Source organism: Varroa jacobsoni, unplaced genomic scaffold, assembly GCF_002532875.2.
Source record: "Varroa jacobsoni isolate VJ856 unplaced genomic scaffold, vjacob_1.0 contig01549, whole genome shotgun sequence".
NCBI classification, from domain to species: Eukaryota; Metazoa; Arthropoda; class Arachnida; order Mesostigmata; family Varroidae; genus Varroa; species Varroa jacobsoni.
Window position 1 is genome coordinate 3,340 of NW_019214654.1, and position 71,250 is coordinate 74,589.

Here is a 71,250-nt window from a genome sequence, read left to right on the forward strand (position 1 = left end):
CAAGTGGCAACCGAATGTTTTTATCGAAGTCGTCTTTGATACTACTCAGAAGCTTTCAAGAAGCCGAACATAATTACTGCATATGGTCCTGTACCAAAATCTGTTCTTAGGCTGAAAATTTGATATGATGTTTCTTGAAGGTGCTGCCTTCGTGTGACGAATGAATATGTATTTATACCTAGAATGGATACCTCGACGTGGAAATAGTCGAAAGCTTATGGAGGGCTTGACTTCGCTCATGTGTGAGTAAAACTGAAATCTGTTCCAAGGAAATTTTGAATAATCTTTCAAGCGAAAATGTCTGTCAATAGAAAAATTGCAGCGAGTGAATATTTTGGCTAGCTATGTCTTTTACAAGAAAATAAAATACCAATATGCCAAAAACGTTCTTCTTATGTAGAGTACCACTTTATTCTTGCCATTAATCAACAGATATCTACGCATGCATTATATATCATTTCACCATTGCGCAATTGTGAAAACCTCACTAGAAGTATCGGATCGGGTCTATAAAAATGAGGCGAGAATGCGTTTTTAGTTGCTTTCGAGTCGTTTCTTGAGCGAATTATCACCGAGTGTGGATAGAAAGGCGGTTAATTTTTTTTTTTTTGGAGGTGATTTTTGTAAAAACGACCTCTCCTAATTCATTTTCAGAGAAAACGTAAAAAATGCGTAATGATTTGTTATCAAAAAAAAGCTAGAGAACAATCACAAAATTTGCTGACGTCTAAGAAATTGAATCATTTCCGACCTAGACACACCAAATATTTGTCTTTGTTAAATACAAAATACGTCACTATTTAATTTACAAAATGGTTTTAATTAAAAAAATTCTCAAGCCTTGGTGACGTCCCACCATTTTTTACATCTTACAGACACGAAACAGTTTCGTCTTCTAGATGAATCTAAGTTTTTTGGCGACCGTATTAAAACAGACATATTTTATATTTTGTATATTTTATAGAAAAATCGAATGTATGAAATGCTACGGAATCACAGGTAAATAACAATTTATTCCGACATTTACGACGCCGTTTACAAAGGCAAAAACGAAAGTGCTATTTGCCTCTGTACAAAAAGGTCACCGCTAGTCGGATTGGTACAATTTGAAAGAGGCTGTGGTCTACGTTCGAACTCGGGTGTAAGCAGACTTCGTTTTGTGCTGGAATCCAGCCAGCTGTCTGACGGAATGCCTAGCGGCGATACCGAACGTAAAACTCTAAACATAAAGGTTCCTGAAACTAAGCAGAGTGATTTGTACTACTCACTAAAGAGCAGACTCGAGTCAGTAGCACCTAAGCTTTTTAAATAGGCATATGTTTACAACCTGTTTAAATCAACTTCAAATATTTTTGAAAAACGAAAACGTGTCTGGAAAGTTGAAATCCATTTTTTCGGTGAGTAATGTAGCAATATTGTATTGCTAACATAAAAAGACAGTATATATTTTGTTGAAGATTTTTATGTGATAGCGCTTGAGGTATTACGTGTTACCTCATTCCAATCCAGTTACGAGTTGCAATACAAATACGTGGGAAGTTCAACCTCACCATCGGTCAAATATCGTCTGCTCGGATTTCGTCAGACGCCTCGAAGTAGTCCCTTCTATGGTATACAATGTATGTAAGAAACATCGGCAAATCGCTCTCTTATGCGCTTAGTTTTGTACTTCTAACAAATAAAAAAACCTGTAAGTATTCACCATTCGTAAACGATGCATGCGTGGCGCTCTCATAGGCAACGAATTAGCCGACAAGTGTTTTATACTAGGCATTTGCATTATATGTCAAACGAGGTACGCCCAAAATTGGCTATTAAATACATTCTCAATTAAGCGGAAAGGGTGACAGGGAATCTGCTTATGGACAAGGAAGTGCAGAATTTGCGCCCATGTTATTGCATGAGCCATATCAAAATCGCTGATTGTTTCTGTTGAGGACCCCTTGAGTAAGGTTAAAGTGATCAGTTCTATTCACTTGACTGAATGTATGATTCGAAAAAAATAATTTTCCGCTACATTTTTTTCTACTAATGACTTTTGTACCTGAATTTATTTGGTATTCACGTAATTTGCATTTGAATATTGATTATCTATAGCTGCGAGATGGTGAACTCCGTATTGGGTTATAAAGTTGCCGTATCGCAACGTCACTGTTACCTCGCTCGGGACCTAATATCAGTACGTAAAAGGCGTTATCAGCGAACTGGTGTTTTTGTTGTACTGATAGTGATTTTTTTTATTCGATACCGATAGCAGAGCTCATTCTTAGGACAATGTGCCAAGAAATATTTAGGCCGTTGCAAACAGCTTTCTCAATCCCGCTGTTAAAATAAGAGTTCATAGGCTAATATTGCAGGCAGAACGTAATATCTTGCTCTTGTAGTTTTTTTCGGACCGGCTGGGAAACCTATCACAGACAACGTATAAAAGTCGTAAAACTTAACAGGACCGCTAACTATAATGTATCATACTAATACATGTTATAACTGAAAAATGAGCGCCTACACAGGAAAAAACTATTTGCTGAAAGTCATGTTCTTTGTTTAACGGTAAAAAAAAAATAGATTTCATTATAAACCAAACAAATTCAGTGTGCTTTTTAAGCTTCATTGAAATGCTAAATTTGAGATGGTATTAACTAGTCTATTTACATAATATTTTTACTTGCTGCCATGCATCTGAGTATTATATATATATTTATTTCAATAGGAGAACAGAGGTTCAAAGTAGTTTTGTGTCACCTTAGTCCGCTCCGTCCGTTCTTATTTAGGGACCAAGTCGAGTGATATTTACCCTATAAAGGCATAACTTGGCTCAAGATAATAGGCGCTGAAACTTATTCGCAGCGCTGACTCACACTGCATTATTATAGTACACATTGAATACTTACCATGATTAAAAAACGCTTGCTAATTAAGCATCGCCTGTCAGCTTACTAAGGATGTGGCATATCATTGTTGCTCAGAAGTTTTGCCAAAGGTCAGAGGTCTCGCAAAAGCCAGATCATTAACGAAGCTTACCCATTAAAGGGCTTTGGGTGCAAAAAACAGTGGTGCCCCCATCAGTCAGTGTCAAGCTTTGCTACGCCTAAATTATGAAACTCAGCCCATTGTACTGATTAGGCAAGTGATGTAAAAATGCGTACAACAGTTAGTATTTGGTATTGAGACCATTAGATATTGTTTCAGACTGCTGGCTATTTGTATGTGCAAAATCCCCGGGCTTTAAATGCTGCGGGAAACAGGTGAGATCTCCAATATGTCCTCTATGGCAGTTTGCAAAAGAAAGTGAATAATCGGTAAACGTCAACAACTTTTCGGTAAATTCTATCAATACATTCCGATCAAACACTCCCTTAAGCACCGCCTTAGAGATAGGCATCAATACAAAAGAAAAGCGAACCATCTTTAAACAATCTGAATTTCTAAACCATTTCGATAATTGCAATTGCATTAAGATTTATAAAATGAAATTTGCAGCCACAAAATGCTACCAGTTTACGAAAAATAGGTGTAACAAAACTTATATATTGCTATTTTTTCTAACCCAAACAAGTCAGAGTTTGGTTGAAACTTCTTTTTAGTAAGTTGTTTCACGTTTTGAGAAAGATATACGCGGTGATTTTGTGTACCTCTATTTTCAGTTTTGTCCAAAATCCAGACTTTAACATGCCTCTAAGATTAGCAGGCAAATGTGTTAGCCACTAATTTATCACGGGACAGGTTTTTGGCCAAACAGCGCAAAGGTAGTTCAATCAAATTTGTCGCTCAGTGCGACAAACCCCTGGCCGCTTGCCGACATTGCACGATTGCGCTATGGTATACAAAGCATCCGCATTTCATATTCAGTCTACCCTATCCATGAAGTTATTGTCAATCAATTACCGTTACTCCCATTTGCTGCACCCAGCCCGTTACGCATCCTGATTTGAAGGAGGCTTGCGAACCACATCAATTCAAACGTTGACATTCGACGAAGCGCCTTTGCTAATACCATTACTAACCGTTTTGACTGTACCAACTATACATACGAATTTCCTATGATGTTAATATAGAATTCGGATAAAGTTTATCTAGACATATCATACTACTATTTCAAATAGCCCTGAAGTAAAACATGCAAAATTTTACCGGACGCGGACTGTTTTTTTGCGGGACCCTCTTAAATGAAATGAAACTAATAAGTTGGCCCAAATTAACTATGAAAGTTACTCAACATAAACAGTTTTAATTAGATCACCAAGATATTTACGCTTTTACCAACATCTTCTCCGGTAGACCTTACTTAGTATCTGTGCAGCTAGTAAGGTACTTGCTAAATGAGGATTATCTACAGAATAAAAACACAGCAACGCACACATTTGATAACGCACACTTAATGCATAGTTTAAATGAATTTGTTAACAAGGCAAAATTAACACTTTCTTGAAAATTTTATATGCAACACTCTTTATGAAATATAAGGCCTTGTAAATCCATTTGTGAAAAAATGCCAAATGTGTAGAGCTTGAGGTAGATACAGATTTATTTTTATATACCAACATCTCTTAACATGCTAAAAATCAGCTTAAACTGCTTTAACATCTTACAGCATGAAAGTATCATTTGAATTTGCACGATCTATTTTACGAGGAAGTGTTGGCGTTAATTAAAGTTTTACAACTTGGGTAAGTATTTTGCCTGCCGGTTTCTGGACCACACCAAATGTCTGAAAAGGGAGTTTAGCTGGCGTCTGTGGCACAGGCTGGAGTCGATAGCGAAGTAGCAACTTGGCTAGGGTAAGTTTGATTTCCAGTTGAGCAAACCTGTAAGAAATATTTATGAAATAAGTATGTCTAAAACTTGTGAAAAGCCTACCTGTAGCTAGGCGTGTTAAGTCAACGAGGTTCTTGACAAAAGAGGAAATGTGTCCCTGGCTAAAGGATTGAAACATAAACACCACATCAAAATATGTGCTGTATATATTTTTCACTTTGCGGATGAATGGTGCATGTGTCGAAAATAGGTGCTCTTAGTATACATATAGGCTACTGGAGGTTTCTGATCATGTTGAAAGCTTTATACATTACCTCATTCCGAGACAGTTGCGGGGTCCGTTTCCGAAGGGTTGATATGCCGCAGGGTCAACTTCATTATTTAAGAATCGTTCGGGTCGGAATTCGTGGGGATTTTTGAAGTAGTCTTCTCTATAATGTACCGTATCCGCCGGAAACACTAGCAAATCGCCCTTCTTTATACTCAGCCCTACGTTTTTAGCAAAATAAAAATCTTGTCAATATTAGTTTTTCCATAAAGAAGATACACACAGCATTTATCATAATTGGCAAGATAGATAATGAATCGGCTAACAGGTGCTTAATAAATGAAGCATTCTTGTCAAATGAAGTATACTGAAAATAAGTCATAAAACAAACCATTTGGCAATTTGACATCGTGAAGCGCTAATCTGGTAATACGGTATACCGGCGAATACATCCTAAGAGTTTCTTTGATGACGGCCTCCATATAGGGAAGTTTCTGCAGTGCCTCAAAATTGATATCATCCTTAATATTTTGTTGAAGTTCCACTCGCATCTTGTTCTGTACCTCAGGATTTCGCATGAGCACATGGCTGAGTGACGCTAACGTACTTGACGTAGTTCCATATCCTGCAATCATTACTAGCCAGGCATTTTGTACTATTATGTTATCGCTAAATCCAGTCTTGACAGTATGAGACGAAGCCGATCGAAGTTTCCCTGTCTTGTCTGCATCGTCGTCCATTGTATGTTTATCTACGGCAGCCTCCTGGTACTGTGCATCGATCAGTAGCTGCAGAAGATCATTCGGCTTCTCGTTTAAATTCTGACGTCTTGATTGTATCACCTTTGCACAGTCGGCCATAAGTGCTATGTTGGGGTTTGAGAATCGATCGACCTTGTTAAATAGAAGTTCAATAAACAAGCGCGCCCATGGAACAAGCCAGAACAGGTAAGGAAATGACAATAGGACCCCTAGGACTATGCTATAGTTCATTTCGAAAAGACCATTAATCCGAAGTAGTACTGGATGATCAGGATTTTTAAGCACCCCATAATTAACACCTAGAGCTGTTCGACAGATTGTATCAAGAGTCAAGGTTTGGAAAGCTCTGTAGATATCAATGGGTTGTCCATTTGCGGCAGCTTTTTCCAGGAGCTCTTGAAATTCGTCCACAATTTCGGAAACACCATTAGTAACAGTTTTCAGTTTACTTATTGTAAACGACGGCGTCAAGGCGGACCGCGCATGCTTCCATTCCTGTCCGTTAAGTTCAATCAATGTTTTATTACGTGGATTTGGGCCCATAATTTTGCCACGATCCGTGAACGAAGTAAATTTTTTTGTTTGAATCAACTTAATAATTTCCTTATTACATATGGCTAAGACGGGTATCGCGCCGTTAAAGAAACCAAATACTTCACCATATTTCTCGTACCACTCACGATAACATGCCAGCTGACCCTTGCGGTAGATTTCAAGTCCGTTACCGAATAAAAAATTCGGTTTGGGGCCCGGTATGTTTCTTTTTGCAAATAGTCGGAAATGCTCTCTTCGTCTACGGACCCACAGACAAAGCAGGACGAATAAAATTGCAATCAGGTAAATCGTCATAATGGTGGTAACTAGTTCGAAATGCGCTGTGCCGTGTTAGTCTGTGCTCGCTTTTCGACTGTCTGCGACAGAGTGGACACCCTGTTATATGTTATAAAGCCACCGCTACGCTGCTTACTGTTGGCGACACTATTGGGAAGCCAGTACACACAAGCTGCTGTTTCTTGGCTAACAGTCATCTTTTCTTACTCCTCCTTAAACTTCGCCTCCTATTTTCCGTTATCACTTGAGTACATGAGGTACTTACTAGTCCAGATTCGGAATTCCATCTGCTGCTAAACAAGGCAAGGTAAAAGATTATATTATAGTCTTAAAAAGAGGTTGTAAGAGGCAACGGGAGTGAAAGCAGGAGAACGCTAAGAAGGCTGTATAACACAAGCAAGTGAAATGTCACGTTTTCAAGGTTACTGAACGAGTTGATGCGTGCTTTTTGCAATAATTTAAAGAAGCTTTTATTGCACTGAACATAGTGACTAACTATTTCAATTAATGAGGCCGCCTTTTGAATTTGAGCAGGTGAAGCTTATACGTATCTAATGAAAATACTTGGCTTTTCAAATGTATTCTGCTAGTTTTTGCTTTTTTTTTTTCATCTACATTTGTTATATGGGTCGCCACCATCATTAGCGGAAAGACTCTATTTTACTGGTACCTTAGAAGACCGTTAAGTTGCTATGGGAAATTACAGCAGTTTGCACGAAAATATCGAGATCTCGTCCATTCCGATCAATTATTTTACTATGTATTTTTACGACTGGAGAAAGGCTCTTACTTAGTTCACTTCATGCATTTTCTTACTCAATTAATTACTTTTACTTTTTTTTTAATTTACTTACTCAATTAACCGTAATTCAAGTTGCTGTAGGTAAATGTTACAATTTTGCATTACTTTATATAGCAATGATGTTAAACACAAAACATATGTCTATACAACGGCAGTAATCCTTGTACGATACATAACCAGATAATAACATACCCGTATAAGAAGGATAGCACAATAATTAACTTGATATAGTATTTCATTTATTTTAGCCCCGGACTGAAAGCATTCCATGTCAAGTGATGCGCTAAAGACTGACTATTAGACAACGACAAGTTAAAGAACCGAAAGGATGGACTTATTCATTAACGAAAACGTGGTATTCGTTAACTGAAATTCTCCAGAGCTAACTTAATAAACCTCTTTGATGATAATATCTATATCAGGAAGGATCCCAAGGTCGACCCTATTAGGATACATAAGATTTTCCTGAAGTTCCGCAGATTGATTTGAATTCGACGGTTTCCCGTCAGCACAGAACGGATTGGAATCAGTGTATTATGTTTGACGTTGTTTTCTAAACAGTGACAAGAACTATGTAAACTTTGTGCAGAGTCACGTCATCTGTCCGTGCGGCTCCGGCCTTTGCAGTCAGAAATTAGATAGATTTCCGATCTTTCTCTTGCTGAGCTTCGTCATTTATTGTAAACTTGTTCACATCAGTTTCCTCATAATTGGCATCTATCAATAACTGCAGAAGATGATCGTGTTTCTTTTTTGGGTTAACATGCCTCAGCTGTATAACTTCGGAGCAATTAGTCATGGTCGGACTTACAAAGTTCGCAATCAGTAGAAGCTAAGCCAAATGATGCGCCGATGGAAGCAGCCAGAAGCGCCACGGAAATGACAGCAGCGCCATTAGATTAAGCTATAGTTGACTGAAAAGCTGCTCTTCATCTTTGCGCTAATAAGCTGAAAGATCGCAAAGCACGCCGTATTTAACACCCATAGCGATATGGCAAAATTACACCGCTTACAAAGGCCTGGAAAATCTTGTAGATATCAAAGGGCGGCTTTCCACCTGCGGTAGCCTCCTTAAGGCACTCTTAAAATTCGTCCACAGTCGAATTAGCTTTCTGATTGTCGACAACGATGTACCGACTGTACATGCTTTTCCTAAATAAGGGGTCAGGGATTTTCGAAATCGACGATGATGTCTCTGGTGATATAAAAGCTGTGAGCGACTAAAAAAATTAACTTAGCCTTTTAAAAATCCTTTTAAATGGGTTTCCAAACTTTCGCATGAAGTTCAAATAATTGGTATGCAGTTCAAGTTACGATAAACAAATTGTTTGAGCTTTACTTCTGGACTTCCGTTAGTACTGCGTCAAATTTGCTGCGCTCGTACCGCATCCATGTATTCAAGCAGTTGAATTTAGCGAGTAGCTATAAGTCTGTAGTTGTGTCAGAATTTAAAATTTGCATGATATGAACTGCATGACAATATTACTGTTTCGTTCTGTCAGTTTGTTGACTAGTAGCTTGTAACACCGTTTCAACGGAGCGTCAACAAACGCAAGTTTTCGTTATAATACATCGTTGGTTCTATGCTTTTGTATACGTTGCCAATGCGTCCCGAGGTCAGTTTGTCGACAGGTACATTCGAGATGTACTTTAAATTTCCGAAATCTTTGGCGGAAGAAATAGAAGACAAATTTCAGTAATGAACGTGTAAGGATATTGCTTAATGAGTGCTAGAAACGCATTCTTCAGCATCTGTTATTTATTAGCTCTAATATTCGAATCGACATTTGGTAAGCAACGTGTGTAACTAGATAGACGAAATTGCTGTATCTGATGTCATATAAACGACATTTAGTCGCACACGTCCATTCGAATACAGTGTGCAAAAGACTTCCCCTAGTGATAGATCCATCCGTGTTAGTTAATCCATGAAAGGAAAATGGGAATAATAAAAATATCTTTACATTTTCTCGAACTCCTTAGATCTATTTTTTATCGACTTGAACTAGCGGCTCAAATCAGACGGGGTCGACTCGACGTAGATGTAGCAACTTTGAAAACTCTAAATTACTGAATTTAAATGAAGTTTGTTTTTACCGTTTCATGCCATACAGTTCTGCATTCGAAATATCTATATACCCAAATAAGAAAGATATAGGTCAGTGGTGAGTTAGGCAAAGTCTGGAACATCGTAAAGAACTGTATCTCCCATGTCACCCTGCCGAAACTTAACCCAAAATTTTGAAAGCCATACTACTTGTACCGGATTCTTCAGAAACGAAGCTTCAACTTTATTGCAACGACCACGCTTAAATTACAAGGAAGGTTAAGTTTATAGCGAAATTGCCTGTTTTGCATTATATTTGAGTGCTATTTAAATGCAATTATTAAATTAGGGGGTATCACTTGTACTGCTGGCAAAATAGTCAGTATTATTACAATGACAAGTGTGACATAGTTATTTGACGATGGAATTTTAACTCCTCTAGTGAATGGCTTGTTTTTGAGATACTAGTACATGTTTGATAACACTAAAACAAGAGACATTGTTCACCTCTGTTTTATTTTGGCCATAAAGCCGCAGTTTCGCTGAATGGATCCCTGGCTCAGTTACTTCAATACGAAGAAAACTCAGCTGTCTCTGTTAGCCGGAAGCAAACTGAAAATATGTACATTTGTCCGCTCACTATATAATAAATAAGGACAAAAGACGCTACGCAGTACCTTATAGTGAGTCTAACTATCCAAAACTTCATATTCCTTGTGAGAGTTTTGCTCTGATCCGCTGTCATCCATTCAAGCTCTTCAGACATTTAAACAGAGCCCCAGTTACTTTCTCTTACAGGTTAGCATGTATAAGGAATGGCACAGGTGCTATAGTAGACAAGAATAAGAGTATGCAAAAACGAAAATAATCATAATAAAATAGATATCGCTCTGCAAATTTTTTAAAAGCGGTTTGGCAATTCAGGATTAGAAAGGCATCATTCGAATAGCGCTTGTTGAACATAGGCCATGAAATTTGTTCAGAATTCAGTCATGGCACGTTATTGTTCCAGCTACAAGTTTGGACAGCATGAATTATTGAAATGCTTTTACAATGCGATTTCTGGAGAACGAACTCTCGACCTTCGCAGACATTTCATGGAGATAGTGATGCTACCACGCTAGGATTCTAACGAGCTTTTGATGAGATAAATTTTTTTATAATTTGAAAATTTTTCCGCTTACAAAGAGCAGCGCGGTAATTTCAAACAGATTCCCAAGACTGGTAACTCATTGCAGCAGTTGCCATAAATGTAGGAAGCATGTCTTCAAAGGTTGAATCTGAAATCGTTACTGGCAACAAGCGAAGGAGCGCAAAGCGCGGAGCATTTCACGTCTAATTTTTCTAGGTGGATTAGTAAAACTTCAACTTTAAATTATTTATAAACAAAATATTATTTTCTAATCTTTTTTCATTGTGGCGTATAAGAGTTACGAAAAAAGATTGCAAAATAATATTTGTTAAATCTTTTTTCATAACTAGTATACGCTACAATTACATAAATTTGCAAATCAGAGACTCGAGGGGATTAAGCCTTGTTCACTGTTTCAAGGGCGGGTAAGAACAAACTCAACGGGATTAAGCCTTGCTCACTGTTTCAAGGGCGGGTAAAACAAGTAACATATCTAGAATGTGGGAGAAATGCTTTCAGTTAATACCCATCAAGATTTTAAGCTAGTGACTACTTAACCATTTGTCTAAGCCCTAATCAAAGGCATATTTACATGATACTATAAAACGCACTGTTCGTTTATTTCAAACGCTAGCGTGCATAGAAGATACTCCAGGCTGCTGTTGACTCGCCTATGAAAATTGGTAGCAATCTTAATCTGCGTACACACTACATAGCCACAAAAACAAAGCAGGGCGTCCTAGCAAGTCCTAGTAAGTGAAGTAAGTAATTAACTGAGCAGTCACTGCATACAAAAATATCTCGTAACTATCGAAGTATCTAGAATAGCTTTAATTAATACAAAATTAATCATTTTTTTTCTTCAAAGGTACACTCGACTAACTTAGCCCATTTAATCAACGAATTCAACTATACAAACCTTTAATACAACAATTTGTGTGTGACGCTTCTTGACAATGTAAGACTAACAACTTTAATGATAAAATTCTATTTTAATCTATCCCGATTTTAATGAAGAAGTAAACTTTTACATAAAATTTAAATATTTAAATTATGACACAATCTTTAAAATAAATCAATAATTTGTTTATTACATAACAGCTATAAAATAATTTCTTCTCTTCCACGTCAATATTATGACATTGGTTTCTTTCAGTTCAACATCTTGACGCGGAGCGCATAAGTTTTCAGCTGTGTTAGTTATACCAAATTGTCCATGCACCTCTTTTTAAATAATAATATTTTTAGATACACGCTATTGTTAGGCAGTTCCGTTTACAGGTTCGGAGGCCTAAACAGCAAAAAGTTTCCCGTTCTGCTTCACTGAACGGGGAAATACTTTAAGTCCTTGTTATACAGCGTTTTGATTTGCTTGTACAGCGGCTCCGATTTCGGATAGTGGTCAAGCCATGATTTTGCGAAACCCTCGGGAGAATTATCATATGTAAGAAGTTCTACTTCTCCAGCTAGACGTCGATTGAATATATGAAAGAAAAGGAGAAATACAAATTAAAGACTGAATTGAATTTTTGCTATGGTTAAATAAGCATTCACTAAGCTCTCGTAACATATCAAAATAATTTTACATCTGTCTACATGCTTATCGTGCAGTAACGGTGTTAATGAGAGGGCTCTGAGAGAGCAAATCTAAGCCGATTAAGGTAAAAACAGTCATTATTTAATCCTACACATTTTGAGTTTTCAATGCGATACCACTGCTCAGTACTGCTTCGAACAACTGGTTTTTAGCACGAACCAAAGTGCGTATACACCTGGCATAGAACGTAGACACTTGTGTCCCCAAGCACATCGGGAAAGAAAATGTTAGTACTGCACTATCAATCGGACTATCAAGGTAGTCTTGTACTAGCTGTATTATGCAATAGAGTTAAAACGCTTATATACACTATCCATTTTGAGAACAAATGTTCGGAGCAACAACGCATTAGGCATGAAGTTCTTGAGTGGAACAGATGCAGGCGATAGCGATTATATTGAGCAAAGCATCCTTAGGAAGTGTTACTCCTCAACTAGTACTAATACTACGTCCCATACTTACAAGCTTTGTCGAGGCGAGTGGCACTTTGGACAAGAATAGCTCTGGGCCTCTTACGATCAATAATAATATTTCGGATTTCAACAAAGTCAATACTGTTCCTCTTCTTCACCTGCGAGTACTCCATATACATTTTACGAGCACTTTCGATGTCTGCTGTCGCCTTGTACACCTGAAGCTTTAACAGAAATTTGGCAATCGTGTTCTTGCCCGACTTGAGGATTTCGTCCCTGTAATAGATGTCGTAGATTAACTAGTGAGACTATGCATCGCGGAAGGCAGAGGACCACAGGTATTTAGTTGATTGTTCTTTGTATCCTAATCAAATAGAGAACTTGTTTAGCCAAATCAAGCTGACACTTCATTAATAATAATCTAATTCCATAAGTTAACTAACGTTAGTAACGCTTTCGCAGAATGACCGCTTTTGCTTTTCAAGTTATAATTTCGCGTCTGCTAAACCGCTGTCGCTAAGCTAACTTTTATAAACTTATTGACATAACTAGCTTAAAATCAAACACTAGCCTCTTCAGGGTGACAAGAAGATCTGGCTTTCCGTCCTCCTTGTTCGTAACAATTTTTATTTCGATAAGGTTCTCGGACCCTTCGAGAAGCACACTCAAAATTACAAAGCGAGCATTCGCATGTGCTTGATTCCACTTGCCGGTATCGGAGTTGTAGTGTTCAAGACTCCTCAAACCAGTGATCATCATGGAAAGCCAGTTAACATACATCAAATTATCCGCCTCCTTGCCGACACTCCTGAATACCTGCATTTTTCGAAAAATTTCGGATCGAATATAAAATAAAACGAAGAACACATCGCACCCATTAGGTAAGGGAATGTAAAGGATTAGTACAAATGTCTGTATTTGTTGATCCCATTGTAGTTTTGAGTGCTTTGCGGTTAGATGTTTAATGGCCTGATTATTGCAAGTCGAATTGCAAGTCTAGGTATCGTACAGGAAAATGAAATTTTTATTTCATACAATTATATACAAATTAGCTTTGTTAAATAAAATAACATTTTTCTATCTGGCTTCTAACGTCAGATAGCCTAACATAAACATTTCTAAAATAAATAAGAACGCCGAACAATGTAACTCACCTTTAAAACATTTGGAAAAGTAGAGAGAAATATGCCAACGCACTCCGCACGGCACTCTTCGTATGAGGAAGCGATGTCAGTAAAGATGGAATTGAACGTCTCTCCTGGTCGATAGTACGAAGTGATCTATAAAAAGAATTATATCATTAGTGTTTTATTAGGACAGGTCAAAATACTATTTTTATCATTTTTGTCATTTGTATCCAGCGTAGCACGATTTAACTTAAAGAGAACTATTTCATGACGCCTTGCTTCGACCAGTGTGAGTTTGGCGCTACCTAAATGGCTAGCCCAGTAATCGCCTATACTGATATTAGTTACAAACAATATGACCTTAAATTAGAAGATGTAACATACCTCGTTACCGTTCAATGGATTCTTCGTGTTTTTATGATTAAAATTCAGCGTTCCAGACTCATTGACCGAGAAGAGCTTTCCACTTCCGTGACCAAGGAGCTCGTGCAAAGCAAGCTGCACCTCGCATGCCGCCTCACGATACCTGTTATCAAAATCATACATATTTTTAGATAACACGCCTTTAGTGTAACAAGCGTTATCAATAGCTGTTTTAAGTTTCGTGTCAATTGAGGGTCTGTGTAATTAAAAAAACTAACAAAACACCAAATATCGACAACTACATTTTTACCAGAGGACATACCACAACAATAATAATAATAGAGGACATACCACAAAATGATAACTTGGAAGCATATCTGCACAGAAGCATATCTTCATTAACAGAGGGAAAAACAATATCGAAAATACAAGTCAACCTGGACTAAAACGGCGGCAAGCCTTCACGACGACTTCACAGACGATGCAGAGAATAATGTAAATATATAGTCTCGACTAAGATCTATGATCTTCAAAAAATGCATGTAGTCGAGATTAACATAATCTCATAATAGTGTCACTCGATTTGATAACCTTAACCCGCATAAACTGCCTTGTAAGTCTTATCAGAAAACGAACAGATACCTCGTACACAAGTCTTACATCTTAATGAGTTCGGCATCCTCGTCTGAGACAAACTTGATTTTCATCGCAGCGTTACCGGCCTTAACAACGTTAAGCAGGTGGACGTTTTTAAAGCCCTCATTCTGCCGAATCTCATCGTCTGCGAACAGATACATGTATTTGTTATTATCTGCCGAAACTAATGTAAGCAGCAATTTTATTTTATATATTTCACAGGAGGTATAAGTCAATCAAATTAATACTATGTTATCACATGGTTTGCAAAGAACAACTTTTTTTCATCTAACTTATAACGAATACAATACGCATGTCTTTCGCCAGCTAGAACAGCAACTCACAATTGGGAATATTGATGCCGGCAGGAATAGAGCTTCCACTGAACGTGACGATGTCTAGGGCAGTGAAGTCGGGCCGCAAATACTCATCTTTCTCGAACTCTTTGGGCCATGGTAATGAACTTTTAATAATCTCCTCCGCATGATAAACCAATTCGCCGAGTACTTTCGAACTTTCCTTGTTCACCACAGCTGTAAAGGCCTCGAACTCAGCGCGGACACCCGCAGGATCACGGTAGGTTTCGATAAAACCAATGTAGCTAAAACGACATAGAACCAAGCCGTACTGAAAGGTTAGACATATATACATCAAAAGGAATTTATGATTTTCGGCGAAAGGGTAAATATATCAAATGTGGATGTCACTACCATCGCAATATTAGACAATGTCTTTAAAAAGGACAAAATGAGTAACAGACCACCACACCTATGTAGTTACAGCTACTTTAGACAAAAATGCACAGGTTTTTTTTTATGACACTCACGCTTCAACAGTGGGTCCCTTATCTTTAATCCAGTATCGGCTACCGTTCTTATGAGCTGTAAGCGAGCCTGTATCGAAGTACTTGATGTACTCATTGAGCATGTTTTTTTGGTTATCATTCAAAGAAGTGTTGACGGCCAACTTCAGGTTTGATATGATAGCCGGCATCAGCTGAAAGCAAAGGACAATTGTGTCAGGTTAGATGTGCATACTACGAACTTGAATTATATGCCAAAAGGTAATTTTTCTCGGTAATCTGTGCTTAACTTGGCCTTATCAGATAACATACTGTAATCAGGTAGCATTTTACATGGAAGGTGGTTTTGACGTTGGAGATAGAGTCTGCCTACGATTTATTGTAACGATATACTTACCTCTGAATAGTCGCCACGCGTGAATTTAAACATTCTGCCCTTGTATTCCTCCTTATGTCCTATTAATTGCTCTGCAGTAGTGTCAGGCTCATCCGTAAGCTGCTTTGAAGCGAATCGGATTTCGTACTCGTCTTTATCATTACCATCGGTATTGGCAGCCGTCTTGAATACGCGACTGTTCCATACTTCTACCTTCTGCAATAGACATTTACCCTCCATCAGCTCAGCTGGCGTGGGATAAGCTATGTGCGACATGCAAAGATTTAACTCGCCAAACGTATAGTCAAATGAACATCGTTCTAGTAACCCACCTTCGAGTTTAGGAACTCCGTAACAAACTTGGCGTCGTTTTCGTTGCAATTGGCTGACCAGTATGTAGTGATGGAGGCTGGAGGAAAGCCCAACGAGCGCACCCGACTCTCATAGTCATAGAGTTGTTCTATGCAGTGCTTGGTGAAAAAGGGGAGCTCGTCAGAAGACAGTACCTCCTTTGCTACCGAAGTGAACTTGTCGATGCTTACGTTCGGCACAAACTTTGTATCGCCAAAGCCTCTATTAAATTCAATAATCAGGAAAAATATGAATAACCCACGTCAGAATTTCACAAGTCCTAAACAAAACAAATATTAGTCCTATGTCCTGTCCCCTTGGCAAGCTTCAGAAACGCAATTTACTAGTGCACCCATTTATTCGCCAGAGCAGAGACTAGTTTTGAGCTATAACATTTAGCTTGTTCAAATTTTGGCCGCCCTAATGAAACGAAATTTAAGAAATCAGTTAAAATTCCCGGCTCACTGTAACCACAAACACTGCTCAAAATCGACCAAATACGAAATGGGCAATTCAACGGTACATTGCACACCCGGCGTTCATAGACAATACTTCGTCTGGACTGGACTCGGCTTGGTTTAACTCAAAATGAAATAATTTTCTCAGGATACCTGAATGTAAGAAATTACTGTTATTGACATTCCGGTGTTGAGATCAAAACCTCGTGCCTTTTCGCACTTTACTTACCGATAGTTACCACTGTTGGCCATGAAAGCACCAGCATAAACGAGGAATGCCGTTGTCTCATCGTCACTAAAACCATGGTTCTGTTTTAAGTGGGCTACGACTTCGGGCACAGAGGACTTCACTCGGAGAATTTTGTCGAGAAGAATGAAAATCAAAGGTGATTCTGGCGAAACCTGGAACATACTGATAATTTGGCTTTCCCATGCCGCCCTGCAATGTTTTTAAAGCCGGTTATGCATACAACATTTTGATTCAGTGCTACCGAAGGCCAAAAAAGTGCGGGTGATTTAACGTCGCTGGCTGCGTTGTTAAGAAATGAATTAACGTCGCTTGGATTAAAGTGATATACGGGTTTTATCCATCGTTATTCGTACATCGGGAACCACCCTATGCGACTAAATTAACTATAAACAACCAAGTAGCCTAGATGGACAACAAAAATTGACACTTTTCTAAGCACACTGAGATGACGATACATTATCAATGCATACCTGGATATATAGTGAGTATAAAGCTTCTCTTCCTTGGTGAGATTCCTGAAAGCTACGTCGCAGTCCAGCTTTTGGAAAGGAGTATCATTAGGATAGTGCATGTCCACCATGGCTACTTCGTCTGGAAATGTTGATTAAACAAGCGTACACAGACAGTCTTATGTATTAGGTCGTTGTTCATTCAATTCGAATATCAAATCAACTGGGATTTTTCTATGTAGCTAAGATGCGCCGGCTAAACGGTATATACAGAGGGCTTTCTGTATGTCTTCGCTTCCCACTGTAAAACAGTATGTTCTTTGAAAGATGAAACTCCGATAGTTTTGCTGGCCATTGCTCACCGAGTCCCTCGCCACCGATAGTTGTTAACATAAAGCGGCCTTTCACATCAACCTACCGTAGGACCCATATTATAATTGTTAGTACAGACGTACTCTTAAATGGCACTCAAATATCCGCAAGTACGATTAAGTGACCAATTTCAGTAAGCTTACCAACAACGCATGTTCGTATTCGAACGAGCCTCATAGCAACGGCCTATTTGAGCAAGAATTTTCCCCATACAAGCAAACACATGCATATGCTGTCGTTTTGGAACTATCATAAACATGCCTGAACCGAACTTTACATGATTCGTAATGGAAAAAAATTTGATGTTAAAAAAAACCGTTGGATAGAGTTGTTAGACTAATGACTAATGAGAGCAGATGTCGAGCGCGTGGACCACATCGGAGAACACTACAAGTACCGCATAGATTTCCTGTAGAAAAAGGTCAATGGAGGCCTTTAGTACTTGCAGTATATTCAAGCAACGTGTATCGGTACACCGAGGTCGGACAACTTGCTCTACTGTACAGGTTTCACGGACACGTTCCTGTGAGGTAAACATTTCAATTGTTGGATAATATGTAGACAAGAATCGGATACATTGCCGTTGAGACTATTGGCGATGATGATTAAGTAGTCAAGTAAATCAGCCAAGTGCTGAATTAAGATAGATCATTACTATTACCAACTACTTAGATGCAAAACTGTTTAGTCGGAATGGAATGCAATAAATCGGAAAACAATTCAAAGATCTGAGTTTAAATTTCATTCATTACTCTTCACATTGGTAGGGCCTTTCTGTTATTATTGTTGGCGAATAAAGGTGTCACACCGCTATAGAAGTGCCAATAGCCAAATTGGCGAATCATACTAACATGTAAATTTTGCATCACTACTCGCAGTGAACTTATCTCCGTTAGGGGACGAAGACATTAAGCACAAAAATAACCCACTACCTTCCACGCTGTTGCACTTTGATACTATCATTATTTAAGGCCGTTTGTCTTTGACTGCGCAATGTTTTGTTTGATGATCTATTTATGAAGTACATTACAGCTATTTAACTCTTTCTAAATCAGCACTTTATAAAAACTATGACATAGTGCGCTACAGAGTCGTGCGTTAGGAAATAAACAGCCACGTGACATTGACGGATCAAAATTATTAACGAAAACTACAAAGTAATTCACGGTAATCGTGAGCTGTTTAAGCAGCCGGACTAGACTTCTAGTCAGAGATATGATTATATTCTGGAACTTCTAGAGCTTTTTACTTAGAAGTTGAAAAAATATTTTGTGTTTTATTATAACTCCAGTTGTCTTCTAAGTCATTATTTTGCGGGCTGAATATTACCACATGTTGATGTTTTGTACTGTTAGAGGAAACCGGTCGAGTGAATATAGTACAAGATAAAAGTCAAGGACGAAACATGCAACGAAATCAGTAACAGCTGCACCTCCTAGACGAGTGTTGAGTTGCTTCTGTTACCCAACAATATGGCCAGACTTCTGAATATCGTCATCGCTATGACAGGAGCACGCTTGGAGGATGTGGTAAAGTATGAAGCGATAGGATGAGGTCAAATCTATCCGGCGTTAATGTGACGCCGGCTTATATATCGTTGCTGTTCAAAAAAGCTTGTCTGCTGGCAAGCCTTCCTTCGAACGATTTCAATCAAACATGTAACGGCTGCGTTTTCACTTACAAGCGAAGCTGCCTGACGCATTATCAGTTCGAAAACAGTAAATTAACATGTTCAGGATAAATTAAAACACCGTTGATGTGGCTTGTTTGTAAGCTGTATTAAAAAAAAAACTGGTATTTCTAAAAAAACATGACTTGCATTCGCTGAGACACTAATATTTCAAAAACGGAATTATTCAATATAGCTGCCTTTGTATCAATTGCCACGTTAATTCGGGGCTTATTTGTATCAATTGCCACGTTAATTCGGGGCTTAAAACAAGTCCCAATTTAAATGTGGAAGTCCGACAATTTCAGGCACCTAAGCATTTGTGTCATGGTTCGTATGGTGCAAATACAATGGATAATAGTTTTTGGTAAGGCTCCGATCACGGAATTCCTATATTAACCAAGGTAAATTTGTGGCTTTATCGGAGGTTAGCAACAACATAAATAATTTTTCAATAGCGACGACAATAAACTATATAGAGAAACGTGCACACACATTTGCGAATGATTACTTTGCATAAGCAAATTCTGCTATCCTCAATCAACAACAAATACAAAGCATACCGCATTTCAGCTGTCAAATCGTCAACGTAATATTGCATGTACTAAAAAATTCTTCGCACAGAAATCTAAATGAAACAATGTACCTCTGCCAATCACGAGCACATGCGGTTGTAGCACCGTTTGCAGAATTAGTAGACCAATGACGTAGCGAGCCCGGCCTCCACGAAGACAGCAAGATCGCGGACTCCAGAAATTTGCTTGTTTCATAATTGTCAAACACCAAATTCAATCTTTTTACTATATTCATAGGCTGAGTAAACTGCTGAGATAAAGAACCACGAACTTCACTCTCTCTTTGTTGTCTGTGCACTATTTTTGCGCATTGCTCGCTTAGTCTCACCTTCTTGCCTGTTAAACGCCTGCCCTCTACCCTGCGGTCGTGACTCTCCGAGTTCGGCTATTCCCGCCACAGTGAGCATTGGCTATCACGACCAGCGGTAGCTGACCAAAGGTAGCGCTTGCTATAGGAATCGTCGCAGCAGCCGCAGTAGCGGCGGCAGGCAGCACACACTGTACTTGGTCGCGCTAGCAGCGTCAGAAGTAGCACAATGAACAGAAATAGCCTGCTAATTTGCGCGTACCCTTCGGATTGCCTAGCTGCGTAGTAACACGAGTGGCACCGATTCGGCAGCATATACAAGTTTCCCTAAATTTAAAAGGACAGCTACCGCCCTTCGCTTCCGTAGAGCCGTCTGTCCACGCCACTTACTGCTATCCAGCATCAGCTATACTACACCATATCTTCTGCCAGAAGAAAACCCCGCTGGATTTCTGTGTCACTAGCTTTTGCGCTGGGCCGGATTGAGCTGTAACCAATGGCGACGATAGCGGAAAGGATGTCAGAAAGGCAGACAGAAAAAAATATCAGCAATATCAGTAGCTACATCAGCACCGCTGGTTTATAGTCTATCGCTTGTGTGTATCATCTTTCGAAATATATGTGCACGATTAGATCACTCTGTCTGTTTGACTGACTGACTTATGGACAAACAATAAAACGCAGTCATTCTAACGAAATCGATTTAACTCTGATTAGTCGCTTTGATACAGTCAACGATACCTGCAACGAATAGGTATATTTCTGGGTCGTACAGTAATTGCGTTCTGAGCTTGTGTTTCGCAAATGTCGTTGTCATTTGGTGTGCTGCTCTTCCGTTTGTTGCAGTCGAAACGATCTCACCAGTCATCACAGCTTGGCGGCTCAAGCAAAAAATCCGTGTTAAGCTTAAAACGCGTTTATCATACGAGAATGAGCTATAAAATGATGCAGTGGGATGACTAGACACGGCTAGGACATTGTAATCGTTCTGGATTTCTCGTCTTTTTTTTCTGTTCTGGGGAACTTCACGGAATTCAGGTCGCCGTAAGGGAAGTAAGACTAAATACCCTAAATGTGACCATAACATCGGAAATATATAATTCCCGTATGTTTTGAGTGGTAAAATTGCGTTTATAGATCAATATGAGATTTTCTCATTTCAATATGAGGTGTTACGTACCTCCAGAACGTGTAAATTACTGAATAGTGCTCAAGTTTTTATATCTTTACCTGGCTACAGTTGCTCCAGCTTCCTGGGCTCAAAAACGGGAAACATTTTAAATAAATGATGCTCATTACATGCGAGCCTAATCATTAACATGTCGACAATATATGTAGCTGTACGGTGAATAGCTGAGGCGATAATATCTCATTCATATATTAGTTTTGTCTGCATCGCCTATTTAAGTTAGAAACCTCGTAAAACATTTTTACAGATATCTTTCTCATAAGATCTCCATAGTAAAGTATGAAACAAACCCGAAGAAGATACAATTTGCTACGAAGCTGAGGCGAGCCCTTCACGGCTTCAGTAGTAATGTTCAATGAAAAGCCAGAAACATGTGGGAAACCTCACCCACAAAATCGGCCAAAAAAATAAAAATCGGTGTAGTTGTGTATTATGGTGATCCTCTTGCAATTATAGAAGTGATTCCTAACGAGATAGGCCGACTACCCGTTGGAAATAAGGTATGTTTTTCACTTAACGTCAGCCCACATTACACTATCCTGTGCGTTCACTCATTCTATCAATTCGAATGTTTGTTATATTTACGGGTGATTTTATAAGCTATGCTGTTGAAAAATTTCAAAGAAAAAGCTCGAGCAAACTTCAATCTACCATTGTTATCAAATCTTCATAGAATTACTGATTATCAAAAATATCAATATTAAGTGTAAAATGTAATCGAATGCAATAAACCAATAGTTTAGTTTTTTCGTTATAATGTTATATGCTAACAGCAGCTTGCCGGGAAGTGGCCAAAGGCTATACTACTACATTCGTTGCAATAACCAATTGTCTTCCATATAATTCGCTAAGGTTAAGTATGAGAAATTTACATCTCTACGGTGCGCAGCTTCGGCTCATTACTTACAACCTTGCATGATTCATTTCATCATATAGAAATAATAAAGCATGAGGTTCTTCCGTGCTGTGCTTAGAGGTCTGTGGTGGAATCTTTCTTTAAGACCCTATGAATCGAAAAAGGTTGTACAAACTACACTATTGTCTAAGCCATCTTTACCTGAAGCAAATAAAATCATACACGTAAAGAAACAATACTGGTGTTCCAAAAATTTTGAAATCATAAAACACGACTATGGTGCAATTCAAAAACTTTGTTGCAGAAACGTCCTCGAAATTCATATCTCCGGTTTAACACAAGCAATACTATGCCCTTTACAAATTAGCACTACAAATATTTAGATAGAGGTAAAATAGCTTTGACATGTCTCGAAAAAGGAATATATAATATTATAACACTGCATTTAAATTCTAAACACACTAAATGTGTGCGGAATTTAAATGTTTATTAAAAAAATAAATGCGGGTAAACTACTGAACTGTCTCCAAAAGGTGTGGTAATTACACATATCTAGGGGTTTCTTTCTACTAAGAGCTTGATATTTGTTAGTTTTTTAAGCTTCTGGAATCCGATGTAATTCGTGTAACATAACGCTAATGCAGTTCCCGAAGTAAAACCGGAAACATCCGAGATAACCATAGGTCGATAAGATTTATTGCTTGCTAGATGCAAACATTCGGACTACAGTTACAATGCATGCAGTCATATCGAAAGTCATATCACTAAGTATCCGAAGAACAGTAACATGCAGTTATTCAAAATCAAATCAAACTAAAATATAAGTTATGTTTTGTTACTAAAGTGCCAAAAGCGCATAGATTTACGTTGAGTCATTGGCGATTTAAAATCATAGATTTCATCGTTTTTTTTTATAAATCATTTAATTTCATAATTAGCCCTAAGGTATACGCGTCATATAAGAGATCAATGAATATCGAGCAATGAGTTGCACAGTAAAATACACCCAATCAAGGAAGCTCCTGTTTCAAAGAAATGCTGAGACTACGTACAATGGAATCCAAAATCGTCTCGCGTATTTCCTAGTCGACTCGCCACTGTTGTGCAAAGATCTGCGTAGTCGCTTTGAACTTGGAGCATAGGGAGCATATCGAGACCGATCTGGAGAACTAGGAACAGGTATTCGATTGATGAGAGCTTTGTGTTGGATACGATGAGGAACAATTGGTGAAAAGGGACGAATCGGCCACGCATATTGTTATTCGCTTTGCCGTTCATGAGTTCCACCACAGATTCCACAGGAAACCAGGTTTCCGCAAGCCTGACGATACATGTAGGTGTTCAAGATGCGATGAAAATTGTAATGCATACCATGCCTCTCGTTGCCCCCTGGTATCATTTTTAAGACATCCCGCAAACCTCTTTTGCAAACTCAACAAGACTGGTATTACAACCCATATGACAGTGTTTTAAACGATTTAATATATTCTCTAACGGCATTGGTTGCTTATATTTATTAAACTTTCGGCTGTTACCAGCAAAGGTGGATAAATTCCACTGTAAACATTTTAATAGGCTGATAATAATAAAAAACATGGGCAGCGTCAATATAACACGCGCATCGCCGAAATATGGGCCGAAAAAGTGCAACAGTTTAAATTGAATCCCTTTCATAAGTTATGCTTTAAAATAAACAAGCTCGAATAATAATTTTATGTAACTTTCCCTTCTCTTAGACTTAGTACTCAGCTTAAAACGCCAATTTTCAATTAAAAGAGGGCAAGTCTTTGCCTAACCGGCCTTTCTCACACGTATAGTTAGACTCCGATAAAGATAGCTCACCGTGAGCTTTCCACATCAATTATTCAGACTTTTTAGCATGCAATTAGAGGAGAACCCTTTGCTCGGTATTTTTATCAATTTCAAAAACTACCAGGGCACAAATGGGATCGACACACTAAAAACTCGAAACAGTGGAACCAAACTCAGCGGCAATCACCTATATATGTAACACATGTATCTACGCAAGTTCAAACTTTCTGTAATATTTTTAAATGACCAATTTTCGGCACTTGGGCGGAAGTCAGCCAACGCCAAATTTGAGCGGTTCATTCTCACGGACTCACCTTGGCCACTCTTGATTACGAAATCAACTGCTTATATATCGAGTTCAAACGTCCTTGTGTACAGCCGGAAATAAATAGCTGCGAATTCGCTACAAGTTAGCCCAACATAAACCTTGAGCTGATGAGACACATCGCTCACTCAAACGAATTCGACAGATTGTGCAAGCAATATGTCTCTTTACAAAAAACTTGCTGTTTTTTAGACATCCATTTGGCGCGTTGACACTGGAAAATTATTAAAAACTAAACTCTTTTATGGCTGAGCGTAGTATACGATATTAATGCAAGAATGCTCACCAATTTACAGTGCACAACTCGATCGCAAGACCCGTCGATCTGCAACAATTTTGTCAAGAAAGAGACCGTTCTCTCCTCAACAGCTCGATGTCTTCGTCATCACTTTGCTAAGCTGCTGCCTTGCAATCTGAAGCGGCACGCGAGCAGACGACCTAATCTTGCTCGATAAACAAAGTGAGTGCTGCCTTAACGTCGTCTGCAGCGGCGGCTTAGAGCACTCGTTGCGACAACCCCGCGCCAAATTTAAATGCATCCAGTCAAAAGATTGCTACGTAAACGTAACAGTCCCTACTCAGATGTGGTACCGCAAGCGTGATATCTTTGGCTCAATGTTTTTAAAAATGATTTCAGCTATGGATAGCTGAAAAATTTTAGCCTTACACAAGAAATGGCAAATCACTTCAACGTTACAAATAAATTCTATAGGAAATCTGAAACTAACACCCAAAATGTAAATTTGTTGACGCTACTAATTGCGTCTTGCTCAATGGTAAATTAAATATATTATGTAAATAGCAGCAATACGCTTTGAATGAAAAGAAAATTTTTCTGAGTAGACCTTGAAGATATGTTGAAGATCTATTGAACAAACCCATTAGTGAAAAAAATAACCATAGTAGTTTTCCCGAATGATATTTATAGAAGGGTTTTGAAATATATAAGGCAGTAATTATGCAGCTTTTTGCTTATTATGAGACAACGACATTCAATTCCATAATAAAGTGTAACAACTATCAGAGTGACTTCCATCGACTATGAGAATGCGATACCTTCAATCGGGATCTGCGTACAGTAAGACAACCACTTGGTTTACTGCATACTGCAAAGAGACTTTGTATAAGATACTTATTATATATTATTAGTCATATTCGATATCATTATTCCTAAATTTCTAATATTACGGAAACAAAGAAAAATAAAAATTGAAAATATTTGAGTTCGACAACGTTTTAAATTTTGTAATAAGCCATAAAGACCTAGGGGACTTCGGCATGTTAAACTGCGAATAGTACTAAAACAAAGCTACAAATGACAGTTTTAATACAAAAAAAACATAATTACCATGTGGCATCCACACGGAGTAAGAAACTAAAACAAATTTGACAAATTCATTTATTATTCAATCTAGGCATATTACACAAAAAAAAACTAAATAGTTTTGACATGCAACTCACGTAAAGAAATAGGATTTCTGACAGCTCTACTGAGCAGTTGAGCGTTGTTCTTGAAGTTGCTCTGATAGGTGGTTGGTTCCGGTTGCTCGTCCTACAAAAAAATAAACTCTATTGAGCATTATTGACACATCGTTTAAAATTAGTATTTTATACATAGAACGATTACGATCAATCGTTTTTCTCAAGTATATCAAAGGCTGTCACCGCCTACAATTTACTTTTACCAGTTTTCTAAAGCTGAGGAGCCTTACGTTCTCACATTTTGCTTTGAATTCATATCTAACGTTCGGACGTAGCCAACTATAACCATCTAATGAATATTCAAAACAATATTCGCTACCACCTACCTCAATATCGGCTAATTTTTCCTTTTTCACATGTATGCTGCTTGTTGTCGTTGAGCAAAAACTCCTTAAACTAGGAGTGAACTCTGACACAGAAGTTGCCACTCCTGGTGGAACGGCCAAAAAATTAGTGTATTGACCGTACTTTTTGGAAGCGGCAAAACAAGCTGACGAATTTCTTAAATTGCTAACGAAACGCCTCTTCACTGCCTGCAAATACTGAGTCTTCTACAATTATAAAGATAGCAAAAACCCTTAGAGAAATCTAAGAAATCTTAAAAAAAAAACTCGAAAATCTAATCGCTCGCACTGCATCTTTTTGAGATTTCCAAATGCAAGAGCTAAAAAGTTATTATCTATTTATTTATTTCCTCTTATCGAGAGGCATTAGGCAAACACCTCATGTTTGTTCATGAACAAAGTAAGAGTTTGTTCACGAAATGCGAACTCTGATGACACACTTACACTTAAATGAGCATTACAAGCTCCACCGAGTTTTGCAGCGCGTAATATACGGTACATTACTGTGAACCGGAAACACTGAACGGTGGTAACACAATAAAATACATCTACTTAAAACATTATAAAGCACTGTCTAACAACGCGCTAATTTCATCAATGCACGCACGACATACGCAGCAATACACGAGAGTCTAGGGATGTCTAGGGACATTTAGGGATTTCTTCGAAATTAACCTATCATATACATATGTATATAGCACCCGTAATGGATAATAAATGGGTATCGTAGTAGTAAACGTATCATTACACTTAAACTCAAAAATATATGGGACATATTTTGCTAATTAAATACATATAAGTTTGTGTAGTATTTATATTTGAATAAAATGCTGTCAGCACATGCAACAACGACGAAGACGCCCTCATATACAATCAATTTCTTAATAATCTACGAACTAAACATTTAACTACTGACACGAACCTATTAATAAAATACGGCTAAAGTTACTATTTGATTACAAGCTGCAAATCTTCTTTCTATTGTGTCGTGAAATCAACTCGTAGATATATATGTTGCATATTCAGCACATATACATAGGTATATAATCATATCTTACACTAAATCTTTGCAATATTTCAATACATAATATTCAGTTCGTATCTATTCTATAATTTAACTAAGTATTGCTAGTTGGAAAAAAAACTTTAAAGTCTGGGTCGTGATAAATGTAGAAAAAACGATAATATTACTAGAGCTAGACTAGGTTAAAGCTATATGTGAAACAACCATTTTCCTGATGACCGAAATCTAACCAGCCCTTATTAGTTCCGTAATTCATTAGGTAATAAAGCAGCAACAATAAAAACAAACATCCGCGATATTTGTCACGTATTAATACTCTAGTGTTGTTGCGGAGTCATCCGCGTTATTCAACCGCCCGTTATCTTTCTCACATGCTACAGCTTGCGATGCGTTCATACGTTGAGCGCAGCGATTCTAGGGAAGCCTTGCTACTCGGTCCCTATGCTAAGGAGGCAACGTCAGCCTCAGTGGTGTGTCGTATTGTGACAGTGGCACACGGCTCTAAAATGGCAGATATTCCAAGTAAAAATGACATTACAGCCGTTTTCAAGAGACTTCGATCCATCCCAGCCAACAAGGTGAGTCCTTAGAGGAGTCTACCACTCGTCAATTAAAAGAGTTCAGCCATTTTCTGACGACCAGTGTAATCCCAATAGCCAGTTTGGTGAGTGCGAAAACCATTGCAAATATCCTACAGTGGAGAGCGAGCACAGCTGTTCGAATTCGCTACTACATCACTTCCTTCATCCGGTCGTCAAGTAAGTGCGAAATTGTTTTCGTAATTCAATACTCTGATGCATTCATGCTATCGTACAAGTACGTCACGTATGAGGATAACGGCTGGCTACTTCGGATCCGCTGTTATTACGCCTGCCTAGTTGACGTCTGCTGATGGATACCGTTTACGGGAAACATCAAATAGCGATTTCAAAACTGGTGCTGTGTTCAGCGGAACAGCACGCAGCGTTTATGTTGTAATACTGAGCTCACGAGTAAATGCAATTCAGGTTGCACTCAATTAATCGTAAGGTTTGTTCTATACGCAATTTGAATACTAGCATGAACTAATATATAATGAAGAAATGTAAATTTCGAACAATGCTTTTCTTTCTACAAGAAAATATCTAAGAACAACTGCAATGCGCTCCTCGTGTACATATCGCTTACACTGCCTGAGAAGGCCTTCGACAAACAGACGGTAGCCAGCCAAAACCTTGTCCACGATCATTACGGAAGTGGTCATCGAGCAGAACAGACCGTCACAGGCAAAAACGTTCCATTTTGTCGCCATGAACCGTAAATTCCGTATATTGCTGGCTCATTGTCTAATCTCTGTCTGTCGGGCTTCAGATGGTCGCCTTCTAACACGTTGCCATTCGACTCTTGTCAGAGTTTTCATTCAAGGGGTATACATGCTTATATTAGAAATCATATGATTAAAGTTACCTGAAGCAACAGCAATCAATATGCTACTCTGCAGTTTATATTAATAGCGTTTCATTTGACAGATAAGCGACTATGTATCTGCCTGAATGCCTAATGCTGCACCGTAGCCAAGGTGCGCCTATCAATCTGTTATGGGTCAAGCGATCTAATGATGAACCACTGAGAATCACGACGGGTCTACTTGGACTTTACGTTGCTAGTACTTTAACGCACGTTTACCGACCATCGTCATTTAAAACGCAAAACTCGTGCACTAAAAATATATACAAGCGTAAATCACAAAGCGAACGCTATCGTAAGCGGGATTTCATCCTAATGATTTTGTTGGGCAGATATACATACACCATGTTTCTTACATATCCACAGCCGAACTTTTCGTTGAAATTTGTGATTCCATTACATTTGTCGGAACAGAAGGGATAAGAGCAATAAATAGGCGAGTGTTATCCACACAAATGGTCTTATACTTCAAGGCAATACGTAAAAATTGATGTTGGTATGTTCCTACGAATAACCTATATATCCACCATTATATATATATATACATAAACACTGCTGTCGACATACCTGCCACGGAGACTGATACTCGAATAGGTCGACACTGCTAATTTTCGTTATCGTTATTTTAGTTACTGTTGAGCATGACAGCTCAGTTATACATTACCTATCATATGTTCTTATTTAATGAAGATTTGGATTTTTATGTAATGATCCGGTACATGTCAATCGATCAAACTGAAGTTTTTTAAGTGTATTAGCTGAGGCCATTGTCTCCATTATCGGCAATGTAGTGTTTTACATTTAATTTTATATATATATATATATATATATAAAATTAAATGTAAAACTATATAAATATATATATATATATCAATAAATATTCACAATAAATTTTAACGCCTGTTACAGCAATGTTTCGACTGTGGTGCAAAAAATCCAACATGGAGTTCAGTAACGTACGGAGTTTTCATTTGCATCGATTGTTCAGCAGTTCATCGAGGCCTTGGAACTCACATTAGTTTTGTAAGGTCGACCAATCTTGACACCACTTACACATGGGTAAGTTCGTAGATTCTCTGCATCTTTGCTATAACTACCATTGACAGACACTTAATGGTAACTTTCTTGTTTTGTGACATTGAATTTTCGCAGAGAGGCCGATCAAGTGACGAACAAGATACACTTTCACTCCAAAATATCTGAAGCATTTTTCAAGTCAGGTTCATCTATATAATATTGAGGTTATGTATCAAACATTAATAACGTTTAGTAAATTTTCTTGAAAATTATCTTGAATAACTTTTTTTTAGATTCAGCTACGGTCGATGCAGTTGGGAGGAAATGCAAATGCAACATCTTTCTTTTCTTCGCACGGCGTCACCGTTCTACAGGTGGATGCCAAACAGAAATACAATAGCAGAGCTGCGTCTTTATACCGGGAGAAACTGCATTCAATGGTTAGCAATGAGCTTATATACACATTGCACACGCACGCACATACAAATTTGTTGTACTCAATCCGACTACCTAACTTGAAATGATCTATGCTACAATATGATTACGATTATCAAACAACTACAATTCGCTGCTGTATCTGCAGAGCGGTTTCTAAGGCTTAAGGTAACAATTTTTTATCCGTTACTGTAACTTGGTAGGCTGCAGCGGCAATGAAGACTCACGGCACAAAACTTTGGATCGATGACACACACCACGGGGATCATCCCAGCGGCGAGGGAGCAAAGCAGGATTCCCTTGACTTTTTTGAGGAGCATACTAGCAAATCTGCTCAGCAGCAGGTAAGTGAATTCCAGAAACTCCACGAATGGGGGACGACATATTGTACGGCTTAGTAGCATTCGCTTACCATGACTGTTCATATCTTTCAGTTGGAAGAGGCTTCTCAGGAGTGTTTGTTCAACAGTAATACCAGTGGCAGCATTAACAACAATCTTTTCGCCAACCAACAACAGAGCAATAATAACAACAACATAATCGAATCGAACAGCGGAAAGAACACTGGGCAAAGTGGAGTCGCAGGTGACGCCTCGGGTTTAGCGGAAGGGCGGAAATCTGTCAACACTATTGGCGCTAAGAAAATTGGCGGACTGGGGGCCAAACGAGTTGGTTGTGGGGTGAGTAGAATCATTAGTAGACACACACATATAAGCGCATTAATAACACTTCCATAGCATTTGCTTCTGTGCAGTGCTACCCTGCATAGGTTTTATAGTTTAGAAACTATTAACTTTGCTCCTTATCATCGTTAGAAGGCATATTCACTACTTTGTTGTTCGACCTGTCGCATTCTTTCCTTCGTGTTACCATTGTTATTGAATATCATGTGGATAACAACAATGGAAGAGAGAATGCCACCTAAATTGAGTGGCTCACAGTGATGTACTGCCTACAAACTACGACAGACAACGAAGTGTACAACGGCTACATGCAGTGAACTCGGTTTTGTTTCGGTGGTCTGTGATTTTGCAGAGTCCAAAATTTGTTTTTGTGTGAATAGAGTGTCACCGGGGAAACGAAAGAATTGTTCGCCCAAAATCGTCAAATGATCGGTCAACAAAGCGAAAACCGATCACTTTAATTATTTGCAATTTTTCAATCCAGCCGTGAGATAGGCATGGTATTTGATTCAGTTTTTCCACATAATTTATGTGCCTTTTTTCTTTTTATATAAGTTAATGTATACTGGTGTGAGCTGTATATGGGTGAGTTTTTGACGGCAACTGAAAGATTTTTGTTTTCGGATTTAACGATTGAAATTCGATAGCTTGGAGCTCGAAAAGCGGGAGGCCTTGGAGCCCAGAAAGCTGCAGTAAATTTCGATGAATTGGAAAAGGAGGCCAAGCAGCGCGAAGAGATGCGAGCACATATGGAGGCTCAGCAAAAGCTTAGCATCGTCCAAAAAAAGGAGCAGCAGGAAAAACAACTGTGAGTTTTGTTCTTTGGCATTAAAATAAATGAAAATCTAGATAGTCTTCATGTTTAACTTATGACGATATGTTGTGTGGAAGCTATGCTATTTTTTAAAGTCGTTATGGAGCCATCTATGTATCGGAGTCATACCTATGATTTTTGGTAAGTAATATGTGCTAATTGTTTGTTACATGTTTGTTACATGACAATTGTAGGCCAATTGCGTATCTACGAGACCTCACCGCATCAGTTTAGCTTGAGAAAGCAGCCTTTGTTATTCTTCAATTTCGAAGTTGACTAATGGAGCCGTTTTCTTACTGATGAGGCTCATACAACACATAACTAGACATTCAAAGTCTTTCACGGTAGAGCCCTTACCGCAATGTGTGACGTATACATTCACAATGATTTTGATTAGATAATTGAACAAATCTTCAATATACTGCCCTTAGTTACAGAGTTGTGATTAACTGTTTTAAACGAATGCGTTGTTCATCACTGTCCGATTTTACTTGGTTCGCTCATAAAAGAGCTCAAGATTTATCGTATTCGCGATCCTGTATGACCATGTAGCAAATCCCTGTGCTGGGTATAATGATCTTAATATCTAACAAGACTTGCGGATAATGCACTTACGGTTATCTGAACTTCGTCGAGAGGCAAATAGCCAAATGGCTCCGACCACAATGCCGACGATAGCAATAACCACTAGCACGATGATGGCGATCTTTTTGACGCGTAAAGAACCACTCATGTCGTCATTTCTTGCAGCGGTTTCCTTCGGCAGAGCCTTTTCAGCAGCGAGCCTTGAACATGAACAACTGAACCTGGAACACTTGGAACACCTAAAAAACGAAAGGAATTTAAGGTCTGATCATTTAGGTTAGTCAAACGATCAGCTGACTTCGGAATTCACAATTGTTAAGTTATATCAAGTTATTCGATTTTCCCCTTCCCCTTCGCTTCGATACTGACATAATGAACTGCACAGTTGTGGTTTCTCGTTCAAGTTGTGTCGCCTCGTCCGATTCCGAGACGGTTTCCGTCGCTTCTTTCGGTGGTATGGCTTTGTATGGTGCGGCTGGGCTATTTGCCTCCATTATTCGTGTTCAGTTTTCGTGGAGAGTGCGTAGTCGCGTACTCGAGGGAACCTCGTTGTTTTTCAAATCAACTCATTCTCGTACGCTAGCAGAGTTGCAAATACTGCCGTATAGCTACGGTTATTTGTTGACGACGACAATGCGTCTCAAATCTATTTATATATAAATACTATATATAAATGTACCAACGTACATAGTGTAGACACGTTGCTTCATTATTTAGTACCGCCAACAAAACAAGGTTCTGAGGCGTTCCGAAACAAAACCCAGCCAATTTTGGCTGTATTCAACCGTGGTAACCGACAGGGACTGACAATATGCAGATACTATTGGCATGCAGTATGCTGCTGTTTATGGTGCAAGCTTAGGTGGTTCAGTTAAGGTTGTGGTGCCCAAAAAATCTGGAGATGTTGCCGTGTTGTATATTAATATCTATTATATTGTGCCAATAAGCTGTGAAACTCGGGCGCAAGCAAACGCTTCAGTTTCATGAAATATTTTCCTTTTTTTCTTGGTGGTGACTGGGAACTCAATGGGAAAACATTTCTGCTGTGCGGTTTTGTGGTCAACTTTCGCCCCCCTGTTTGTGTAGTCTAGTAGTTCGGTTAGGTGAATACTGTTTAACCATCTTGATATGCGTGTTCCTGCCCGTCTGAATGCGTGATGCCACTTTTAGATAGCACTAGAATTTGGGAGACCAGCCGGTGAAGGGTCTTATAGAACTGAATTTGTGTATACAGTGATTGTTTCGGCTATATTCTTCGCTTTTTTGAACTTAGCCTATTCGCCTATGTATTGAAATCCCTGAAACTATTTGATCTTTGTGTCACTAGTTGACTTTTAAAGCTCAAAAAGTATTAGATTCTACCGAATGGACCACAGATAGTGGGGACTGCTCTTAAATCATGTTATCATTGTAAACATATTTACAGTGTGTAACTTCATTTGTTAGCTGTTAACATTCGTAAGTACTCTGCACTTTTAGATTAGCTAAACAACTGTGGAACTAAGTGCTCGAGGGATATCATATTCAGGCTAAAGTCGGTTCTATTAGAGACCCCCGATTGGCCTTAGATAAATTTTTTTTGCAACTTGCTAAGGCGATTGGCTGGTTATTAAATGTACAGGCGTAGTCCTATGTCAAAATTACACAGTCTGGTTTTACGTATGATGAAGTGTGTAAAAGAGCCAATGTAATAAGTCGAAAACTATTTTATTTTTATGGTGTACATTCTGCAATTATTTTTTCGGTTTGCACACCGTGGACACTGGTGGCAGATGGCATTACCGTACAGGGTAAATTTTTTTAGTGGTTAATATAATACTGTGCAGGGCTTTTGCCTCCAAAGAAGCAATCACATGTCGCCCTATTCTTGATAACTGTCGATGTTGAATATATGAATTCGGAAGCCGAGTGGCAGGCGCAACATTTGGTGGCACTTCTAGCTTCTTGCACGTTGTAACGACAACACGAACGTTTTTTCGTGTTATGACTACCCTAGAACTGGAAAGCCAATTTTATTGGCAGGATGAGGTACTGCATATCAACCGAATAATGCAAGCGTTGACCTAAATGAGAGCGTTCATAGATCTATTTGTGGGTAAAATTCTGGTTGAACCAAAGCTCCCGTCTACGGATATTTTTAGGTTCGAATTTTAAACAAAATTTAAGCACATATGACATAAGACAGCAACAGGGAGTTAAAAGAACGATACATTGCCTAAATAATAATATTAAATGCACAACTTGTATATAGCTAAAGATCGCCAAAATGGTTTTTTTTTTCAAGAACCAATTCCTCAACGGTTTTGTCCATATTCTTTCAAATATAGTTGCTCTTTACATTAATTTGAAGCTTTTAAAAGTTGACTGAAATTTCGTATTTTAGTCTGTCGATTGGTCGTGATTAGTAGTAAAAAATTTATATACGAATACTGTAATACATTTGAGACGAACAAAATACATGCAGAAGCTATATGCCAGCCCACCCGCTTTAGCTAACAGCTCTTACATATGCCTTGTGGTACCTTGATATAATCAGCAGGGATGCTGACGTGTTTGTATATTAATGACCTTCATTAAAATTTAGCTGCGGTTAATGATAAAAGCGATCGCATAATGTGAACTAATGCGCAAGGAAATGTATGTAGGTGTAAGTCCTCAGGTCTAAATTCGTTTTAGAAAAATGCTTCACTTAATTTACTAAACAAGGCTATTATTATTGCCAGGATCAAGTTCTTTTATAAGGCGGTCGACCAATCGACCAATTGTAGTTTTTTTTACATCTCTATTGCTCATTGAATCAGCTCCAACCTTGAGCACTTCGGTAGGTGTTTTCTCGTAATGGTAGAAAATATACTTATATTTTCACGTATTACTGTATGTCGTGCCACAATGATTTCTGCCAACAGGCCTTGTAGAAGTTCTCTTTACTCTATCATTTGACTGTAAAGTCGATTAAAAGACGTGCCTTATGACGTAATGTGCCTGGAATAAAATTCCTTAGGGTCTGCAAACGTCAAGCAGGCGGCTGGGCGCTAGCAGTTTCTAGTAGATATTTGCAAGGTACACAAAACAACTACTTGGGCTTCTTGCGGATATCACTTTTTTTCCTTCATGATTTCGGTTTGCATGTACCCGAAGATTTCTTGTGCTCATATAGCTTAACACTCTAATAAGGCGAAGTTCATTATAAAGTCTTTTATTTAGTTGCAGACGTCAAGCTGGCTGGTTAGATGGCGACCACTGATGCATAGCAAGCAATACAAGTAACTGCTGGTGTATGCTATAGACGAGAGCAGGTTTTTCTTAACGGAACGAGGTTGCATAACTTTGTTGTAGATGTAGATGTAGACCCTCTAGATAGTGATCAATGCCTTCACACTTACGTGTTTTCGATGGTTAGCCAAATTTTCCATGCCGGTAGCTACAGAGAAAATACTTTCTGATGACAGATTGTATTTTGTTGCCGCATCGTTCCCTAAAATATGCTCGTAGAGCTGAACAGCAGAAGTGCTTATAAACTTTAATATAATATAGCTGTTGCTGCTGGGATCGTTCCACCGCAAATTTATTTACTACGAGAATACTAAGTCACAGCTGAAAATCGCTCTAATCACTGTCAAGTGGTCGGCAATAGCTGCTCTCTATCTATTGCTTACTAGCTTCAGCAAGTGGAGCGCAGCCTCTCAGCTTCTCTCCCGCGTTTGTCATCTCCCACTCATTGTGTGTGAGGATCGGGTACAGTAGCGCCAATCTGGCTTGCGCCTACATGATATCCCTACGAAGAAACGAACAACGGCGGTTGAGTAGGCCGAATAAACCACTACTATTGAAGATGCCAATTGCTCCGTTTGGCTGGTATTGATAACGTTCCACTTTAACTAGCTAGCTATACCTCTATCTCTGTAGTTGTAGGCTCCACGCAACGATAACCCTCCAGTGGTGGAACGGATGACAGGCTTTATAGCCAGTGAGCAGACGGTTAATTCTATCATGTGTGCACACTCATGCTGAAGTTGTCATTTCACAATCTTCTTTAAATGATGGACTCTTCAACGATCCTACAAGCCCGTCTTTTAGCTGTTATAGAGGCTTTATGGAGCAAGTCGAAGATCATCCAGACAGCCTTCTTAACTATCACAGTGAGAAAATCGACTTAAATATTCCAGAAATATCTATAGACTTTATACTGGGAGAGCGTTTCGCGCACAGTTTAAATATAGATCAACTTAGTACAATGAATTATCAAAAGGACTCTAACAGAGGCGAAGAGATTATAGTAAGAACAATCTTTTAGAGGTACGATACGCAAGGACATCTATAGACTAAGTTTTGAAAGCTTTTTATATAGGCTGAAGAAAATTTACCATCAATGTAATTTTTTGTATGTGAAGAGCTTGTTGATGTTGAAGATGTTGTTGATGTTGCTGATGCTACTGTTAGGTGGCGCTACAGACGATGGGATATACTGCTGTCTCAATGATCGGCGATATCGGCAAAGCCAGTAGAGCTGCATTGGACAATGCTGCACTGCTCGCTTTGGTGGTTTTGTGTTGCCTACATTGGCGACTTGTATTTGATCTAGTAGACCACGCGTTGAATCAACGCGGAGACTAATGCCACAGCACCCATGGCCAGCAGCGTGATGGCACGGTGGCAATTTTGGATTTACAACTCTGCATTAGTGTAGTGTTAGCAACCGCGGCAGCGGAATCGTAAGCTATATAATATAGACTGCCAAATAGCGAAACAACGCAATGATTGGATCCTGTGTGTGAGTCTCACTGCTGCTCTTATTGCGGTCCTTTTTTCTCACTGATATGTCCGCATAGATGCAGGTGTCGTACTGCCCATAAAGGCATTGGTGGCAGACTCATACGATTTTGCGCGCTTTGCGTAAGCTTTCTGCTTTCACACTGTATAAGACTTATAACATCAAGGAACGCAGCACAGATAACCTCTAGGGTGTGCCCGGGACTACAAGCGGGCCTGTAGATGAGCTATGTATAGATAGATAGGCTAAAGTAAGTGAACGATGTTGTTGACTCATTATTGGCACGAGGATCAAATGACAATGGTAATGATGCTAATGGTGGCGGGGGGAATGGGTTCAAAAGAATATGCTATTACCGTGAAAATGAGGTTTGTGTGTGCCGGGTGTTGTCATTTTTTCCTGGACAGCATTTTCCGATAATAGTGTAGCGGAGTATGTGCTTGTTGTGCAGTAGAACAGCAGCATATTGAACAACCGCAACATTTGAGACTATAGCGGCAATAAAAATGAGAAGGGCAACGCGGTCGGTAGTTCATTCGTACCGTTAGAGAGATGATAAACTTTATCCAAAACTCTGTTGGCTGCAATGTGATGGATAAAGTTGTACTCAATAAAGGCCATATAATTCTCAACGCTGCAGAGAATTAAATGAAATGGAGTATTGGTAAATTTATGCAAACGCTTTGTACTTGCTTTTATTGGCTATTGTAACCAATACTTCCGTCATATCCGTGGGTATATAACCGTAGAAGAGTAGATGATTTTGCTCATTCGAAAATTGCCCGATAGTCCCTGAGCCTCAATGCGGTTAAGCCGAGCTGAATGTTGAAGGACCAAATTTATAGTTAGCTTTGACTAAAAACCCGAAATTCTTACTGATATTTAGCTCGTTACAAGTCCATTTATTTGTGGAGTAAGGCAACATTGTATGCTAGTGCTAAAGAGATACGAAAACATGTGGTTAGCTATTTTATAGGCTAATTATGAATTAATCTTACTGTTAATGTATTTTACTTTCGGTCATATGGAAGCCAAATTCCACTTACCAAAATAAAAGACATTGCCCTATAACTTAGTACTAGCGGTTGAATTAATAAAATTTTTTGTCGGCAATACTATTTTTCATGGAAACTGGCGGTCTGTATCGAATTAAATATTTAATGTTTTACGTGTGCTACTATTTTTCCGTACATATTTACATAATTTTACTTGTAAATCTTCAGGACGTTATTACGTAAGACTCAAGAGTTAACGTATGAATATGTATTTTACGTATACATGCGCTTAGTGCGGGTTCACGAAGGCTTCCACCATTTCGTAAAAGCAATGCAATAAGCAAATAGCTTTACCAGTAGATAGTTCGTTTTTATACCAAAAGAGGACCCGTCTGTTTTTTGTCACGAACCACACCTTTGGAGAAACGACAGGTCGCTCTTTTTCTGTATAGTCAAGACACGTTGATCACTTTCGATAGATGAAATGCAATTACTATCTTTCACTTCATGAACTTAGCAGGCTAACATTATAGGCGACTCGCCTCATAGCCCCTCTAAATATAGGATCACTAAGTAAGCTGTAAAGATGATCAAAAAATGAAAATTTCCAATTAACAACCATGTAACAAAATGTACTACATTGAATCTATTTAGCAGTTGAGTACGGAGGATCAAGCAGTTAAACAGAGATTCACTGCTGCGCTAGATGTCTAGAGATGAGTTTGAAAAACTTGAGAAACAGATTTTAATGCTAATATATGTATATATATTAGTAGCTATTGTATACACGTTCTTTTAAGCAGATCCATATATATAAATTTTTTTTCAATGGAGTAATGATTAATCATATATATATGATTTAAACTGATGACTTGCTGTTATCTTATCTCTGTCGTCTAAAAAAGGTCAAAATGGGTGAAGAGTAGTATTTATTAATCCTTTATGTTACTACGTTACTATCCGACTATGTTACTTGATGACCGAAAATGCAGAGCCAACATGCGTCTTGCCTACCAGCATGTTTCCGTTGCCCAAAAAAAGGAACAACAAATGCGCCCCATGGACTTGAAGAAAACCGAACAGATGGAAAGGCTTGGTATGTACTGATTCAATTGGTTCTAATTCTCTATAAGCGATTTACCTGGAGATTTCTCGTTGTTAATTGATGTTGTGGGTGTCCATGCCACAATCATAAGGTATAGTGTGCCCTAATATGCCATTTGTCTTACAATTCTCTATCATATGTGAAACTTCGTTTTATGCCTATGACTGTTACTGCAGAGTAAAATAGCTGCAAACCTTAATGGTTTAATGTTTGAAGAGTGACACAGTCTACTATAAACTATGGTACTATTCATTTGTCCAACCATAGGACGGGCCTTAAGTTTTTTGTGAAGTTAATATAAAAACATGTAGGCCTTAAAACCTTGCAACGAGTTCTTCCTGCAGCGAGTTAATCACTTATACAGTTTTGCTGTTGTATCAGTGAGGAATTTCTACTGGAATGATTTTTGTGTTGCGAGTGTTGTTTGTCAGGCTTCCCGATGTAACTTAACTAAACGTTTATTTCTTTATGGACGCTATTATTAGTCATGGGCTTTGGCGGAGGGTATGGAGTGTCACATTCGGCTCTCTCAGACATGAAGGTGATAAGCCAGGATGAACCCAGCAAAAATAGAGATGAGTCCCGAGTAGACAAACTCAGTAAGGGCAGCAGTTCAATGTTCGAACGTTCTGCCATCGATGACGATGAAGAGGAGGATGACGAATACATAGTGAAGAGCTTCAGGGGCCTAGGCTTCGGAGGGCCGCCAAAGTACTCGGATTCGCCGTTTTCGCGGAACGTCAAAAACAGCGGCAGCAGCAGCAACAATAACAACAATAACAATGACAGCAACAATAGCGGAAGTGAGTTTATGCTTAGCTGCTCCGAAAGATTTCAGTTCGTATTTACTAGAAAATACTTTGAAGGCTTCAGGAGCATAATAGTTCTTATTTATAGTTTGTGCTAAGCTCAGGTCTAAGTAGACACCAAAATATGCGCTTTTATAAACCTGACGTCATTTTGTCAAGTTAGAAAAAACAAATGTTACAGACTCATTAAATGTACTAATATAGAAGCACTGCTCTTACGACATGTTTAAAAGAACGGAGAAAATATATTTATCTGCAGGATATACCGACACATATAGAGCGATATATAGTCCTAACAAACAACCACTTGATAAACAGAGTAGAGTTGGCGCCAATGGTGGCGGTAGATAGTGCCGCTGTCTCTGTCAGCCAGAGTACATGATGTTGTATTCTTAGATCAATAATAAAATAATCCTAACAGCGAAGCGTCATGGATTGGCAGATACCGTACACAGTGAACGATCATAGAGAATTTATGAACGTTCATGCGTATTTTAGGTGAATGGAACAAGACAGGCGATGATTGGACAGTTATCGATTCGAAAGGCACTGGATGGAGCAAGAATGATTTCCAGTGGCTAGACGACTACATTGAGCGTAGTGTCCCTAGCAGCAAACCGAGTAGTGGCCGCAATTCGGCACCCAGTAGGTCGGCCGGAAATTCAAACGCCAAATTAGGAACTGTATGTATTACCTGTGATTTAATTTATATTGCTAAGTGTAGGTATAATATATAACATGATTGCATCTTAGGGAAACGTTGTGGTCTAATTTCGAGCCCGGGTATGAACGCACTTGTTTCGTGCTTGGGGCCACCATTTTAAAGACGATACCACACGTAAAACTCGAAACAGAAAGGTACATTGCATATGTATTATGTAAATGACCTCTTTCACTCATTAATAATAACTTTATCTTACTATTGCTAGTTTAACACATTACTGTGTTAACTTGAAAAATATATGAACTAAGGAGAGCCTAACAAAGAAAAAAATTAAACATAGATAAAATTGCGACAAAAGTAAAACTAATCTTGAGATTTAATCGCGACATTCTTAGGAACCAGCTCGGGGTGTGCCAAAGTCATTGACGATAGGTGCTCTGTCAAGCAGCTCATCTTCAGCCGATGCTCAGGAGGTGGTCAAGAAGTTTGCCAATGCAAAATCGATAAGCTCTGACCAATTCTTTGGCGGAGATCAGTCAAATGATGTATGTTGCCTTTTTATTTCGATCGTCAGATTGGTGATTCTTAGAAACTCACGCTTAATTAAACGTTTAGCGAATAAGGATTCGGGGTAGTGGTCTAGTCCGTCCAATTGTACTTTCCACTGTAAGGAAATCTTAGTGTGAGCCTATGACAGGCGAGCAGTGTTTCCGCCTTGTAAAGCCAAATTCAAACTCAATACGTTTTGTCTAAAACTGTCTTTTGCGGACCATTACTAACACTATCTCGTCGTTTGTTACGATGAAAAACTGATAATGAACTACAGAAATATCGTTTTAACATTCGCTGTCTCGTGATTGAATATTAATTGCTATACAGTACGAAACCCGGGCGAATCTATCTAGATTCGAAGGATCAAACGCTATTTCCTCCTCGGACTATTTCGGTAATGGTCAATCGGGTAACGCAGGCGCTTCCACAGGAAGCCTATCTGCCCATGCGCCCAATCTATATGAGATCAAAGAAGGACTCCGTGATGGTGCCACAAAAGTTGCGACCCGGCTTTCGTCCATTGCTTCAGGAGTTATGAGCAGTCTACAGGTATTTTCTCTTGCATTAAATGTTTATTTTTTTCAATACAGGAGTAAAAAATTCCTTAAGAAATTTTTCACATTATCAACTTCAGTGGCTTTTATTGCCATGTTAAACATTTTAAGAGTCAATTGAGACATAACTTCATGCACACTTTCGGTTCCTGCTTATTTAGCGTATTTTAAAATCTAAGAGGTAGATTAATCAATCTACCTCTAATCAATGTATCTCTTAGATTTCTATATATATTTTAATCAATTGAAACAAAAAAGTTTTGAAATCATTTTATTTAGCCTCAAAATTTCACGCTTGCATAATTTTGTACTCGCGTGGTGTAGCTGGAAAATAGACCCGGAATGAGCTGTGAACAGGCGCAATGAAAACTATACAATTAGTATTGTATGTCATCACCTGTTAATGATAGGCGCTTCAACAGTCTACATAATGCTAGCACAAATAGAGCAGCGAGTGAATAAACTTGTTTACAGTAAAATGAATTCGTGCTCAGTAGATTTCCGGTACGATCGTATGATCACATTGCGTATACTGCTATAAGTGCCATGTAAATGTAGTGGCTTTATATAGGTATGGGTTTTATGCATGAAGCCTTCAGGGGAGCCAGATACGATATTTTCAATCCGAAAGGTTTCTACCAGCGATTTGTATATCTATCGCATTCGCAGATCGGCCATTCCAAACATTGATTTTGGGAGTTGCTTTATCAACCATCAAATAACCGATTTTTTTCTCTTAATGAATATATTAGCGAAGATGCTGACCGGCCTAAAGCTGTCGTTACTAATCCAAATACCAATTTTAACTAAAAGCTAACTGTTGCTTTTAAAAGTCATGTCGGTAATAAGAACTTGGTGGGTGGTGCTTAACTTTGTACGTCTACTATTTGAATGTCTACTAACCACAGATCGTAATCGTTGCATATGCTATTTCTTGCTGTCCATCAGACATTAGTCACCCACGCTTTTATACTATCTGAACTTACCAGTGCCAGCGAACCAAAATGTTTCTATTACAACGTAAGTAAATGTCACAAGTATAATTTGTCATTAAATCAGTTGTTAAATCAATTCATTAAATCAATTGACATCTCAGTAAAGGACATAGCTTTGATGGATCGTACGATCCCTGTTTGTTACGCCCTGATTGTTGTTACGCTTACATCGTCTCTATTTGTCGGTTTGGTGATTCGTCGTTTTTCAGTAGAAGTTCAATGACGAAATTTACCAATATCGACACCATATGATCGATTGCCACTGCAGTCAGCTAATGACTAATGACATTCATGCCTCTTTGGTGAAGATACGTGTCTGTTTGGCCAGAGAATTTCGCTTTTTAATCGATCAACTGACTGTTCTAAGTGATTCTTTCTTAAATGTACATGTATGTGTGCACTTACTATTAGCTAAGTTAGCGGCGCGGTGGCCGCTAACTCAGATACAAAATTTAGTGAAACTGTATTCTTTGTACTCTTATATTATTATCATCGTAACTTGTTCTGCTAATCTGTTATTGCTGCTGTACGGGACCGCGCTACAACGTTCTGCAGCGTAAGCAATGAATGTAGCTGCTACTTCACTACAACCACCATCTCTGTGGGAAGACATCTGCAGTTCGCGCCGCTGCGGATTTCAACCGCCCCTGGCTGGAGCGATTGCGGCAGAATGTTTGTTGGGACCTCGACTTCGTAATAAAGAGTCGCATCAAGGAAGATCGTTAGCTGATCGTTGGGACCTCATAAGAAAACAAAAACGGAAAACTAAAAAAACAAAAAATTGAATTAACCACGAATAAAAATAATACCATACTACTAAGAATTCAAGAAGAAAGTAGCGTATGGCAAGAGCTGCCGCTCTGCTATATAACACGTACTAATGTGTATGTATATCTGAGAACAACTTATAATCCATGCTCTAAATACAAATATGTTGAGTTCTGTGCATACATTAGTACGTCCTTCGCGTGTTCGAGAGTGAAAGAAAAAGGGGAAGCGGGACAGGCAGAGGGAAAAGGGGAGTCACGAAAACAAAGAAGAGAATTTGCTGCCCACTTTCCAGTACAAACACATTGAAACCGAAGTAGTACTACAGCTACTGTTTCCACTCTAACGGTTATCCGGAATCTTCAAAAGCTCTGACGATTGGAAGAAAATCTTGAATGGAGCAGAGAAGAGTAAGTGGTTACGACGTTTGTTTTTCCTTGTCGAAATCTTCATCACATGTTGTTTTCGAGTGTACAATAATGAATGTGGTAATAATGAACAACATTTTGCGACACATTTTAATCTCCTTTCTATTTCATTTACCTGTCCATAATCGAATCACCAAGAGTTTTTAAATGTGCTTTTTGTATGTGACGTGCGCTCTGCTTGAAATTAAAATTGTAATTTTGGTCGCCATTATGACGACAGCGACGACTACGGAGTGAACTTTTTGAGCTCAATGACACGGAGTTTGGTATAACTGTAAATCAAAACATTGCAACTGCAGCTCGTAACGAGTGTACTGTTTTTCGTAGTTGAATTTCAAGCACAAATAACTACGATGGTTGTTCAGTCAAATTTGAGGTGTTTCTCTATATTAAGCACTATTGTTGTTGGTATTTTTTTATAATAGCAATGTTATGATTGTCGCAATTGTTACTTAATATTATTATTTATAACACCGTTATTATTAAAATATTTATACACTTCTCACTTCTTTGTGAAAATCAGGAAAACTGGTGTATAACGTGGTCCAAATCGTGATACCTTCTTATTTATTGTTCCACAGAGATCGATGCTGAACAAGTGATATAATTTTATTCTGCACGCACAGAAACACTGAATTTAGCAAAACAAGTAACTTCTTCTTTATGGTGACAATAATCTCAATATCTGTTGGGTTGCATTGTTAATGCAATGATTTCCCTGCCTTTTCCCCGCACTTTTCTAGCTGGTTTGTTTAATTAATTTACGTATGTTTCATTACATTTTGATTTCGTTACTATTCTTTCTTCGGTGCTTAATCGGTGGTGGGTTTAGCTAGAATTGGTGTCAAGCTTTTGGTTCGCTCTTGCTCTTGTCTGCTTGTTCTTGTAGGACTTCTAATTGGTGCGATCAGCGGTCGATTGCTTGGTTCACTGACTGCTGTTGCTGCTCATGCTGTCGATTGTTAGCGCGCCTTCTGACCGAATATGACACCACGACTCCTCCCGTTCGTAACGTCTACGTCTCTAAAAGGGCGAGAGGATACGAACCACGTACCGACGTAATTGATCCAACTATCGCACCCAATCGATCCATCGAAATACTTACCACATCAATTAATCAGCGACCTGCCGCCAACGCAGTGAAAAAGCCCTGCGTCCCTTCAGCACGTCCCGGACCTCTCCATGCACCCACTCAGACGACACCATGCACCATCCAGCCTTGCCATTTGTCAGTCTTTTTCGACGGGATTGGCTGCCTGATTTATCTCAATCACATACCCCGATGGCGAGCTAAATGCTATCATAACAATTGTTGTTGCATTGTCCATTTTATCTCTATTAGTACCGTCGCCACTTTTCTGCTGTAAAGTACCTTTGTAACCTTCCGCGAAACACAGTTTGAATGGTAACAAATTCTCACCTCGTGATGCATCGTACGGTGCTCTTGGCCCTAGCGAACGCCCTGTTTTGAGTTTCCATAACTTGTGTTCCTCTTTTGTACAAGCTTAACTCCCTATACCACTGCAGCCCATCTATACCCATGCAGTTCATCTGCTGGTCATTTGACCAAACGACTAAAGCTTGGGCAGGTGACTCGCCTGGTATGGTTCCGGTGAAGGTATTTAGCTACAAGCTATGCCAGTCGATTCGACACCTTGAATCTTCTACATTTAGGGATAAATATTCAGCAGTGTCATACGTCCGGAGGGTTCTAGCCACTTCTAGCATTTTTTCTTACGTCTGCGTTATTTAAGCGACGGAATGAAATAGGCAATAGCGCCAAAAACCAGAAGGTTTCCAGTTCTAATCTGGTTAAACACATGCGGATTGATGTGGTCTTGTATTTGCAAATTTGTTAATAAATTACTATACTTTAATTAATATGCGAATATTTCTTTAGTCGTTGTGATCTACCGTATATCCATATAATAGTAAAAATCTGTTAAGTGTGAGCCTGTTGAACAATATTTGGCCTTGTTGTTGCATGCAACGTTGTAGAAACTAACAATCAAAGTAAAAAAATGTACGATCTGTGTAAGGACATAGCGAGAGATTAGTAAGGGCACCACATGTACAGACAAGTCGTCACATAATCGAGGAAGAACCAAGGTAAAAATGAAGTATCTAGTGGTCATGAAACTTCGCAGCTCTGATTAACTTAACCTTGTTTGGCATTATTCGTGTACACTACATATGTAAATGTTTTCAACATGAGAAGAAGAGCGCATGATAAGAACGCGTCTTAGGTACTGTCGTCAATTAACGTAATTACTAAACATTTACTCCGAACACACCAAGCCAAAAACTTCAGTGGTTAAATTTTTAGCTTGGCGTGACTTTACGCAAATAGAAGCTATCAGCATAACTTTTTGTAAGCGCAAATTTGTGTTAGTCGAATATACCTGTTATACACCTTTCAAATATCTCTGTTAGCCCTTTTTCCCCATTATATTATAAACTCTAATACGATTCGGGTCAACTATAAGGAGCAGCGGTATTCTGCATAGATCTAATTTTTTTAATGTTTTTGAACATTTTCTTCCAGGAAAAATATGGAAGCTAATTTTGCTATGGAGGTAACAACAATTCTGTGAAATTACCGGATAGAAGAATAATCGAAATTACCTTACATTGCATGGAGACATGGGACACGCCAATTGTTATTTAAAAAAAAAAACAGACGAGGTACCTTTCTAGTGAGGTGTAGAGTGCACAATTCTCTGTGCAATAATCGAATACACGAGCGCAAGTGTATGCGAAGTTAATAATAATATTCATAATTCCATAATTATGACGTAAGGACCTTTGTGAAGGAAATGACGGTGTGCATTTGACGCACTAGCTGAAAATGAAGTCATCGTAGGTATAAAGGGTATAACGATGATAAAAACATAGTTACAAATGGGTGAGTTACACATTATTGTTTTGGAATTGTATAACGCTCTAGAGAATGCATAAACAAAAGATTATTTTAGAAGTATGAAAGCCCGAAACATGCGTTAAAACTAGAACTTTAAACCCAGTTGATTAATAGGCGGGGCTTGTATTGAAGATGCCCAGAATAGGCCAATTCGGAGATGTCCCTCGGTATATATAAAAACTAAAGCTGTAATAAAAAACAATTTGTGTATTTGATAAGAGAAGAAAGTTCAGAATATAAAGAGGCAGTTTACATCTGATGACGCTGATGGGATCTATATAGATGTATTAGTTTAATCAATTTCAAAATAAAAATAAGTGTTATTATTTTAAATCCAACAACGGAATGACAACTTTTATTGATTCATACGGCCATCAAGACCGTCTCTGTCAGATAATATAAGAAAACAAAAATCGTAACATCTATATGCCTAAACATATTTATAGGTAAAGATAAATGTATGAGAGAATGTTTGCCAGCATTTGTCGGCGGCAAATATCCGAGATATTTCATCACATACTTATAATAGCAAAAGCAAAAATCATCATGGAGCAGTTGGCAAAAAACAGATGAATGTTTAAGGCACACTTATATAGTTATAGAAGGGGCTACGGGGACTGCTAACAAAAACCATCGTCTGTTTTTTTGCTGCACTAGAGCCAGTTGTAATGAACGATGGTACTCTTGCAGGCAAACGTTTACAGCCGACAATTGTTAGTGGCGGAAATCTGCCCTTAAATGGAATAATATTAAGATGGTTCTATTGAAATTGAATTAATGATACATGCTGCTATGTTATAATGGCGCTTCATGGGCGCTGGAAGAGGCCAATAGAAATAAAATATAAGACTAAACCTATTCGTAACTTGCGTATGTATTTTTCTTTTGAACTTCTCTAGAGTAACACATTTCGATTGACATTTGTTAGGATCTAGTTGATTTACTTAACGAAATACAACCTAATACTGCTCAGGACTAATAGTTTGTGTTATTTTCTTTAATACAACCTAATACTGCTCAGGACTAATAGTTTGTGTTATTTTCTTTAAGTGTTTCGCAGTACTCCTATACGAGGCAGTGGTGGTTTATGATAGCGTGCACTCAAAGCAAGCGAAATGCTTTTAATGGCAACTACACTGGATCGTGCATCTACTTTTCAGCTTTTACCTATCTATACATAAAAGTCGCTTGTCATAATAAAGAGTTAATTCAAGGTTGTAGCCTTTTGTCTTACACTCTAGTTACAACTATTTCAGACGGCGCGTATTATTAATTTGGGCTTTTAGCGATGGACAACAGTTAACCTGAAATACTTTAGCTTTCGGTTTTAAGGTTCTATGAAACCCTTATTTATTCTCACTATAGCTACGAAGTTCAAACATTCAAAAGTAGAGAATAACACCATATATTAGCCATTTGTTGCTCATATAGTGTGGATTGTAGTATAAGCCACAATCGCAGGAGTGCGAAGCAGCCGTTGGTGACTGGCGCCACTTGTCATCAAAAAAGGCAGGTAGTAGGTAACTGGGCTCGAAGCATGCGAGCTTGCAGATACGACGTCGAGGGCCAAGGGCTTTAAGCGTGATTTACTTGATGTTTACGCACGTCTTCGCCAAACAGGGTTTCGTCTGAGCTGCCCAATGCCAGAAATGCACGATTTTTTTTTAGAAAGCCATGTATACGACACGATATTCAATATCTTGGTCTGAGGATTCTAAAAACGGTTCGGCTAAACGGATCACAGCTACAAGTCGTACTAGCATAATATAATTGCTTTTTTGTGGTTGATTTACTGTGATAGCCGTGTCAACAAAAATTTTGTAGGTTATCTAATCTTACGCTTAGAAGGTTTGGTTGAGTTATCATCATTCTCTGAGCAAACGCGGTAGCTTCTATGAAAAGAGATAGTTCCATCATAGTATTATTGCTATGTATTGGCAAAAAAACTGTATTTTTTTGGTCTTAGCTTTGATCCAGACAACTACGTTTTCTTTATACTCTACATCATCAATATACATCATCAACACGCTCAAAAATAAACGAAATCTTAATTTGAAATCTACATGGCATTTATTTGAAAATTTTTATGCTTGGTTATGTCCGGATTGCACAGCACTGCTGCATAGATCATAATAAGTCCAAAATACTTCTTATAGTTTGCTCACATACAGGAGGTTGGTTTTCTACCGCTACGATCTCTTTGTAAGGTATTATATTGTTAGGACGATGACCTTCAATGTACTATTTGAAAGCAGTATCGAGTCCTGTCATTAAAAGGGTAGCTGCGAATCAGTTGTGGTAAGAAATCTCAGAACAGATCTGAAAAGATAATGCTTTCAAGCGACATACAAGATGCCTTCATATAAGTGCTAAAGTTTAAAATTTAATGTAACGATATCAGTCGTATACTTCAAGATACCGCTATATTTTCGCTTTCATATTGAAGGTGCGCTTATACACTTTGAATTCTGGGACCTTTTATTCGAACATCATTACTCAGGCTTTTAGCAATCGAGTTGGAACGAGCCATGAAAAATTAAAAAATCAAAATGATTTTTAGATGTTAGTTCCACCTCGGAACTACGATGGCAAAGATAGCTCATTTTATAAACCTTACATTCGGCGCAGGTTCCAGCGCTCGAAACACTAAGCGGTTTAGAAATTCTTCTCAAGAAAGAATTGTTAAAGTCGAAAACGAATCTCGTGGAAGACCTCCCGCGCATACCGGAGGTGATTAATGAAGAGTTGAAAACTGCGCGGGAAGCCGGCTCGTACAGGTCTTGTGTGTGTAAAAAATACTATGTTCGTGCACCTTTGTCAAATTAATGAGGTAAAAAAATGAAACAGAAGGCTGTCCCATAAGTTGAGCGAAAGTCAAAAATGACGTGGAAACGTTTCTTTACTTTATTCTCACGCTACCAAAATGACTCATTTTCGCACCAAACTGTGACTTATGATGATACTGCGGTAATTGAAGACGGATACGTTAATGGGCGTATGCAACTGACCCAGCGAGACATGAGCCTAAAGCAAATCTACAGTTGCAAAAGCCTTATAGTCAAATATTATTTCAGACAGCTTCATAAGTTTTGGTTTCTTGATTAAAGCTCAGATGTACTGTCAATTATTAGAGGGGATGACGAAAAAAAACTTTGCTGTAAGCGGCAAGCAAATAGGAATATACCTTTCCTATTTTCTTGCCTACCTACCTCATGGATCCCGATAACAAAAATGCAAATATTGCAGTCGAAGCTCTCTGTTGTTCAATAGACTATCGTTTTTTTTTTTTTTTTTTTATTTCGACGAGTTCTAAATAGGGAAGACGTCAATATGATATTGAAAGTGTTTTTTGATACTTCATAAACTGTCGTATCCCACGCTTCTGCAGCAGAAGAATATATAAATTACCCCACAAATAGCAGACCGGAGGTAATCCCAGTGTTCGACTGGAAATTAGAGACGTAAGCTTAAATGATCGAAAAGTTAGGTTTACAACAATGTTTTATACTAGAAGACCAGATACGAGGTTTATAGCGTTTTTAACATTATCAATTTAGACGGTACTAAGAATTTGGAAAGTTACTCGTTATAGGTATTTTGAAAAGTGCGTGCACTCATTTGGGGCTTCTAGTCCCCTCTAATTGAATTATTTTAAAATGTACAAGATAGGCTGATTAGACAAAATAAAAAGAGGTCCCGGAATCATTTTTAGCCGCACTTTAGGTTTATAACTTTGTAATGGAATAGTGTAGTTAGAAGATAAGTGTAGAATAAACCGTAGACGAATGGAGGGAAAAGTACAGAAATATACCATACGTCCCTATCTGCTACTGCTGACCACTTGATCAAAATATACCTATTGCTAGGCCGAACAGAACAGATAGCGATTACGCTGTCGGTCACGCCAAATTGTGGTCACCTCATTATGGTTTCTGCAGCTCCATAAGCTGAAAAATTCATAAACGTTGATACTTGAAGTGAAGAGATTTACACGTGCCTGGCTAAGAGATAATCATTTTACTAACTAAAATGTACTACAAATAATAAACATTTTGTACATTATTGACTCAATATATTGATCAAATCCTATGGACTTGCGTATCCAAAGCTGGACTAATGATCACACGCGATGTATCTTAACTGTAAGCAGTTGTGGGAGCTTCGGAGAAAAGGTGAATTAAAGGTAAAACTCGGATAAATACAGTGAAATGGCGAGGCATATTACGGCGCCTTGTTGCGGATAGCACCAGCATGTGGATAGTCCTCCCTGGGTCGTTTTTTTGAAAAATTATATCTCAGTTAAAACATAAGTAAACCAGCATCTTAACTGTACATTGAAAAAGTGTTCGATGCAAAACGTATGCTTAGTAGTGCTGCTATTTAGGTAATAGTATAGTCAAGCATCCTTCTGTAGCGTTTTTGTGGCAGGTTCGTGACAGATGCTGTGTAATGGTCTTATTCGGATTGAAATTTTATGGGGCCACAGGACGCTGTCATGTAAGCGGAAGGATTTCTACCAGCGGTCGTGGGTAGGTATTGATTTCGAAGGCCGGCAACTATACTCACATTTGCGGCCGCTGACGTTTAGTTATCATTAAGTAACCCTTTTTTTCAAAAAAACTAGTGAATATGTACATGACTCCGGTGCCAATTTTTCAAATCGAAAAAAAAAAAAAATATATATATATATATATATATATATATAATAAACTTCAATCAAATCATCGTCATCATTCGTTACTAAATACTCGTTTCCATTTACAATTTTTATTCGGTTGAGGTCTAGTAGAGGGACTAAAGTACATTTTGTAGATGGACTGCGCAGTCTCTGCAATCTATTATTGCCTCTTTGCTCTGCCAGCAATCAGAGCGGCCATGGATTTGTTGAGAAAGCGACGCTTAGAGGATTATTACTTAAAAAACTAATAAGGATAAGCTTCAACGCTCAATGGCAGTTTCATAGGTGTTCTATTAGCACCATGAATTTTAACGTAACTATAATTATTGTAAAACAAATAACTGAATAACTATGAATATTCGTGTATTCTCACGACGGGCTCAAGACAAGCATTACTAGACTAAATTTAGAAACAAACGAAAGCCAATGTATTATCCGTAGACCTGGGCGTACCCCTAAACGAAAGCGGACATAAGAGATAGATATTTGCCTATGCTTGTCGATGGCTAATCCTTTGAAAAATCAATATTCTTAGAAAATTCATCAGAAGAAAAGACCGAGAAAGAAACAATAATTATGAAAAAAAAACTAACAGACACGAGAGATGATATTCCGCAGAAAACCGCGACAAGCAGAGGTTAGTGACAAGGACCAGTGATCACGAACTAAATGTATCGAAAACTGTGCTATTGAATTGATGATACTAATTAAAAAGGAAACGAGGAAATATGCTATTGAATTATAGTAAATAAATAAATATAAAACTAAGCTTTTATAACTTATACGTGTGTCGTTACTGTTTTTTTAAAGGTTCATTGTGTTTTATAGAAGCTTTCTAGAAGAAATACGCATTGATCTGCTTCCGCAACTATAATCTATGATAAAAAAAAAAAGTCGAGTCAATAGAATGGAATTTCAATAGGCATTTTAAAGGCGTTTTATTTGGCTGAATATAACTTAGTATTACTCAAAACTATAACGATATATACAGCTATCATTAGATAACGACGCCTTGAAATATTCCAACAGTGCGATCTTCAGCAGCAGTGGCCAACTTCTCTCCGCGCACACTTAGACCGAGTATACTGCTTGTGTGACCTTCCCATTCCTTAATCACTTCACCTGATCGCGCGTCTACTTCTCGGATCTTTCCTGTGCATAAAATAAATAGTCAAGCACGAAAAAACAGCTCATGCTTAATTTTAGCCTTAAAGTGTTTAAAGCTGCAGCTTTTCACCTTACACTTAGAAATGCATTAACCTAAGGTGCTGCATATTTGTGATACAGTATATGCGCAGCTGTTGCGATCAAAGCTCAGCTCAGTTGTAACAAAACCTTATAAGGTCACAAGCTGCAGACTATATTACAAACCACAGTCGCAATGGTACAAATCCGACAACAGTCGACTGGTACAACTTACCATCAAGGGATGCAGCTACGACATGATTCGGTCCAGCCCATAAGAGCCGGCAGATACCACTTCGAGACCCAAACTGAATACGGTGCCTTTGCCGACCTGCAGACACGTCCCAGACGAGGAGAATTCCGTCTAAACTGCCCGCTGCTAGATAAATTTGAGTGCCTTTGGAGAAAGCTACACATTCGACACAGTCCTCAAACTCTTGTAGTGAATGGACAGATTTGCCTAAATAGGTTACAAATACAACGAAGGAGTAATGTCCAATGTTTTGTTGTTTGCTTTCCTTGTGTCTTGCTTAATGCCATTGGTGTTAACGACGATTTTAAAATATGTCAGCAGGAAGCGATAGCATAAACTAAAAAGTTGAATGAATACTGCTTTAGACCATATAATCTAATTTTCAAGAATTTCATCACTTTTTTTTATCGATCGTTATTCAACTACCTGTAGCGAGGGAAGCGAATTTGAGCCCGTCGGCTCCTCCGGAGGCCACAATGCCACTAGAGTTCACATCTATTGAGAGTACCTCTCCTTGATGTAACTTCCAAATTGTTGTGATAATCTGACATGTTTTGAGATCCCATAAGCGAACGGAACCATCACCATACCTGTCGCCCGTACCATCCGTACCAATAAACGTATTATGAGATTACAACATTTCCGTTCAAATGCGCATTCATCGGGATCCTTAATGAAATCCTATGATAAAATTTGCCAACAGCTGCTTATCAAGAGTTATTATTAATTTTTATTATTTTTAAAAGAAATTATTATTATTATTATATATATATATATATATATATATATATAATTATATTATTATGAAAAAAACCCCACTTGTGTTTCGTATATATGTATACGAGTTGACGGATTCGAACCAGCAACTCCCTGGGCTTGGTCTTAATACTGTTTTTTTAGCTGGCTAAGCTTCCACAGAGTAGAAACATATTGGTTCACTACAACAGGAGAACTCGCCCAAATGCAAACTGCGGAAATCGATAAAAGCCTTAGAACTTGTTTGCATTACTTTTTTTAGAATTGTTTTGATGATCATATGTAGATATTTATACCCTGCGAGTAGGTGTCTGCCATCGGGTAACAGCTTGACTGATGTTGTTGTTTCTCCGAAGCTATTTAGGAGTTTCATGTTACCGGATGGAATCAACCACATTGAAATCGACCCGTCCTAAAGAAGAAAATATCCAAATACAAATAAATCTATCTATAAAAACATTATAAAAATAAATCTTCGTTTCTAATTCACCCTAGACACGGTCAAACGTTAGCATTACAGCACAGCAATGGATAAACGCTAAAACAAATTTTTAACTCAGATGGCAGGAAACACTGATCAGAAGCATTCAAATAATACTTTGATTAAGTACTTCTAATTTAGGCAAACAATCGATCTAGCTTCGTCGGCAAAGATCGGCCTTAAAAATTCCGCTTTGTCTTACCTGTGTACCGGCAAATAGAATCGCGGAACTTGTATGCCATTCTGTCCATGTGATATCTCCTACTTCTGTACTAAATACAATTTCTTTTGTCGACACTTCCCATACATTTATCTGCAATAAAGGTTACAGCACTATAAACTTTAATAGAATTCCGATTTCTGACGTGCTTTACGAATAGCTTCGGCATACTAGACATCGGTGATTTTTAAAAGATCCTTTGAGATAACTATATATTTTTTAAAGAGATTTGAGAACTCTTTGAGCTTGAAACTCATCGACCTAATAGAGCTAAAACCCTTTAGTTAAGATAAAAATGATATCAATATTTGTATGAGTCTGTTTACGTACATTTCCAGCCATATCGGCAGCCATAACGAACTTCTCATCATGGGAAAAACCAACGTAAGGAACGGAATCTTTGAAGCCAGTTAGTTCAAGGATGGGGCTGCCGTCTTCCGCCTTCCATAACCATCCTCGATCGTCTTTTCCACCAGAGACGGCAAAACGGCCGGAAGGTGACAACTCAACGTTAAATACGAGATCTGTATGACCTCGAAAGAAGAGTAAGGCATCATTTCGCGATGGGGTGAAAACAGTGACAGGAAAATCATCCATATCTGTAAACGAACAATAAACTGAAACTTCACAAACCATACTGCAAAGGAAGTTTTCAACGGAACTAAAGCAAACAACAAAGAAGTGATTACTCTCGTACAACAAGAAATCAATTTTACCATAGAAAACGACAAAAGACATGTGTGCGAGTCATCATGTGATAAGTCATCCAAAATATAATGAAGACTGTTACATAAATTTAAGTGAGCACTTTTCTAGATTGCCTGTTAATTCCCCGTTCCGTTGAACACCATCACAATGTCCATGATAAATATTGTGCTGAAGTTACATGAGGCCACCTCTCATGTGCAGCCCGCAACCGCTATACGGCCCAGGTATGCCTTCAAAGCTTTATACACATACACATGTACACGCAAAACGGAAGTGTCACACAGGGTACGTAACCTATACCTGATACGCATTGGAGAATGTCTGTTAAATCATTTTGCCAATGGCGAAAGGAAAGGCTATGTAGTAGCCAATTTCACCTCGCTCATGGCTCCACTGCGAACCGGCTCATATTCCACTCTGCCGTCTTTCTGTAGTTGACCGTAACTGCTTGGCACGTCTATTAGCGGTGTTGCGACTATTAGATTTTAACAAAAGTAGGCGCAACGTAACACCTAGATGATTCTATGAGTAGGTATCCCGACTAAGTTCACAATGCACATGTGGAATATATAGATTGAACCAAATTCTAGAATAGAAACCAAAATTCTAGATACTCACCAGACTTTCCAAGAAAATCTGGTGTGTATCTATATTTTTTTAATTATATTCAATTCTACTAGAAATATATTCAATGACTGCATAATTTAAGACAAAAGGTCATGCAGTTATGACGATGACACAGTACGGCGGCAAATAAATCGAGGTAACAAAATATCGCTTCACTGGTATCAGTGCTGAATGTTTTACCTTCATCGTCATCTTCTTCTCCTCCTTCCGCATCTTCGTCCTCATCTAAATCGTCTTCTTGTTCACCTTCAAGGTCTGCGATCACCTCAACGTCTTCATCGTCTGAATTCAGTATCAAAAAGTTCTCAGTCTCTTCAGCGTTCGGGCCACGGGAGGCCGACATTTTTCTCATAGGAAAATAGTGATGACCAGAAGAACTCTGTTGAACTAATAAGAAACCATGCTGTAATTTGCTTACGAAAATTAACTAACATTACGGTGCTTATAATTATTGTGATTTATGCTTGAGGGTATTATTGATAATTTAAAGACATCGTATAGAATGAACACGCTAGCCGTTACACTTGGACCACTAGAGATCCAGTCCAATTTCTCGACATCAGAAAAGTACATTTATCTTAATGGGAGAGCTACATTACCCCTCTGTCACATGTCCAGCTCTAGAATTAGTAGACTCTTTGCATAAAGGACATATTCATATCTATATTGCATAATAATTACTTAACGCTTGAGATTATCATGCAAAAGACAAAGTTAAGAGTAACTAAATTATAAAAAAATTCTCATATACAATGTTTTTACCACTCAAACATCTGGAACCTTTAATAACTAACCGAGCGATAATAATAATAATCAATAACTCGATAAATAAGACCTTTTGCTTAATCGTTCTGATATTGCTCGTATTGAGCTCCCTACCGTTACAGGTTGACGCAACGGTTACCGTGGTACCGAGTCCGCTTGTAGACAGAATAGCTAACAACCAACTATGGGAACAGCTTTAGAGGCCACTAATTAAATGCAATTTACGGCTGAATAGACAGCAATGGTTGGTAACTCAACCGTATGGTCAAATTCGATATCTAATTGAGTACCCACTGCCGTACGCCTAGGCACCATAACAATTACAGAATGGTAAATTATCCTGTTGAATAATTATTATTTTGAAGTAAGAGAAGATAATAACATTGTCACTGATATCATATGCACTTTTTTTACGTTTTCAATCTTCGACGATTTCCATCAGCGAAAATTTGTCACCGCCGAATTCGAACGCACGTGTGTTGATTGTTGTCAGTGCGCTGCAGCTGTCGCCGGTCAGAGCGTACGGCAGCGCAATATGGACTGTTTATTTTGTTAGAACTTCCTAAAGCTTCCATCAGGAACTGGGCATTTCTTGATAGTTCCTTGCACTATCAGAAACTAAGAACGAACCATCGAAATGATATTAACTGCTCACGGAATAGTTGAGATAAATAAAAAAAACAAGGATATTACGCATTTCGGCGCGGCCTTTTGAATTATCAGCTGTTTAAGCGAACCTACTTGGGATTTTTGAGAGCGTATTGGCTAGCCTCTGGCACATCTTTCGGTTTACGAGGCCGAGAAATAACATAAGCGACTAGAACTGCTCTAGTACATTTTTTTTTGCCTATCTGAATGCCACGGCATCACTCAAGCGAACGAAGTGGACTTGGTTGTCGTTTACAGCTTCTAGTTGATTTAACAGGCCTGCGAACTGTGGAGCACTCGTGAGAAACGTGATCGTTAACAAAGAGTTTGTGGTAAGAGTAGTGGAAACGTCTGCCAGTATTCGAGCGCCACTCGTCCTATCTACAATAAGAGAGCAATAACTAGCTGTGGCATTAAGTCAAAAATTGCTTCGAAGCCAAGACAAGCACTTCTAGGGAGCAACATTTACTCTGGGCCAGCATAGTCGACAGTCGTGGGTTTTGACGTTCTAGAACCCCTTATATCCCATCAAAACGCCAGAGAGAGGGAAGTGAATAAACACTGTTCCAGCGAACGCTGAAATCATTTTCCTCGTATGAAATTCTGTTTTTTGTCTACGATGCAAATTATCGGACGTGATCGGCAAGTAGCTTCGTTCAGTGATGGGAAGAACTCCTAAAACTCTTTACTTCCGTAACGCAATTGCGATGTGACCACCCAGACCGATTCGCGTGAAGTGTAATTCATTTTCTATTCGTTGAACATCCGAATTACGAAGCTGTGTTCGAAAATGTGTCCCCTTTTGTAAGTTTACTTACTCAAACGTTGTAAAATATCACTGTTATCTACCCGATCGAGTGAGTTAATTTTCAACGGAAAAGCTAGCTCATAGTTTTAAGGTAGCATTAGAATCGTCGTACCATTAGGATCACACTAATTATGCCAGAAGTGATTAGTAGCTGATATAGCCATATATATGACGTTTTTTGGAATCGTAATAATATTTGCCTGCCAGTCTCTTCCGTGCCGTAGTGCATACATAACAGTGGATACTGAGCATGTACACGTGCTACTCGTAATGATGAACAGCAAAAGTTTCGAATTTCTGAGTAATTGCCAATTAAGAACAAACTACGCCTCACAAGCACAACAGGCACTGTCAATTCACACTGCACGAATTAATCTTTTGTTGGAACAAGGTAAATGCCCAGAGGTTGGTTGGGATGATTCCACAATTGAGTTACTTCTTCAAAATCTTGCTTTGATGGACAGTAACAATTTCCCCGGATGCGCCCAACTGGGTGAGCGGGAAGCCCGATTTGCGTCCGAGCTTGTGCGCAAACGGCATTTCCGGATGGGTCACGGCATCGGACGCTCGGGAGATATTCAGGAGCAGCAGCCCAAGGCAGCAGGTTCCACCCTTATGAATCATCTGACTAACTCAATGCTGCTGCATGTCCTGCAAGCATCGGGAGCCCCTAGTACTCAAAAATGCTTCGTAGTGCCGGCTGCAACAGGCATGGCATTAGTTCTCTGTCTTCTAGCGTTTCGTGCAAGAAAGCCCCAAGCTAAATATGTTGTTTGGTCCAGAATTGATCAGAAGACGTGCTTTAAATGCATGATAACTGCTGGATTACAGCCGATCGTCGTTGAAGGGTTGCTCGTTGGAAATGAACTGAAGACAAACGTTGACGAGATGCGTAAAAGCATTCAACAAATTGGAACTGACAATATTCTCTGCGTTCTCTCTACTACGTCATGTTTCGCTCCGCGATGTCCCGACGATCTTATCGGAATAGCTGATCTCTGTAAAGAGTTCGATTTGATGCACTTAGTTAACAACGCCTACGGGGTACAATCAGCAAAATGTATGTCGCGACTGGAACAAGCGTACAAACACGGCCGAGTTGACGCATATGTCCAGAGTACGGATAAAAACTTCATGGTGCCCGTTGGTGGCGCCGTTATAGCAGGTTTTGATTTAGAATTGATTGAATATGTGGCTAGAACATATCCGGGTCGGGGGTCCGGTTCTCCCACGATGGATCTTTTCATCACGCTGTTATCGATGGGCATCAAAGGTTATCATACGGCTTGCAAACAACGTAAAAGTACTTTTAACTATCTTGTCGGACGTCTCAAGCAACTCGCTGAGTCATATAACCAAACGGTGCTGCAGGTTACCTCGAACGATCTCTCTATCGGGTTCACGTTGAATGGTCTCAAAGATATGGCAAAAGTAAGCGCAGTTGGCTCCATGTTGTTTACGCGATTTGTGTTTGGCACGCGTGCTATTGATCCCGACACAGTGAAGGACATTGAAGAGCGTCAATTCATCGGTTGGGGATCTCATTATAGCAAATACCCTCATAAATATTTGACGGCTGCAGCTAGCATTGGTACAACAATAGACGATGTGGACACATTTGTTGAGAAGCTCGCTAAAATTCTTGCAAAAAATAAAAACATCAATTGAAAACGCGCTACTTGTATTAGGCAGACATGATAAACCGAGACAAATATCAGTCCACCAAAGTGTTTCTTCATATCTTGTTAATGATACAAAAGCTACACAAAGTAGACTAAATATTAAAAACAGTTAGCGCTCTCGACGCATGGGATCGCTGCAATAGCTCAACAGCGGCGCTTGCAAAATTGTAAATGTAGGCATAGATATGGACGGTTGTCGCAGAAATCCCAAACGGATATTACAATCAAGTAACCTGAGTAGCTTTAGTTTTTTTTTACGATATAGAACAAGTCATTGTGTTCGCGTTGTTAATTTGTTTTTGATCTACTGCGAAATTGTCACAAAGCTGTGCCCCACCAACGCTTTCAAACAAAAAAAATATCGTTATACTAATAGAGTAGAATCTATCACGCTATTTATAAACTGGTTTTTCTAATTTAAGTTCTTTCCAAATGGCTGTATCTCAAAAAATGTGTTCATGGTCGAATAAACTGTTGATGTTGGAAAATTTATATCGTGTATGTATTTGCCTTTTCTATTTTGTTTTTATAAACCGTGAAGAAGGCAGGCTATTGTGGACTGTACGGATAGTTTCGTTTGAAAAGGGGGCAAACAAACGAACAAAACGCTAGGACTGGCATAGAGAGATGATTAATTATAACATCTATTGAAGTCTGCTATTATGCGAATTCAATATATCTAACAGAAACACTTTGACACTCCATTGGCACTGTTGAAGCGTCCTTTCAAATCATCTATAGTTTAAGAGAGAGCCTATTCACAATAATAATTTTATTTTTTGAAAATTTCTGATTTGCGGTGTCTTATGTTAATGAATAACGATACAATACACAAACATTAATAATCTATAAAAACTTTTTTTATATAAGGAGAGGTCAAACGATTTACTAAGGACCTTATTTTTGTCGCTGGATTAATTAAATTAGCTTTCTTTTTTTTTGTTTTTTTTCGCGTCATGCACTCGCTTTTATACTTGATTTAATCTTTTTTTGGCTATCATATAACGAAATAGGAATGTGCTCTAATAACGAGTTTTAACAGGATCATTCTTCTAAGAACGACGTGAAGCTTAATACATTTTCATAAAAAATGTGAGTGAAGGCCCTTACTTACTTTTGTACTTGCTTTGTATGACGCGTAGCATTCGATGTCTACTGTTATACGCCTGTTCACTACTACTTAACCCATATCTGCAGAGAATCATAATAAATGTTCGAATAAAACGAACGATCTCACCGGCCATTAAAGTAGAGGTCATTCCAACCTGAATGGTGTTTGAAATCGGTTGTGACTAGTACACTATCATGATCTATTATATTTATAGTGCAATACGTACGCCCAGATACAGAGAATAAGGATAGCAATTAAAGAACAAGGATTAATCATTTTGACTTGCACGCTGAATTTGTCACTGTTCTAATAGAACAGTCCAGCGAAGTGAAGCTTCTATGAGGGCTGACCTGACCCGGAGTAAGTTTTTTGAAGTTCTATAAAATTCGCTTAGGATACCCTCATTACGGTTTGGTTTAGCTTACTAAAATTATTTTATTTCTCGAACACTAGCATATTTAAATATTGACACATTTAGCCTAATATTAATTATAGGAAAAAAAAACCTACAAAATAATAGTAAGGAATCCTACAGTTCCTTTTTTTAGAGCGACAACGCCCCGCTTTTTTCACAAAACGTGCGCTTACAAATTTCCTCTTCACCTAATCTGCATGATTTACTTAGATACTAGGTTATTTATTTGGTCGATTGAAGCAACAATTTCAAGTTAAATGGTAAGTTCATCGTGGAAATATGATCGATAACTAACGAAAAGGAAAAAAGGATCAAGAGTATATGTCTAGTAGCAAATCTCATGAGGCACTACTAGCTCGATTACCCATTATTCCAAATGTATTTCGATCCAGCCAGTTATTATACTCGATGCGTTACCCTTCTAAAACAGTACTGTTGTATCTAAGAGAGGCTGCGAGAAACGAAAAACCCCGTGTTTTTTTTTAAGCTGATTTTTACCCGGCAAGGACGACACGCTGCACTCAAGAAGTTACTTCGAGAAAAGCGTTCACTTTCGAACTACAGCTAATTTGTTCTATACGGAAAACATCTAGGATGAAGGTTGCATTGAACCTTCAGCGTTACCGAGTGATGCTGATATCGCCAGTCCGTCGGTTACGTACCTTAGCCTGGGAAGTCCAGAATATGCGTTGCATTTTATATAATAGTCTCGACAGATGGATGAGTAGACCATATGTATTCAATAAAGTAAGGTTTAGCTCAATTTTTGTTGAACATTTACAATAGGGACTATAATTTAACTTATAAAAATGCGCTGCCTACCATTTCATCCATAACATGTATGCCATCACTAAATAGAGTTTACCTATCTCAGTTTAAACCAATTTTAATCACACTTCTTAATTTTTGAACAAAATTTCTAAAAACATATGTGAGCGCAAATTAGGGCTTGATTTACGTAATACTTAATATATCGATATAATATTTTCTACTCTACAATTATTGATGCTATTGCTACTAACGGTTGAGACACCATAACGTTTTGTTTTTTTTTATTACCATTATTAATAGATAAGTTTGTTTCTTTAATTACAGTTGCTGCTCTTACTCCATTATGATTATTATTCTCTATCTCCTCCATCTGAAGCTTTCTGAGTTTTTGTCACCAGTCTCGAGTTGCGCATCTCTCCTTCGAAGTCACTTAAGCGCTTTCATCTACTTATTTCTTTTAAACAGCAAATCGTTTCCACTGCCAGACTCTATCCGTTCTTCATGTTTGTATTCATTCATTCATCTCCTCGTTCGATCACTCGCACTTCTTCGCACGATATTCGCACACTTACAAGTTATTGTCCTTTCTCGCTTGCTCCCTGCAGTTATCTCACATCCGGCCCGTCGCTGTTCTGTTGCCTCGGTTAGACGTTTACCGTTATTTTTTCGCCGTTTTCTCTCAGTCTCTCTCTCTCTCTCTCTCTCTCTCGCTCTTTGTCATGTTTCACAAATTCTGCGCATCGATTAATGCTTATATTATCGTTGTGTTCATTTTCTCATTCACACGTCATTTCTTGCACTCTCCCTAAGCCACTATTCCTTGCCGCAATAGTCTCTCTTGCTCTATGTATCCCTATAGCGCATTCGTTACCCGCGGTGTTTTTGTTTGAAGTTATTATCATCATCGTCGATAACATCATCATTTTTCATCTCTGGTGGATTACCATCATTATTGTTAATATTATCAGCATCAACATAGTTATTGTCCACATAGTAGTTATTATCTCATAGTATTAACAACATTATTGGTAATAGCATCGTCATCATCATTGTTGTTGTTGTTGTTATTTCTGAATTACCTTTTTCGAGCCTGCAGTTTCAAAATTTTCTTGTCCGTCTTCGTTTCCATGTGTTTTGCTAACGTTGTAATGATGAGGTGAACAGACATTTTCGCCAGTTTGTTGCACTATTGCTTCTTAAATCTGTTCTTCTATTTTTGTTTGATGTATTTACAAGTTTTTCATAACTTGAAATAGTTGTCGATTTGATTCGGTACTTCTCATAATTATAATCAGCGTTGTCCATAATTTCTAGTTTCATCCATTTTTGTTCTGAATTATGCGTTGTCTTCCTCAACTATTTTTCCTCGCCAAACATCTTCAATTATTTTTTATTACTGTTGTTGTTGTTGTGTTCACCATCGTTGTTAGTTTACAGTGTTGTTAATCGGCGTAAGAATATTAATGGAATCTTATGGAACGACAAGGGATGGATGACGTGGCAGGAATCAATAGAGAACATTTTTTCGCATTTTGTCATCACTTGACGGTCCTTGGTGTTAGGGGCGCATTTATTATATTATCTATCATTGCTTATTGACTGTGTACCGTACCACAATATCCATATTTATTCTTCCTTCTTCCCTCTGTTCCGCCGTTGCAACCTATTACGGGACAATGTGTTAATATCGATATAACTATTATTTGTATACAAATCATATATATATATATATATATATATATATATATAGTTTGTATATAGTGTGTGCAAAGTTTGAGTCAACCTTTATTATCCTCCAATAATGCGATGGTGCTAGTTCTGACGATTTGACATTCGTACGCTTTCCTGTACTTCCTGTAAAAATGAACCGTATCCTGCACCGTCTATAACTATTGCGGCATACGGTTCATTTTGTTTGTGTTTACTATCAGAATTTGCGAGCGTTTTTTAAAAGCTGTCCTTTTTAGCGCCGTCCGTCCACTGCATGGCATACATGTAAACACTGTTTAATGCTGTAATACTACTGATGTATGTGTAATGATATAAGTCTTCTATGCACATCACACGATGGGGTCGTAGTCGTTATACTTGCAACAACAACAAGATATCAATGGGGCTCTGTTAGTTGGTTCTTGCCATTGATGTTCATAGTGTTACTAGATATACTGCATCTTTGTATAATGCTGCTTCTGGTATAATCGATATTGCAGTAATCGGCATGATTACAACTCATGGTTGACGCGTCCTTTATTATAGAACAATGCTTGTTGAAATGGTAGGACGTCAGCGGACTTATCGCTTACTTAACTGAATTCTGTGTGCAATAACATTTTCCCGAGTTCCGTTACGCCCCCGGCCAACTGGATCCTGCACTGAGCCTCTCTCATTCCGACACGATAAGCTCTTTTCCGCCATACCATACATTTTTCTTGCCATTAAATAACATAATTAATATATTATCTTCACAATAATACACCAGTCGTCAACGTTGTTACAATGTACAATATGTTCCCCATATACTTTTATATCAGCATCAAATATACGAAAATCGTATAGTGCATCGATATCTATAATAATAATAATAATAACGGTAGCAGTCTACACTCATTCAAATAGCGTACTCGTAATAATCGATGTTATTAAATGCAGGTGTTTCATATTTGGAAAGAAATAAACTCATCTATACTCGTAATATAATCTTTTACATGCATGAGGTGCTAATTGAAATTGAGGCTCTGATAAATTTTGTATCGCTTAACATGGTCGCCTCGTCTGCCACCTCATATATCCATACAGATACGTATTAATCAGTAACAGCAACGTAGGACGTCGATCATGTTCAATGCATGTAGAAGTAGCCCCTCACATATGAATTTCTGATGAAGTCCCATTAATTCTTGTATAACTCGAATCGATCGGTGTTGGAAAGATCGTGAACGTAAAATTCGAGTGAGTTCTTTTGAAACACCGCAGAGCGCTCAGATGATTTTCAAATATCAGTGTTAAAATTTGACAAGGAATGAAACTGGACGAAGGTGAAGCATTCGATCTTGAACGAGCGACACCGAACCGTTATCAGACAGGTACCGCCTAAAAACACAGGTACGATGTTCTAATAGAGCAATAAGAAGCTAAAAGAATGACGATCTACATTTTAGAGTGTCGTGGCACGTTCAGCAGCCAAAGAAAGATTATATACAACAAAAAAGCATTCTCAGAAAGGGCTATCAATCAAGGGTTAGTGTGTTAGCCAGTGCGCCAATTGCCTCTATGAAGTTGGTTTATCAGCAAATTCGTAATGCTCAAAGGAGTAACACCTAATAAATGAAATTTGTCAGTAACAGAATAACCTATGGCCAAAATAAGGTAAAACATTAAGCAATTTCGAGCACGGATGTTTTTTCAGAGAGACTTACATACATGTCTTAGTCGAAGTTTTTGGTGGAAAGCTCTTTTAATTCCAGTGAGTATATAATTACCTGTGGCAGTTGGACGAGCGGGTTATTAGGCTTAAATGCTTGAAAATCTTCGAGAGTCTAGATGTCTTATAACAAATTGCAGTTGCTTAAATATAGCACCGTCCCTTTGATATGCTTAGGTGGTACCCGTGATGCAGTGTTTTCTCCAGAAGACAGATAGCAGCGATATGATCATTTGAAGGTACCAGTGAATTTCTCATTTGTTTAGAACTCAGGGAGAATATGGTAGGAAGACAAAGTTATCCCATAAATATTGATGAAGCCTGCAACCATGATTGTTGCATGCTGCTCTTTTTATTGTATGGAGCAGATCTGGTTGGCACACGGAAGGTGCGTTAGCAATAGATCAAAAATCTTGAATGAGAAGCTTGCGGAGTTGTTGCGCCAAGTTCCCCAGTACGCATGCAACTGAGTGACGTAAAGGCTGTCGTACTTCTTTCATTGAATAATTGAATTCGGAGCGATGCCCTGGATAAACTGGGGTAAGCCCGCGTCTAGGTCAGCTGTTTGAAAGATGCACCCTTCACAACCTTGCGCTTCATTGGTCAACACTGGGGGACTAACAGCACGTAACCCACATACACTTGAAGGTCACTGGCTCATCCGCGTAACGTATACGTGAGCTGGCAGGCTTTTTATGTTACGTCATAAAGCTATCAAGAGGGCGCAAAGTCAACTTTTCTCAAGTGCTGCGTGTGTCTGTGTATCTCTAAGTAACATTTGTGTATAATTGACACAGAAAAGTCTGCACCTTCTACGAAAGAATCACATCAGGGATAGAGGCTATCAAACTAGGGAAATCACCATTATAGAGAACGGGGCCTTCCAATGACCTCTGACAAGAATGAGTGGTGCTTTTTGTCCAGAAATTTTGCGTACTTTCGTGCCGCTGTGGAGCTTTGTCTGTTGTTTCCAGATGATGTAGTATACGATAGGTTCACGAACTATGTTTTGGATTATTGACATTTTTGCGAAGTGGGACGCGTTTATTTAGTAAAACTAGATGCGGGTATACACGTTTTACAGGGTGATCTTGGTTTCTAGTAGATTAACTTAACTTACCCTTTTTCTTGTCGGGAACTTCAAAGGTTTATCTTCATTGCATAGGTCTGTATATAGATAGTTTTCTGTGACCTCTATATTTCTCCTGTTTTACTCTGTCTTGATATCTTTCACCGTTAGGTGTCTATGGTTCTCGTCTATTTAACGTTGACATTATATTCGTAGAGCGACACGGTATCTGGCAATGCAACAACAATTAATCAAGTGCTGCCATCTTACCTACGAAAAGCTCTGCCAATAGGATCTGAACGAATCTTAACATTATCATTAGAAGCTCTGTAAGTTGCATTTAAATTAACTCCACTTGTAAATCGCCCAGTGGCGTCAAAATTAATGCTGATTTGTTTTCGTATAACAGCAGGGATAACTTAAAACGTACCTAGTTGCTGTTTTACTTTTTCTATCCGAATTATTTCAAGCAAATCGTTGTGGTAAGATTTCTTTTTGAATTTATCATTCATTTTTAGCACGAACAGTTTGTAATCTGGTTTAGCCGTTGTTGTTGTACTTAATAATGTTAGCTCTAGGACTGGGGAACTAGCAGTATGGCAATTCATAAATATTATATATTTTACATTATAGTTATTTGCTGTCCTGTGCTGAACCTGTCCAGGTAGATAGATAGCCTTTGTGTAGGCCATTCATTTCAGGTTCCATGTTTTTACATTCACATGTCCCTAAACGTCGTCATGTAAAAATTAACAGTTGATTGATGATGACGCTTTGACCGAAAAAAACCAACATGAAAACGAGATAGTTTCATTTAAGTAGCGGCACTGGAACTTTCGTTTATTGGAATACATGGCGCCATTTGCGAATATGCCCAACGGTTGTATGCGTATCTTATTCATTTTTGTGATCTTGGTCTATAAGCATTGTCTTAACCAGCATTCCTTTTCAGAAGGAGCGCTAAACGTATCCACGAAAGTTAGATTAGCCATATGTGGCAGATTTTTATCTCTGTGCAATAATAGAGATTGTTCTGAAAAAGGATAGTTACGTAAATATATCATTATTATCTAAATTATAGACATTAGCAGGGAATTACAATTCATTCATCTGCCATTTGTTGTTTATATGAAAATCGTCTATATATAATATGATAGACAGTCAACGTGCTGCTGAGCTTTGTTCAGATAAATAGAATAGCGAGCAGGCATTATGACCAATCAATTAATGCCCTCTATCAAACTTGAGTATCAGATACAGTTGTAAAGAGTTGTCGAAGGCCTGCACCAGGCTCACTTCACGATCATCTTGTGAACTTTTTTTACGCCATTTATCTGTTTCCCCTATGTGGAAGAAGCGAGAGACTAGCGTACAGCTTCATCGCTTTTGAAATAGAGACGCGCGTATCCGGCAGGTAACAGGATCGATGAGCTGAAGTTGGTGGAGTTGAATGAACGGTATAGTAAGCAACGGATGTACACTTATGGACTAACGTTATGTACATTTCATGTAGTCCATTAATCCCTCTAATTAGCCAGCCGCTTCCAGTCCGGTCATATATAGTTTGGTTTTCAGCAAAAGCGCAGGGCCCAATTGATTACCCTTGTCTGTGTCGTTGTGCCCTTGTTCACTTTATCGTTGCTAGCCGAAGCAACTGTGACAAGAAAACGGAAGAATGAATGAACAAACATGTTGAAACATGGCATATGAGATTAGGACGTTGATTTCAAACTATCTATATTGAGAACAAAATGGCGATTGTTTCAGTTCATTTTCTGGAGTAGGGCATACCGCAGCGCAATACGATTCATTTACTTCTTTATAATCAGACTTATCTAAATATTGAGAAACATCTTAGAAATAGATCAGCCAATGAATTCCGGACGAATCCGACCCATGGATGTTGCAGTGCCCGCACCGGCCTGAACTAGGACATCGGCTCTACGAAGTCGAAGAAATACGTATTATGAGCAATCAAGTTGATGTGTACGTTGAAGCTCGTTTACGTTATCGACCCATGCCGTCCTGTGCTCCTGCTGCTGAGACGAACCGGGATGTTTGGAGAGAAGCTGCCATCGGCGTGCCCAGGAGTGTTCCTTCAATTTTTCTGTCGTCTTTCAACGAGACTATGTTGAAATGGCCTTGAGCCACCGATTGACTATCGTACGAGATCCTACATTACAATATAATGGAACAGCGAACGCCCCCGGGCAAGTCTGTTTTAGACCGAACTGGACTGTATTTGTAACATTGCTGTCATTGTATAACGGCAAATAGCCCTTGACGCTGATTGTTACTATTATTGTAATAATGGTATTTATTATTGTCACATTATGTCGTCACGTATCTCATCATCAGAATACATATGCATCAGAAGTCTTATTTGTTTGCCCCTCACTATACCATTATCCTATTTTCTTGAGTACTGTAGGATTTAGCTACCAAAGAATGCCTAGTATTACTTATTGGAATTTGCGAATCGCTTAAATATGATACGCTTCACTTGCTACGTTACCATCAATAGTCTTACTCGCATTTATAGGTTTAGTACATCATACACAGCCACTTATTTGATTTGTATTATTAGACGTAATATGTTGAGGGAAGGTTGTTTCTGTGAGCGTGTTTGTAGGTGTGGGTGTGTGTGTGTGTGTGTACTAAGTGATTTTAACTAAAGGTTTGCTTTGTACCGTTTGGAATTGGGCCGAAGGCCCGGGGCACCCCGTCGTTGCCCTACGGACATTCCGCTTGCCGCTGTATCATTACCATTTCTAAATGTCAAAATTTTGTCCATCCTCTACGAGTATCCGTGTCCTCCAGCCAAACCGTATACAATTGACTCCAAGTATATATATGTGGGTTATTTTGCGCGCGCTCCTTTATACTGAACTCGTTCGGGTTTCTTGCTTTGTGACGTATATATTTTCGATGATTCAGTAATGCAACGTTTCGTGGCAAGACGAAAATTACCGACAATCGTCAGGAACTAAATGATAAAATAGCAAAAGTTTAACGATCCGTGTTGTTGAACGACAATGAAAACTGAGCATTGCCGACGGGGGCCCACTGTGAACACTGGCGCAGTGCACGCTCTGGAGAATGACTGAGCCGTATTTCTACTGTTGTCAGATGAAAATGTATCTTTATCTGCTTTTTTTTTGTTAGTCATTTTTGTCATCCGGTTTCAGTTCATCTGATCACTTCTACTTGTGCCAAGTGGTAAAAATCTGGAAAATGGCAGAGAACTCGAACGGATGCAACATGTCAAATAGGCTGCCCTTGTTTCGTATCAGCGCTAACGGCCACTAAGTACAATCAACGCTGAAGTAGCTCGCCATTAGCATGTATTCTCAGGGTGTCAGCCAGGTCTAATGTCGCCTTTGAAATTATACATCCATTTATCGGTAGATTTTTTTCTATCATTCTCATATCATTATGATAAGTTCAGCATGATATTTTCTTATTATTCATCTCACCACAAAACGCCAAGCCTCTAACATAACCCTCAGAGTAGCTCTTCAGCCGACTTCAATGCTGACTGATATCTTCGTCTGAGCTGACTTCTCGCTGCAGAACGAATGGTGCTTATTTGTGCTCTGAATTTCGTGTTTCGCGCTCTTTTTTTTTTTCTTTTAATTGGGAACAAACAACATCAACAACCGCGTAACCGATGAGACAATATGAGCTGAACCAATCGTTTCATAAGCCCCGCTTAACCTTCACTATGTTGACTGGAGCGAACGATTTATCGTTGGGCATTTTACGGAATTGACGTGAGAGACGTAAACGTCAATCGCAGCGTCAATTTCTGATCAAACGAAGGCATTTTTCTCAGAGCGTTTCCTATGAGTGTCTTCAGCTGTATAGAACGCAATGCGAAACGAGTGTTTCCGTAGTATCATTACACGCATTTATATCTGTTACATAGACGAAATATGATTACTATTATTATATCTATATATATTTTTGTGAGGTTCCATAGCGTTGCAATCGGATGCAATTATGGTGACAGTGTGAAATACGTATGACTGAATAAGGATGACGTACGACGTCCAATCAAAGCAGAGATAAAACGTAAAATTCTAATATAGGTATAAATAGACTAGAACTGACGTCGCGGCGGGCGATCCTATTAAGTCGAGGTAGCATACGATCCGAGTGATAATCATTCCCACACATATCATAACTCCCACATGCGGGACGCGCCTCAAGGACTATAGTTGCCAAAGTTACATGCGTGCTCGCGTACTATTCAACTGTACTGGTACGAGCAGCGGGCGAGCTATTAACAACCACTATTGTGTGTGTGTGTGTGTGTTTAATAAATGCGGTAGGTCAATTGCTATGATATAATCCTGTACATGTCTATGTATGTGATATTGTTTCTTTCCTTTTTGCTTTTTCCACCTACCGTTATCAATATCGTCTCCTACCGATTCTTCGCCTGCGTTACTCTTGAGATAACGTATCACCACGAGCCTCGCACGGGGAATGAACGGCTCCCGCCAAGAGACATCCTTTTGCTGTTTCTTCTTTTGCCTTTTATTTCGTATAGTTGGTATCATTAATTGATTAGAATTACGTTAGACCATATAATTTCGGCATGATTATATCTTTTGAATCAGCATTGCAGGTAAATGTTGTCAACTAAATCGTTTTTCATTTGCCTTTGTGGCTAGACACCTGCTGACTGCAGTTTGAATCCATAGGGGCTGTCTTATACTTAGACTGTTACTGT

The 71,250-nt window shown here is 38.6% G+C and overlaps 6 protein-coding genes across 21 annotated transcripts in view; 2 read left to right on the plus strand and 4 right to left on the minus strand.

The window, feature by feature from the left end:
- Positions 1–4,501: 4,501 nt before the first annotated feature.
- LOC111272084 (cytochrome P450 3A14) lies at positions 4,502–6,892 on the minus strand. Its single transcript, XM_022853288.1, has 3 exons — positions 5,415–6,892; positions 5,070–5,244; positions 4,502–4,805 (listed from the first exon to the last, which is right to left on the minus strand). Exons 1-3 carry the CDS (start codon positions 6,631–6,633, stop codon positions 4,649–4,651), a joined length of 1,551 nt encoding a protein of 516 aa, XP_022709023.1. The 5' UTR covers positions 6,634–6,892; the 3' UTR covers positions 4,502–4,648.
- Positions 6,893–11,660: 4,768 nt separating this feature from the next.
- Positions 11,661–26,960, minus strand: DppIII (dipeptidyl peptidase 3). 4 transcript variants are annotated; one of them, XM_022853277.2, is made up of 15 exons: positions 26,794–26,960; positions 26,332–26,547; positions 25,985–26,075; positions 17,440–17,560; positions 16,949–17,158; positions 16,243–16,483; positions 15,932–16,126; positions 15,559–15,728; positions 15,077–15,333; positions 14,757–14,877; positions 14,118–14,259; positions 13,761–13,886; positions 13,178–13,422; positions 12,656–12,882; positions 11,661–12,062 (listed from the first exon to the last, which is right to left on the minus strand). In XM_022853277.2, the coding sequence occupies exons 1-15, from the start codon at positions 26,848–26,850 to the stop codon at positions 11,917–11,919; spliced, it is 2,565 nt and encodes an 854-aa protein (XP_022709012.1). In that variant the 5' UTR covers positions 26,851–26,960; the 3' UTR covers positions 11,661–11,916. The 4 variants fall into 4 exon arrangements, with proteins under 4 accessions (XP_022709012.1, XP_022709011.1, XP_022709017.1 ...); XM_022853276.2 differs by having other exon boundaries at positions 26,332–26,556; XM_022853282.2 differs by lacking the exons at positions 25,985–26,075; positions 26,332–26,547; positions 26,794–26,960 and adding an exon at positions 24,810–24,961.
- Positions 26,961–27,795: 835 nt separating this feature from the next.
- ArfGAP3 (ADP-ribosylation factor GTPase activating protein 3) lies at positions 27,796–47,779 on the plus strand. Of its 5 annotated transcripts, none has more exons than XR_002687311.2 (13): positions 27,796–27,951; positions 29,729–29,878; positions 30,130–30,276; positions 30,475–30,615; positions 30,706–30,951; positions 31,602–31,762; positions 39,112–39,215; positions 39,710–40,027; positions 40,532–40,716; positions 41,093–41,242; positions 41,577–41,798; positions 43,354–43,976; positions 46,540–47,779. XR_002687311.2 is itself a non-coding variant. In XM_022853283.2 (12 exons), the coding sequence occupies exons 1-12, from the start codon at positions 27,880–27,882 to the stop codon at positions 46,555–46,557; spliced, it is 1,914 nt and encodes a 637-aa protein (XP_022709018.1). In that variant the 5' UTR covers positions 27,796–27,879; the 3' UTR covers positions 46,558–47,779. The 5 variants fall into 5 exon arrangements, 3 of the variants coding, with proteins under 3 accessions (XP_022709018.1, XP_022709020.1, XP_022709021.1); XR_002687310.2 differs by lacking the exon at positions 46,540–47,779 and adding an exon at positions 44,884–45,875; XM_022853283.2 differs by lacking the exon at positions 43,354–43,976.
- A 4,716-nt stretch (positions 47,780–52,495) lies between these two features.
- LOC111272079 (angio-associated migratory cell protein) lies at positions 52,496–57,447 on the minus strand. 9 transcript variants are annotated; one of them, XM_022853274.2, is made up of 8 exons: positions 57,329–57,447; positions 56,003–56,104; positions 54,818–55,086; positions 54,470–54,580; positions 54,083–54,198; positions 53,457–53,620; positions 53,013–53,237; positions 52,496–52,744 (listed from the first exon to the last, which is right to left on the minus strand). In XM_022853274.2, the coding sequence occupies exons 1-8, from the start codon at positions 57,396–57,398 to the stop codon at positions 52,590–52,592; spliced, it is 1,212 nt and encodes a 403-aa protein (XP_022709009.1). In that variant the 5' UTR covers positions 57,399–57,447; the 3' UTR covers positions 52,496–52,589. The 9 variants fall into 9 exon arrangements, with proteins under 9 accessions (XP_022709009.1, XP_022709008.1, XP_022709006.1 ...); XM_022853273.2 differs by lacking the exon at positions 57,329–57,447 and adding an exon at positions 57,002–57,278 and having other exon boundaries at positions 56,003–56,201; XM_022853271.2 differs by lacking the exon at positions 57,329–57,447 and adding an exon at positions 57,002–57,278 and having other exon boundaries at positions 56,003–56,209.
- A 764-nt stretch (positions 57,448–58,211) lies between these two features.
- SecS (Sec synthetase) lies at positions 58,212–60,217 on the plus strand. The gene has a single exon (XM_022853265.2). It carries the CDS (start codon positions 58,212–58,214, stop codon positions 59,709–59,711), a length of 1,500 nt encoding a protein of 499 aa, XP_022709000.1. The 3' UTR covers positions 59,712–60,217.
- A 2,052-nt stretch (positions 60,218–62,269) lies between these two features.
- Positions 62,270–71,250, minus strand: part of LOC111272080 (potassium voltage-gated channel protein Shal) — a gene marked incomplete at its 5' end in the record, with an annotated part of 14,213 nt that continues 5,232 nt past the window's right edge. The window contains 1 exon segment of the mRNA XM_022853275.2: positions 62,270–71,250. This exon segment is cut by the window's right edge and continues 5,232 nt beyond it.

Excerpts from the sequence above, each read along its gene's own strand:
- LOC111272079 (XM_022853274.2), bottom strand. The coding sequence starts at position 57,398 with ATGTTATTTCTCGGCCTCGTAAACCGAAAGATGTGCCAGAGGCTAGCC. Across the intron at positions 56,105-57,328 it reads TACGCTCTCAAAAATCCCAA|ACGATGAAGACGTTGAGGTG; the intron begins GTAGGTTCGCTT and ends TACTGAATTCAG. Across the intron at positions 52,745-53,012 it reads CGTAGCTGCATCCCTTGATG|GAAAGATCCGAGAAGTAGAC; the intron begins GTAAGTTGTACC and ends TTTTATGCACAG.
- DppIII (XM_022853276.2), bottom strand. The coding sequence starts at position 26,850 with ATGTACCGTATATTACGCGCTGCAAAACTCGGTGGAGCTTGTAATGCT. Across the intron at positions 26,557-26,793 it reads CTTGTAATGCTCATTTAAGT|AAGACTCAGTATTTGCAGGC; the intron begins GTAAGTGTGTCA and ends TTATAATTGTAG. Across the intron at positions 16,127-16,242 it reads CGGAGTTCCTAAACTCGAAG|AAGGTAGAAGTATGGAACAG; the intron begins GTGGGTTACTAG and ends TGTCTATTGCAG.
- SecS (XM_022853265.2), top strand. The coding sequence starts at position 58,212 with ATGACGTTTTTTGGAATCGTAATAATATTTGCCTGCCAGTCTCTTCCG.
- LOC111272084 (XM_022853288.1), bottom strand. The coding sequence starts at position 6,633 with ATGACGATTTACCTGATTGCAATTTTATTCGTCCTGCTTTGTCTGTGG. Across the intron at positions 5,245-5,414 it reads CGATGTCAAATTGCCAAATG|GGCTGAGTATAAAGAAGGGC; the intron begins GTTTGTTTTATG and ends CTAAAAACGTAG. Across the intron at positions 4,806-5,069 it reads CGCAACTGTCTCGGAATGAG|GTTTGCTCAACTGGAAATCA; the intron begins GTAATGTATAAA and ends TATTTCTTACAG.
- ArfGAP3 (XM_022853283.2), top strand. The coding sequence starts at position 27,880 with ATGGCAGATATTCCAAGTAAAAATGACATTACAGCCGTTTTCAAGAGA. Across the intron at positions 30,277-30,474 it reads GGGAGAAACTGCATTCAATG|GCTGCAGCGGCAATGAAGAC; the intron begins GTTAGCAATGAG and ends GTAACTTGGTAG. Across the intron at positions 40,717-41,092 it reads CAAACGCCAAATTAGGAACT|GAACCAGCTCGGGGTGTGCC; the intron begins GTATGTATTACC and ends CGACATTCTTAG.